Genomic DNA, 72,089 nt, shown 5'->3' on the forward strand with positions numbered 1-72,089 from the left:
AAACCTGCTGAAAATACAAAATTAAACATTTTAACCAAACATTCACAAGAATAGCAAAATAAAACTAGTGAATATTTCATTAGCGAAGTCACATACATATAAAATAACGAAGTCAAAAGCCCAAAATGTAAACAATACTATTGGTTCCATAAAAGTATACCGTAAAATAACGAAGTCAATAATGTAAACAATAAAACCAATCGAGTTTAAAGAGCGGTCAAGATTCAAAAGTCCAATTGATATTCCATTCAATACCCTAAAAGGGCGGTCAAGATTTAGAAGGCTCTCCTGGCAAGATTCAAAAGTATAAATTTGATTAGGGAATTAAAGAAGATCATGTTCTGGAATGCCCTAAAAACAAATCAACATAACCGCTAAATCAATTCAAAGTTCTCAATCAACAATTGGTAAATTCCCAAACAATGCACATAATTTCTGGAAACCTTAATTAACTTATAAAAGACATTAAAGGAGAGAGCAATAGAAAAACTTAATTAACTTATTGAACTAGTGAGAGAAAGATAGATAAAGAGAGCGTCGGGTTTACCTTGCCAGGAGAGCCTTCTGGTTTCAACAATCTTCAGATTTTTCGATTCCACAATCTTATGGTCGTTTCAACAACCGATTCGACAATCTTCTGAGAGTCTTCTGAGAGAGATAGAAAGAGAGAGAGAGAGACAGAGAGAGAGAGAGAGAGAGAGAGAGAGAGAGAGAGAGATATTGGAGAAGTGAGAGAGGTGTAGAGGGAGTCTTCCGTGATAGAGAGTGAAAGAAGAGTTCCAGAGAAAGAGAATGGAGAGGGAGAGATGGAGACAGTTCGATGCAGGTGAAAGAATGCGAGTGAGAGATCGAAATATTTGGAGGGGATTGATTTTAGGGCAACTATTTTCGATGGACGAAGTCGACGAAAATAGTTTTCGCAGAAAATATCAATGAAAATTTGGCGAAAAATGTTCGCGCCAGGAAATTATTTCCTCTTCCGACGGGGAAAACGTTTCCACCGTTACAAACTTATTTTCGTCGGTACATGATTTACAAGCCATCATGATAGGGACTTTTGCTGACAACAAGGAGAGTCGTCGGAACAAAGTAATTTCTGCAAATAGCAGCCCAAGTATTTCTGTCTGTTGGTTAGTACAAACCCGTACTTAATACCGACCACTTTCGACGGAATTCAAATAATTCGTCAGAAATAGACTTATTGCCGACAGTATTTCTAGCTTCTGTAAGAAAATCATGATTATTTTCGACCTCTCTTCGTGCTTTGTCAAAATAGATCCGTCACAAATAACACGTACTTTTGTAGTGCCACCTATTTGAGGGAGATTCATTTATTAGAGCTAAACTTCATATAAATAATATCTGAACTTGTGTAGCATTAACCATTTGAAAGCTTGAAGGACCGCGAGGATTTCATCATTTCCTATAGTCCGACACCAAGTAATTAATGAGAGATTTGCAGGTTGCAATACATAAATGGTGCTTATTATGAATTACTACTCATATTCCGAACAAGGATGGTTGAATTATTTTTTTCTATCCATTTCCTTTCTATGTTTTTAAATGCTTATCGTCCAGTATATTTTAGGTAAAGAAAGCTAAAAACATTATTTTTATAATTTTTTTAAAAGCAGAGAAGTTAGGATGCTAAGCCAGTATCTTGTCAACTTCGACAAAGTCAAGATCTCAACGAATTGACGTAAGTTGCACGTGCCAACTTCATCCACATGTATAAAGAACGAGTCTTTGATAGATGCAACAGAGAGGTGCACCAAAACGAGCTCTGCCCCAGGAGCTTTACTTTAACTAAAGAGATTGTAGGAGGTCGGTACGAGTTTCCTAGACACCTTGAACTTTGTTATAGCCTATAGGCACACATAGAGGTGGATCCGAGTAAGCGCTGCTCAGCCCAAACAGATGGAGCAGAGAAGTCTATAGAAGTAAGCTCGACACCTTGATCTTTGCTCTGCCAGAGGGAATGGCGGTTACACATAAAGCTAGATAACACCAAAAATTTGTTTTCCTAATTTGAGAGGTTACTGAAAAAGATATGATCACCATAAGTGATTCTTGCTTTGTACAACAATGTCACGTGGCTATCCATTGATAGTGGTCCATCACCGCCTCAGAAACCTATAAGTATCTCCTAGGTATTCCCTGGAAAGGGGTCCCGATCCAATCCTTACAATTGAATTGATTTAGCTACTTCCTCAAGGAACTGACCTGAGCATGTGAGAGTCCTTAAGGTACCCCCACCCCATCTCAAGTCTTTATTACACTAAGAAGAAGGAATCGATCAAGAAATACAAGGTTATTTTCCTACGCTTATCAGAAAATCACTTTTTGACATCATTAGTGGCTTAAGGCATGTAAAGAGAGAAAAAAAATAGTGGGAGAGAGAAAATATGTCGCTCCTAATATAAATATGACAGAGGAAATAGTAACTAGCAGGAGATAAAAATGATTAAGACAAAAGAGAGAAGTAGTTGTAAGTGTTCTCGGTCGAAATTAGATGCCCTCCTCGATTGACCGTCTCCTCCTTTAGCCAGTTGTCATCTATAATGTACGGTCATTCTAACGGTTACAATGGGTTATTCGCGGGAAACGATCATGGGAGGTGACCGTTGGCGTATTTCTGAGAGGTGACGATGGAAGAGATGTTGAAAGCAACTTTCGTTCTTCTTATCCGATACGACGGATATCTAGATGTCTATGATGATGATAAGCACGATGAATATTAGCCGACAACGGTTGGATGTTGGTGGCACTACAAAAATGAAGGCTTTTCGCGACGGTTTAAAACCGTCGTAAATGTAAGAAAATCGTCGCGAATTTTAGTAACAGTTGAAAATCTGTCTCGGAAGCTGCCGTCGGAGATACTATTGGCGACAGTTGGGAGCAATGGTTTGGTAAATCCTCCGGTAATAGTGATTATTAGTGACGAGTTTTGTAAAGGGAAGACCGCCGCTACTGCAAACTAGCGACGCCCTAAAATCGGTGATAGGTTTTGATTTTTAAAATAGAAATATTTACATATTTCTAAACACTAAATTGATCGTCCGATTTGGAATTAATCGAACCATCTAAAACATTTACAAATAATCTGCCAAATACTATAATATCATTCATAGATCTATTCAAACACAATACTCCAAGTATTCGTTAATTTCAAACATAAGTATCGAGTTTAGCCCAAGCTCAGTTGTCGTAGAATTTTACAGACGCTTTCGATGGCAGACTTTAGCCCATACAATGTTCCTAATGCTTTATGAACATATTGTGTTGCAAAAAGTATTAATAAAACACATACTATTCAGTTCTTGTGGATGAGTTTCAATAGACAAACAATGTGTAATGGGATTTGCTTTTTTTTTAAAGTGATTTCGTGCCAATGGATTTTGTTGCCAATCTATGTGGACAAATTTCTTTAAGACATGTACCAAATGAGAATCACAGTGCATATCACGCTATGAAGTCACTGCATTTGTTCTTAAAACAGGATACTCAAGAAGATAGTTGGAAAGGTTTTGTTCATTCAGAGACCATGAAAAAAATTAACAATAACTTGTAATTTATAATACGTTATGAATCCCGAGTGAAGCATTTCGAAAGGTTTTTATTCAAAACAGTTTTTTATTCACAATATGTTATGTTGCATCATAACACAGACCCATACTACGATGTGAAGCATCGTAACAGAAATACATTCTAGGTTATGTGAAGCATCCTAACACAAATACATTCTAGGTTATGTAAAATTTGGTGTGGTTACACATTTCCAAGTAATTTAACCTAAAAATAGAGTATACCTAGTATTAAAAACAAGCTAGTAACTAGTACGACTTCGACTTTCTTAAGTATGTTAGGTTCAAAAATAAGTACTTAAATCTAAACAAAAACTTCATTTTATATACCTTGCAATATTATCTTATACAGAAATTTAGGGGCCATTATAAGTGGACTTCTATCCAATAATTAGTTAGGTAATGAGAATGAAAAGTCTACTGCAATTTTATTTGGATAAAAGAATTGTGCATTTTTCTAAGAGTATGGTGTGAGTTGTACATGATTAAATAGTTTATCGAACAAGTTGTATGCGATTCTCTTTTATGCTAACTACCGATTAGAGAAATGAAAAATAGTGTTAAACACGTCTATTGCCAGCTTCATCCTCTGATTTACATATTTTGAAAGTTGTAACATCTTATGCCAAAGTTAGTTGGAGAACAATGTATACTTCTTCTTATTAAGCTTTTATAACCCAATTTATATTAATCGACAATTTTTTCGAGAGATGGAGTTATTTGTGTTCAATATTATAATTTATGAGAATTTATATCTTAATCAGATACTCTAGTTTAAACATCTCATTAGTAGAAAATAAGCAAGCAAGATTTCGTGAAAAAAAGAAAAACGGGGTTGGGACGTGAGAGCATGTCTTCTTGACCCTAACTAAAGATTTAAGTTATGTAAACTTGAGAATAAGCTAGTCTTTACAGTCGTATTCGAAACAAAATATTTTGTGATTATCCTTTTAATTGGATGGATCACATTTTGATTGATATCCTAATATTTTTTCGGCCACACGAATAGCAAATGTAATATACATTTTAGATATCAAATTATGATACATAAAACCATGTTATTTAAGCGCAACCTCACAAAAATATGCCCTATTGATCAAATTCATTAAGTTTGATGATCGGGTAGATTACAAGACCACCAAATGAAATCTATATATAATAATTCCGTGTTTGGTATAGAAATAGAATTATTCTATGAGGCCGTACGATAATTCAATTAGTTTAACTTCCATGGAAGCGGCTTTTGTATCACATAAGCCTCTTGGTTGATAAACTTAAGCACATCGTGGGGCGATGTTTACCGATATAAACCATTGACTTGTTCTCTCTAATGATCTGATCCATCTTGATTGAATGTATTAACTTAAAATAATTATAGAACATGGGAGTTAGTGGTACACCATTTAGAATGAATGAGTGTAGTTGTTTCTTTAATCAAATAAAACAGAGAGAGAGAGAGAGATGAAAATTTGAAAATGTCAATATTCTGTTTCACTATATATAGGGTTTAGAAATCCAAATCATATCATAAAACTCTCTTCACCATCTTCCTCTTCCTTCCCTGTTCATCCAGGGAGTACTCAAGTTGTTGTCCAACATGGCTCGGCTCTGGCCTTGCCTGGCTTATACTTTGGCTATCCTCTTGATAGCCAAAGTTGCCATGGCTGATGTTTCCCTTGATTCTGTTACCTCTGTTACAACCCCAGATTTGAAAACCCCACTATTAGATGGATACTCCTCCCCACCACCACCAGCCTACCAGGAAAAGTCACCAACTCCAGCAGCTGAGACTACATACGACTCCAAGTCCCCACCACCACCATATGTTTACACATCCCCACCACCACCATCACCTTCACCACCACCACCATATGTCTACAAATCACCACCACCTCCATCTCCAGCAGTTGAACCTAAGTACGAGTACAAATCACCCCCACCTCCATCATCTTCACCTCCACCACCATATGTTTACGCATCTCCACCACCTCCACCATACGTGTACAAATCTCCACCTCCTCCATCCCCTGCAGTTGAACCTAAGTACGAGTACAAATCACCGCCACCTCCATCACCTTCACCTCCACCACCATATGTTTACGCATCTCCACCACCTCCACCATACGTGTACAAATCTCCACCTCCTCCATCCCCTGCAGTTGAACCTAAGTACGAATACAAATCACCACCACCACCTTATGTTTACAGTTCTCCCCCACCACCACCGTATGTATACAAATCTCCTCCACCACCATCTCCCGCAGTAACTCCTAAATATGAGTACAAGTCACCCCCACCACCCTACGTTTACAGCTCTCCACCACCACCACCGTACGTTTACAGTTCTCCTCCACCACCACCTTACATTTACAAATCTCCACCACCTCCATCCCCTGCAGTGACTCCTAAATATGAATACAAGTCACCACCACCACCTTATGTTTACAGTTCTCCCCCACCCCCACCATATGTTTACAAATCTCCACCACCTCCATCCCCTGCAGTTGAACCTAAGTACGAATACAAATCACCACCACCACCATATGTTTACAAATCTCCACCACCACCACCTTATGTTTACAGTTCTCCCCCACCGCCACCGTATGTATACAAATCTCCACCACCTCCATCCCCTGCAGTAACTCCTAAATACGAATACAAGTCACCCCCACCACCTTACGTTTACAGCTCTCCACCTCCACCACCGTACGTTTACAGTTCTCCTCCACCACCACCGTACGTTTACAAATCCCCACCTCCTCCCTCCCCTGCAGTGACTCCTAAATACGAATACAAGTCACCACCGCCACCTTATGTTTACAGTTCTCCCCCACCTCCACCATATGTTTACAAATCTCCACCACCTCCATCCCCTGCAGTGACTCCTAAATATGAATACAAATCACCACCACCACCATACGTTTACAGTTCTCCACCACCACCACCACCTTATGTTTACAGTTCTCCCCCACCGCCACCTTATGTATACAAATCTCCCCCACCACCATCTCCTGCAGTGACACCTAAATACGAATACAAGTCACCCCCACCACCATACGTTTACAGCTCTCCACCACCACCACCTTACGTTTACAGTTCTCCTCCACCACCACCATATGTTTACAAATCCCCGCCACCTCCATCCCCTGCAGTGACACCTAAATACGAATACAAGTCACCACCACCACCATACGTCTACAGTTCTCCACCACCACCACCATACGTATACAAATCCCCACCACCTCCATCTCCAGCAGTGGCTCCTAAATATGAATACAAGTCACCACCACCTCCATATGTTTATGCTTCTCCACCACCCCCACCATATGTTTATAGTTCTCCACCACCCCCACCATACGTTTACAAGTCTCCACCGCCACCTTCACCATCACCATATTACTATAAATCTCCACCACCTCCATCACCAGTTGTAACTCCAAAGTATGTTTACAATTCACCACCACCTCCAGCATACTATTACAAATCACCACCACCTCCCGCATACCACTACACATCCCCACCACCGCCGACGTACCACTACACATCCCCACCACCACCAACATGTCATTGTACATGCCCATCACCTCCGCCAGTCGTTACTCCAAAATATGTATACAAGTCTCCACCACCTCCACCATACGTTTACAAGTCTCCACCACCACCACCATACGTTTACAAATCTCCCCCACCTCCATCTCCTGCAGTAACTCCCAAATATGAATACAAGTCACCACCACCACCATATGTTTACAGTTCTCCACCACCACCCCCGTATGTTTACAAATCTCCACCACCTCCATCCCCTGCAGTAACTCCAAAATACGAATACAAGTCACCACCACCACCATATGTTTACAGTTCTCCACCACCACCACCATACGTTTACAGTTCTCCACCACCACCACCATATGTGTACAAATCCCCACCACCACCATCTCCTGCAGTAACTCCAAAGTACGAATACAAGTCACCCCCACCACCTTACGTTTATAGCTCTCCTCCACCACCACCGTACATTTACAAATCCCCACCACCTCCATCTCCTGCAGTGACTCCTAAATATGAGTACAAGTCACCACCCCCACCATATGCTTACAGTTCTCCACCACCCCCACCATACATTTACAAATCTCCACCACCTCCATCTCCTGTAGTGAGTCCTAAATACGAATACAAGTCACCACCTCCACCATACGTTTACAGTTCTCCACCACCTCCACCATACGTTTACAGTTCTCCCCCACCCCCACCATACGTTTACAAATTCCCACCACCTCCTTCTCCGATTGTAGCTCCTAAATATGATTACAATTCACCACCACCACCATATGTTTACAGTTCTCCACCACCACCCCCGTATGTTTACAAGTCTCCACCTCCACCATCTCCTGCAGTAACTCCAAAATACGAGTACAAGTCACCACCACCACCATACGTTTACAGTTCTCCACCACCACCAGCTTACCTTTACAAATCCCCACCACCTCCATCTCCTGCAGTAACTCCAAAATATGAATACAAGTCACCCCCACCACCATATGTTTATAGTTCACCTCCACCACCACCATATGTCTACAAATCGCCACCACCTCCATCCCCGATAGTAACTCCTAAATACGTCTACAAATCTCCACCACCACCCTCACCTGCTCTACCATACTACTAATCATGCCCCCCAACTTTATCTAATGCTGCTAATAACTATGTCTGCATGTCTACATCATCACCACCACCAAAGTTTTATTATTAATCGTTATCTCCGCTTTTGTAGCTTGTAATCTCAATCCTTGTGTGTTTCTGATCTTCTTTGAATTCCCTGCGATTTATACCAGCAGGTTATATTATGTATTTTGTTTATCATTTCAATTATTTAATATTGAATCAAATAAATATGTTTCGAGAAATATTTTCAGTGATATGATTCGTACATTAATTCGCTTTCATCAAAATTACTTTTGTTGTATGCTATATATTTCTTTACTTTAGAAAAGTAAGTCACGTTTTTTTTTTATCGTTGAGGCATTTTTTTCATTTGAAATATCGACCAAGTTGTGACTTGGTAATATCATACATTAGTTTTCTTCATAGAGTACCACAGATGTTATTTTTCAGCATTTTTTGTTTAGACAGAATTTTAAAATAAAGCTCGAAACTTGCATTGCAACAACATTCGTAAATACAAGTACGAGTCTCACTAGCACTTTGTAGGCTGACTAAAGGCGTCTTATGCTACTTAATTGGTAAGAAAAAGGAAAGATTTTACACATGAGAAATTTTGTTAAATATAAACTTTTTGGTTTGGGAAAGAAAGATCGCTCAATTATTTTTAGTCTTTAACTCCCTGGATGTTGCAGCAGCTTTTCCAGAGATTCGCAACACCTTGCAACAACTTTGCAAGAGGTTTACAACAACAACTTGCAAAGAGCTTTGCAAAAAAATATTAAGGCTTTAAAATACAAATTTTGGATTTTTAAACAAAAAAAAAACTATACCTTGTCTTTTCAATTGAAAAAAATATTGGGTCTTCGGCTCAATTTCCTGTTAAAAAATATTACCTTGGGTCTAAAAATTGAGCCCATGAAGAACTTAAGCTCAACGTATGAAACAAAACCAAACCAAAGTCCATAAATATTCCTAAGACCTTATAAAGTCCAATACCAGATCTCTATGTTCCATTATATATCTGTAGACATCATATTTTATTTCAAATACCGACTAATGGGAGGATTTCATTCCTAGAGTGAACGACGTTGGTTCAATTGTGGAGATAACAGAGGAGAGAAAGATTTGATGAGACGTAGAGAATGATCTGATCGAGAAATAATCTTCAAGAGGGTATTTGACGGAGGCGGAACATGCGAAGTCCTTTAAGTGAGTAGGTGGATGGCGCTGACATTGAGCACGAATTGGCTGGTCAGCGACGCCGGAGTGGACGGGAGACTGATCGTCAACCGAGAAGAGAATGTTTGGCTGAACTGAGGGAGAGATATCGTCGGTTGGTTGAGGGGCGGTGAGGAAGGCGGCCTCATCGGTAGTGTATCTGAAGCAAGTGGTGCCGGAAAATTGAAAGTTTTGTCGTCCGGAATGGAGAGAAACAGAGTAGGAGATGGAATTGATGGTGAGAGAGAAGAGATCGGCTTAGCCATCGAAAACCTAGTTTCGCGGAGCACTACATTGTGGGATGTATAAATACGAAGAGTATGGAGATCATAGATACGGTAACCCTTTTGACCATTTGGGTAACCAAGAAAAATTCCAGCTGAGGCATAAGGGTCCATTTTCGTTTTGACTAACGGAATACGAGCATAGCACAAACACCCAAACACGGGAATGTGTGAAAGATCGGGTGGAGACCCAATAACACTTCATGGGGGGACAACCCATGGAGAATCGGAGTAGGCAATTTATTTATGAGATAAACTGCAGTTAAAACACACTCTCCCCGAAAGGAAAGGGGGATATGGGCTTGTAAACGGAGGGAGCGAGCCACTTCAAGGATGTGGCGGTGTTTTCTTTCAACCACCCCATTTTGTTGGGATGTGGCGGTGTTTCCTTTCAACCACCCCATTTTGTTGGGATGTGTGGGTACAACTGTGTTGACGAATAACTCCTTTATCAAGGAATCAAAGTTGTAAGTTAAGTATTATTCATAAATTCAGTACCCTTATTTGAATGAAATATTTTTATGGTGGAATTAAACTGAGTCGAGACATAGTTAAAAAAAATTGGTAATTAATTTAAAGGTGTCTAATTTCGAACTCATAAGAAATGTCTAAATACAACAAGAAAAGTCGTCGACAAGGGTTAGAAAATAACAACATCCGTTAGTAGAGGGTACCGAAAAAGGACCCTAAACATCGGCGTGATTAATTCAAAAGAATGAGAGGAAGAAGAAACGTGGGATGGAAAAGGCAAACGGGATTGCTTTATACAAACATCGCACGGTACTTTATTATTAATTGAAATAGAGTTCATACAAGGAATTCTAGAATTAAAATACTTAACAGGAGACAATGATGGATGGCTAAGACGCTAATGCCGTAAATTGTACAAAACATTACTAGTACTATCATTAACTAAACTGGTAACTGAAAGAACTTGACGCTCTATGCGAATAAAATGTAGATTATCATGAACACTACCATGCCCAATCTTCATCCTTGTTGTCCGTCCCTGAAAGACACAAATTTCAGAGTCAAATCAAACGGTGCAATAGAGAGATTCAAAGATTTGAGAGATTAAGATGAGAATAATTTTAAAAGATGGGATATGAAGCACATCTTGTAAAAAGTAATCATTAGAAAAGAAAACTGAACCTATATGAAGAACACGGACTCGTGAACCATTTGGTAATCTAACATAAAGGTTAGGTGGTGCAATCGAATATGTAGCAAAACGAGTAAGCGCCGAACAGATATGTTTGGCGATGCCCTAATCGATAACCCAAGGAGGAGAAAAAAAAAAAAGAGCGTATCCGTAAGGCTGATTTGAGGGGTTTCGAAGAAGTACTAACCAGCTGCTTATGTTGATCCAAAAACGCTATAAGGGACTTGTATTGGTCGACGGTGAGGGACGATGCTAAAGGCACCGAATTGCCGGTCGGTTCTTGAACCGAAGCTGCTAGTTGGTCCGGCCAATTGCGGTTGCGTGAGCAAGCACCGATTTGGGGCGGGATGGCCATAAAGTTGATAGAAAGTCGATATGTGATGTCCGTGGATTTTACAATGATTACAATATGGGAGTTGACGCTTTGGGCGTGGCTTATCTGGTCGATCAAAGGAAGGTCGTCCAATGTCGTGTGACCCGACGACAAGAGTAGCAACCTCATTGTTGATAATAGTGGAGTTGATTAAGCTTTGTTGCACTTCTTCTCGCTTAACAAGATAATGAATACGAAGAATGGAGCGAAAAGGATCCATTAGTAAGATTTGGCTTCGAATAGCCGAAAACTGGTCGTAAAGACCTTGAAGAAATTCCATTGCTCTATCTTGATTAGTGCGATCAAGAAGAGACCTTCCATGTCCATTAATACATGGTTCTGTGATCATCAGAGAATTTAATTCGTCTTGAAGAGCCTTGAGATTAGTAAAATAATTGAAGACGTCATAACCATCCTGCTTAAGGGAAGAAATAGCTCGTTTGAGTTGAAAAACCTTCGGAGCATTAGTTTGATAGAAGCGATCATGGAGATTTTTCAGAGATTAGGTGCATTATCATCATATTGAATTGATGAACGAAGAGAGGGATCGACTGAGTTGATAAGCCAACTAGAGACTAAGTTGTTACAACGTCCCCATAGATGTAACTCATTAGGATCAGTAGGTTTTGAGATTGTTCCATCAAGAAAACCTAATTTATCCTTAGCGCAAAGAGCTTTGATCATTCCCCGAGGCCATGAGGAGTAGTTATCGCCAGTTAGAAGTGGCGTGATTGAAACAGTGGTGGGAGAATCCGAATGATGAACATCGAATGGACCACCAAGTTTCGAAAGAGTAGTAGTAACAGTTTCTGAAGAGAATCCGTGAGAAGTCATTGCTTAAAAAAAATTGGCTCTTATACCATGTGAAGAGGGATGAATCTCTTGATAATAAAATAAAGAGAGAATAAGTGAGATTGATAGATAAGGAGGGAGATCGAGAGATAGAGAGAGGGAGATCAAGTACAAAGAGAAGGTAGAGAGTAGAGACAGTTGTTAAAATAAATCTCTCTATATTGATAATAGTTCTAATGTACATAAGTTGTATTTATAGGGATACAAAGGATCTAGGATTTCCTTATCCACAGATACAGTATCTAAACTAAAATATATAAAAAATAACTTCCTAATTATTACATGGACCAAGTACACTCGGTTGGCCGAGTGAAAGCCGGATCAATGTCTCCTGATAACTTGATTGTACACTGCATTTTGTATTCCGCTTTACAAACGTGACCAACAGTCATACAATATTTTGGATTATGTATACTTAGCTAGAGTTAGAGCAAACCTAAAGTGCTTTATATATTTTGCTTATGTACACGACCAATGTCAAATAGAGCCTGTTAACTAAAACAAACGTATCTCATAAAAAAAATTAAAACAAACTTAGAAGTATTCAACATATTTGACTTAATATTTTACAATTTGTCTCGTGCAAAAAAGAAATATGTTACTCTTTTTACCGACACATCAATTGAAATTTATATTTGACTAACAAATTAATACTAATCATTTATCAAAAGGAATAAAGGGAATAAATAGAGTTAAAGTGAATAGGACGAACCAGAATCACGATCACCGATTCCAACTCCACCACTCTGGAGATTTCCTTTTGTACTTCGATCAAAACAGATTGTGTAGGACAATTTTGAACGCCTTTTACATGTGAAGACGGAGGAGGAGAAGTAGATTCGAGAGTTGAACTTTCGATTTTACTTGCGGATCTTCTCAATGCTTGGCCCATTCTTTCTAATTTTATGATTAAAATCAAGAGATTTACTCTAGGTTGAAAGTTTTAACTTTATGATTGTCTGCATTTTCATGTACATTCTAGGGTTTGGTTTAGAGGGAGAGAGACAAAGATGAACCCTATTTACAGACCTGCTTTTGGTGCATTTCGGGATGAGGAGGATGTGGGACAGCGAAGTATTTTTGGATTGGGGTAATTTCTAGAAAGGTCAAAATAATATTGAAAATGAGTAGAAAAGCACAAAACATTTGAAAATTATTATTTAGGTCAAAAAGTGTGCAAATACTGAAATACCCCTTTTTGTCATTTTGTGTAACTAAATATTGAAATAATCTTTGGCCATTCGTCTGTCGAAGTCGAACAAAGAAGTTTTCGGCCATCTAGACACTAACATTAAGCAGCTCACCCACCAGATCCAAACTATTCAGGATCCGGTGATTTTTCAGGAGATCTACACCAAGATCGAAACACTCCTTCAACAAGTGAGTTTGTGGAAAGAAAAATCCAGGATCTCTAACATAAACCTAGGGGATAGAAACGCCAAATATTTTCATGCCAAAGCGGCTACTCGTAACCGGAAAAACCAAATCCACTCCATCAAGAATGTTGACAACAGTTGGACCATTGACGAAGCTTAAATCACAACCATCTTCTCCAATCATCTCCTCAACATCTCTACTTCGGTGGCTTCCAACATTTCCGATAATATGCGAAATTTTTTCTCCCATCAAATCAACTCTACTCTGAACGAGTCTCTCATCTCCGCTTCGGGGGCAGAAGAAATCAGGAAGGTTGTTCTCTCTCTTAAGCCCGAGGCAGCCACGGGGCCTGATGGCCATCCTCCATTTTTCTACCAGTCCAACTGGGAGACGGTGAAGGAAGATATTCTGGAGATGGTCTCTCAATTCTTTAGCACTGCTTCCCTTCCTCCTCAATCCAACCACACCCGTATTTGTCTCCTCCCTAAAACCAAAACCCCACAAACTTCGGTGAATTTCAGACCAATTAGTCTACTCAACACTACCTACAAAATTATCACCAAGATTATGGCTAACCGTCTCAAATTACTGCTTCCTGATCTTATCCCTCCCTTTCAAGCGGCTTATGTTCCTAGAAGGTAAATCATTGATAATATCATGATCAGCTAAGAACTAGTCCACTCCTTTAAGAAAATCTGCGGGTCCAAAAGCTACTTCGGCCTCAAGCAGGACATGTTTAAGGCTTTTGACCGCATCGAATGGAGCTACTTGGAGACTATCATGACCCTTATGGGCTTCTCTCTCTCTCTCTCTCTCTCTCTCTTTCTCTCTTATCTATGTCATTTTTTTTTTACTTTCATTCTATTATACAAATTATATGGTGATTTTGGCTAACCTACGGATTTGGCTTCTATGTTTATATTTTTGTAGTGGACAACTTTTTTTTTGAAGTTTTGATTTTCAATTTTTTTGTAACACTCGAATCGTCTCAAATTGGTTTGGAATAACATCTTTTGGAGAGTTCATTGTTATTCTTTTTATTAATTTTGACTATTTGAAATCTATGTTTGTTTTTTAAATTTTTTTTGGGATGAGTAAGAGTCAATCAGTTGATATTCTCACATCTTTAAACTACACATTAAGAATTATGTAAATCGATAGGAGCACATCTCCTCTTCGTGGGTAAATCTTTACTAAGTTTTTTTATTTATAATTTTTCTTATGTAACTAAGAATATAATTTAATACTTCTAATGAACACATAAAGCGCTCGATTTTCATTTCGTGCCAGAGACACAGATTATACATAGTAATAATAATAATAAATTATTGTTATTATTATTAGGTTCATATTATAGTAATAAGAATAATATAATAAAAATATCTACTAATTGTCCATCAACAGATATACAGATGTCCACGAAAGTCAAAACTGCATTTATTAATATCAACAAAATTATGGTATTTCATATTATAGGATAATAATAATAATAATAATAATAATAATAATAATAATAATAATAATAATAATAATATCCACCAATTGTCTATTAATGCCGACAGATATCTATATATCCATGGAAGTCCAAAATACATTTGGAAATATTAGTAAAAAACTTGTTATTAATGTTATTATAATAATATATATCCACTAATTGTCTATTAATATGTACCGAACTCCAAAAATATATTTTGGAATATGAAGTAATAATTGAAGTCATATAACAACCGGATACTTTTGTTTAATTACGGAAAACACAAAATTTGAATATATTAAATATGTATCGAAAAAAAAAGTCTTAGTAGTAACCAATAAAAGCAACTCTAAGTCATTTTAATATAATGTGACTTTGTTCATAGATCGTGTTTCTCAAGTACGTTAATCATATGTATGTAATTATTACTAGTCCGTAAATATCATTTATCTGTGTAACGAACATTTGTTTACCTGTTGACAAGACGTCTTAATAAACAATCAGCTGATATCATTCCAAAAACAACTGCTTTGAATTCTTTACCACGTTTGAAAGCAAACAAAAAAAGATACACTAGTTGGCCAATTTTGGACTGAATTTTTTGGGGAGTTTTGGACCAAAACAAAACTAGTCATGGACCACTATGAATTTCCACCATCTTATAAAAAAGGTTTGCCAAATCTAGATATATCTTGTTCCTCCATAGTGATTATAGCTATAAATCTCTTTTGTCTTTTTTTCTTATATGCCGCAATTGATAAGCACAAAATTAAAGACTTTCCTACTAATTGTATAAGGAGATATGATAAGACATAAATTATTTTCATTTCCGTAAGATTCTTTTTCGAGTCAGAAATCTGGAAAACAGCTGTGAATATTGACTAATTAAAATGGAAAGATCAAAAGTGTAGCGGAGAAATAAACACGGTGTTATTTAGCTGGTCCGCAACCCTTTCCACCATTTTTGGAAATCCCCGCGAGTTCCGATTACGAATAGAATTTCTCTTTCAAGTCTCTACTCACTCGACCACTCCTCCCCACTCTCTCTCTCTCTCTAACCTAATTTTGAAACTGCTATAGTTGAAGTTCTGATAACAAAAACCTAATTGAACAACTTGGGTATTTGATTTTGAGGTACTTAATTCCGCTAACTTTACTCTTTTAGTTGTTTTCCGAAATTTCGCTCAACTTTGTTTAATTCCTAAATTTATTGTTAAGTTCACAAAATTCATCCTCTTTGATAATCTTTACTTGGGGAAATATTTTGTTTTCTTGTTCTTAATTTATATACTGTATTTGATATGAAGGATTCTGGATAAAATCAAATGAGTAGTCATGCTTAAACAAAGTCATTTTCATTATTAGGTTTTGTCACAGATGGAGCCTGTTTCGGGTAATGGGGATAATTTGGGGCATCATGTTGACCAAATGGTTAAGAAAGTTGATGAGGTATATTTCTTGCTTCGAAGTTCAATTACCCTTTTTAACAATTCCTTCTTGCTTTACTAGAAATGGGTTTAATCATATAGTGGATTTTCCGGATTATGAATTATTGGAACATTTACATGCTGATTCAAGATACCCTTGTGGTTGACCGAACTTGAAAGACTTAGAAGTTTTGTGTTTTAATTGAACTAATTGCTTGATTGTTTTTCTTCGAAGATTGAGCGAGCGGTGAATAAGGTATCACAGTTCTACTCTCGTTTGAGTAAAAAGCACGCAAACAATTCTAACGAAAGTAAGGAATTTATCAAGAAGCACAAACAAGATGCAGCAAAGAGGGAGGCAGATAGGGCAAAGAGAAGGCAAGAGCTCATGCGACAATTTTCCATAATATTACGCCAGGTACATGCTCAACCATGAAATAGTTTTTGGACAATCAGATATGCTAGCCATGCATGTAGATGAACTTTTGGGTGAATGTATCGGAAACGGATGTACTTACCGTTTAAAGATTAAACCATCCTTACCAAAAGTTGTGAAACTATGAATCATATATGTTTATAAATATTAAGCTAGTGTTTGACGGGTTATAGGTTTTAAGCATATGCATATAAATGTGTGTGTGTGTGTGTGCATTAGGCGAGCTAGGACCTGACCGTAGGCTATGTTATCATTCCTCCTTCAACTTCTCTGATGCTCTGTATGTTATCCTCCTTGAGGAGTATATGATACCATCAAATGCTCAATCTATAGGCTAAGCAGCGACTGAGGGATTAGTTAGGTCTTAGTCAAGGGCATTCAGGGATATTAAAAGCATAGCTTATAAGCGCGTAATTTGATGTTTCAATATATTACACAACTACACATCCTAATTACTAATGAATATCCTAGGGGATTATTGTCCCAACTAAAGCAAATAAAGATAACATTTACCAAAATCCTTAGTGACAAAGTTATATAAAACCTGGACATTTTATCTCTAAATAATCTGCAACCAGCATGATCTATCTATCTACTATATATGATTGACGAATGATTTTGGCTAATAAGTTTTTTCTATGGTGTGTACTCTACAATGTACTTGCAGATCAAGCAACACAAGTACGCTTATCCTTTTCTGCAGCCTGTAGATGTGGAGGGCCTTGGCTTGCATGATTATTATGAGGTAAGTTTCCTCTAGACTTCTGATTTCCATGAATGGTGAGACTTGAGGATATATAGCTCAAAGAAGTAGAACAAAATGCATTTATTTCCAGCAACCTTTCAAGGGGATCTTTCAGTATAATTGTAACTTATGGTCGTGTTAGTACTCAGTACATGTTCTCTATCCACAATAAATGAGAAAAAACATCTTAAACGAATTATCTGGCTTCCCCTTTGTTCGGGTTAGGGATTGATGTGCAGTGCTAGGTGATGTAACAGAATTCTCATTCAATCGCTTCAGAATCTTCTCTTTTCTTCTCCATCATTACAGATTTTGGTCATTAATAAACTCAGTGATGTTTTCTACCAGATTATTGAAAAGCCCATGGATTTTAGTACAATCGAGAATAAAATGGAAGTGAAGGATGGAAATTGTTATAAGAATGTTCGAGAAATATTTGCTGATGTGAAATTGGTGTTCAAAAATGCAATGACATATAACGACGAGAAAAGTGAGGTTCATGGCATGGCCAAGATATTGTTGGATAAATTTGGACAGAAGTGGCTGCAACTTTTACCCAAAGTTCTTGAAGAGGTAAACTTTTTCTCATGACGTACATTCAGCTGGTAAACACATTAGTAATGACAGTTCCTATTCTGTCAAGAATGTATCTTGTGCTGCTAGTCTGCTCATGCAGTAAGCCAAACTTACACTGATCATTATTTTCAGGAAGCTCGACAGAAAGAGGAGGAAGCAAAGGAGAAGACGTATATGAACCTTGCTCATGAGGCAGCTAATGCAAAACTAGCTAGGGATATGAGTCAGAAAGTGAGTTAGTTGCTTAACTCTCCGGAAGACAAATGAACTAACAGAAAACCAGCTATTTAGCTTTTCTATATGAAACCTTTTACTTTACAATTGTTGACCTTGAATTGCTTCTTGTTGGAGAAAAATAGATTATTAGCCGTTGAGAAAAATAGAAGTTGTTTAGTTATATGAGGATTATGACGAGATATACATTGACATACTATTATGGAATCTTTTCAGCTTTCTGAGGTTGATGTGGATTTGGACATACTACGAGAGACGGTGATGCAAAAGTGCAGGTTCCTTCTTTTGCTCTGAGTCTGATATAGTATATTTTAATTTTCATTTATCTTCTATAAGGTTCCTTTTAAATTCGAAGTGGTTTTTCTCTTTAATATATCCATTGTGTGTTGGGTGATTTAACTTATCCTGGATTCATAAACTATTTCTTGTCATCCCTTATGCTGCTGTTAAATTGTCAAGAACATATTTGTTAATGAATTATGTTATCACTGTACTATGATTCAAATGTAGAATAATCTCACGATCACGAACACTTAATGAACAACGTGTCTGTTCGCTACACATGCAATTAAAATAGCTATATATCATTTCAAGTATGTCTGAAATGGAATTTTCCATCATTTCCATTTTTATCGATCTTAATGTTGAGTATAATTGAAACGTATTGCATAAAAGGAAATGCATATTAGTCATCGTTCATCATTTTTGGACCTAATTCGGTATCTGTACATTTATTACCTCATTATGCTACGAAAAAAAAGAGCAATAGTCAGAGGAATCTTTTTGTGATACAGCTAATAACGGAGCTTGCAATAAAAAAAATGCTATAAATGAGAGAAGATTTTCGTGAAGACCCTGTCCGTGACCATCCGAAGACTTTCGATATCGAGAACTGTTATTTGATTTAAATGCATTACCTGCTACTTGCTTCTTCAAATTGACAATATGCCCATAAGAATCATTTTATGCAGGAAAATGTCTACGGAGGAGAAGAAAAGGCTGGTGTCAGGCCTTACTCGTTTGTCTGCCCAAGAGCTAGACATGGCCGTGGAGATTGTTGCTCATAAGAATCCAAATTTCCAAGTTAAGACCGAAGTAACAGATATTGACATCGATGCTCTGGTAAAGTACAGACACGTCCAAACAACTATTTATCTGTCTCTTGGTCCATGTTTAGCAACATTTAGTTCGAGTTGACGTTCATTTTCATGAGGCTGATGACCTCATCAAACAAACCATTTTCATAATAATCGAAAATCACATCATTTTCTGTAACTTCGATGCTGTCCAAAATATCAGAGAAACTTTTATCTTTCCGAACTCCGTCTTACCGTGCGTCAACCCCCAAAGAAATTTTCTATGAGACTCATTTTTATCATCTTCATGTAGTCTCCACAATTGGGTCCTATTAAAATGATAGAATGAGTAATTTCATACTCCACTTAAATTTGCATTTGCTATACTGGATACTAAAATTGGGGTTAATGATGGTTCAGAGTGAACTGACATTGTGGAGATTAAAGGTTTTTCTGAAGAAGACCCTGGAAGCTAAGGCTTGTGCAACCAAGGTAGACAACGATAACTCTAAACGGAAGAGGGAAATTTGCGATGCCAAAGCCAAAAGCGCCAAGAAACGAAGTAAAATACTCCCTTCCTGACCTGTAAGTGTAAATGTGTACCTGCTGGCTGATGTCCCTGATGTTATCGTCAAGTTTCAAATTTTGGTATTCTTTGATTTTATGTTAGAATAGTTCACATAATAAGGATTATATGTTTGTTTGTTTTTATCGAAGAACACATGTTACGATCAGTAACCTTCGAGTTTTAAGTGACATAATTGGTTTGAAACGACTACACTGAAAAGTTATTAAGAATTTATCAATTGGGTCGTTTATGTTATATGTAGAATGTCTTATATTCGATTATGCTTAGAGAAAAACTAACAAAGTGTATATTAGGAGATTTATAAATTTTGTGTAAAAGTTCTGTGAAACTGAAATACGAAAATGCTAGGGCAGTGCTATGGGCTATTTGGGAAGCTAGAAACGACAACGTCTTGAAAGATGGAAAGAATAGCCCTAAGAGCATAATCATCAATACTGAATGCCTGCTTTATCATTGACTTAGGAATTTTGCTTGGACAAAAGAATTATGGTTTTCAAATATGGTGAAAAATTGGGATTCATTAAATCATTTGGTATATTATGTAAGTTTCTCCTTGTTTTCTTAACCCAATAAACACTAATGGAGGCTCATTGGGCTACTTGTATATTCTTTTTCCCCTTTTTAATCTTAATTAAAATAGTTTTCAAAAAATTAAAAAAAAATATGAAAATGCTTGCAATTATTCCGAGTGCAGTTATTGTAGCTACCTGATCGGTAGGTTTACCACCCATTAGTACCTGTCGATGTTATGTTCTTTTCCTATCATCAATAAACTTTCACAAAACAGTGTTGTTGTTGTTGGAATCCGACCTAAAGATGTCAAATTCAAGAGCTCTCTAGTTTGTTATATTTATCTCGTCAAGCTCTTGAATTTAGATCTAAGGTTTCACCCATTTCCGATCCCGATTCTGATTGAATAATTTATAAAGTTTTCAAATTGGGTGTAACTGTATAAATGTATTACGAAGTAGAACTCGATCAAACTAAAGAAGAGAACTTCAGTTTAGTAATACCTACCAAATAGAAGAAGAAGAAAAAGTAAAAGTTTGCCATATATTAAATTACTCGCCTATTGTTAGGGTAATGACGAAGGGATTGATAAAGTGCTTTGTGTGGCAAACCATGAGAGAGAGAGAAGAGGTTGTCACTGGACGGAAATAGAGGTCGTGTTCGGAAGTTGTGGTGGTGGAGCGCTGAAGATGAAGATTAGGGCAAAATACATTAACTCTGTCCTCTAAGTCAATCTTAATTGACTAAGTCTTTATTCTCTCGAATACATGGTGACATGGAGAGAGGGAGAGATTAAACTTTAAAGAATTAACACTATGTTTTATGTCGTAGTTAGAACTTTAAAGACCCACCTCACATGTAGATCTTTGAACTTTCTTTTAAATTTAAACCAATCAAATTGATCTTTGAAATTCTTAAAGAAAGTTTTGAACCAATAACGCTAAACTTCAAAGCTCTTAAATAAAGATGTGAACTAATAACGTAGAACTTCAAAGTTTTTAAGAAAGATTCAAACAAATAATGCTAAACTTTAAAGTTCTTAAAAACTGTAAATATCTAACCAAAGTTCTGAAGGAATAACCCCCACTTATGGCCTTTGGGGGCATATCCTCCCCTTCGCCGGACACTTGGTAGAGAAAGAGAATTGAGAGGAAGAAGAAGAGGAGAGAGAGAGAAAGAAGAAGAAGAGAGGAAGAAGAAAGAAGGAGATAGAAAGAAGGAGAAGAAGAAGAAGAAGAAGAAGAGAGGGAGAGAAAGAACTTTTTATGTTAAAGGTGACCGGCCGGAATAAAAAGAGAAAGAAGGAGAAGAAGAAGAAGAAGAAGAAGAAGAAGAAGAGAGGGAGAGAAAGAATTTTTTTATGTTAAAGGTGACCAACCGAAATTTTTATTCCAGCCGGCGACCATTCGCCGGAGAAGAAAGGTGAGGTGTAGAGGAGGTGGTGTGATGGAGGAGAGATAAGGTGAAGTGGAGGAGAAAGATATAGGTGATGTGGCTTTTTATGTCTTTATAATTTTTTCCTGAAATAATTCCATTTCGGCCCCCGAGGATAATTTGGTAAAAAAAATTGGCCCTTTAGGTCCAAAACGAACTGTCGGACATAATTGGGAGCTAAAACGGAGAGTGGTCACAATATGGGGGTCAAAACGAAATTAAACCTAATGAGTATTATTATTTGAGTTATTTCTCAAATGGCTCCCTACTTTATGACTAGCTTCTCGTGTAGCTCCCCACTTTATCAAAATTACCCGTTAACTCTCTTTCCTCCATCTCACCACCTCTCTCTGCCACGTCATCTCTCTCACCACGTTTTTCTGCCACGTCATCGTTATCTGTCATGTAACTAAAATAAAATTTCACTCAATTTACACCTCACCTCTCTCTTCTCCCGCAAAGGTCGCCGGCCGAAAAAAAATTCGGTCGGTGACCTTCAAACATTAAAAAAAATCTCTCATCTCTCTCTCTCTTTAAACACTCCGGCGAAGGGGTTTCCTTCGTCAGAGGTCTGTTGAACCAGACTTTCGAGGTCTGTTTCAGATCTGGTGAACTAAACCTTCGAGGGTGAACCATACCTCAAGTGAAGGGAAACCCCTTCGCTAGAGTGTTTAGAGAGAGATGAGAGAAAAAAATAATTATGTTTGAAGGTCAACGGCAGGAAAAAATTCCGGCCAAAGACTTACTTAGACAAAAGCGAAAGTAAATGAAGATAATGAAAGGTTTTTAAACGAATAAGCACTAAGAGAATAAAGGAAGTAAAACAAACTAAAATAACAATGTGAGAAGGCGAGAGAGATTCGAGAGAGAAGTTAAAGGAACAAGAGTAGGGAGGCAACAAATAAGTGAGAGAAGTGTCGAGGTCCGGGAATCCGTTGTGGTGAACCTACAACTATTTACGGTCCAATCGAATATATTGATACAAACCTAGTCTCGATTCCTACGGTGGATGTTCATAAGCACTACGTATGTCCGGAGATAATACTTAGTCAAACAAACTTCCCAAACAATTAAAACCGAATCATCAAAAATGTCGTCTAGCCGCCTAACTATGTGAAGTGCATGACAAGACACATGAAATTTGGATCTAGACTACGATCGATATCGATCACTTTGCCTAATCGATTAACTATGCGAAGTACTTGATAAGACACATGAAAAGCGATTGAAACAAGTAATCAAAATAAGAGAACATCAATTTATTATCAAAACATTAAATCATCACATAGATAATCACAAATTCATCACATTCCATCTCATATAATCGACACACTAAAGTTAGCTAACATGGTGATTGAATAAGAAATGGAAAGAAAATGATGAGAGAATCCCCCTTTTTCGATGTGGTTCGAGGCTAAGATCGTCGGAAAATATGAGTCTTTAAGGTGCAGCCGATCTCCCCTTAGCAAATTCTGGGTTCCCCATAGCGACCACCATCATCTTCTTCATTTAGAACACAACCTCCATTAAAGCTAACCTTAGTTTTCTCCCTCTAGAAATTTTTTGTCCAAAATCAAATCAAATCACATGGGAAGCTAGCCAAGGACACGAGAAGTAAAAGCCCCATGGTTTCGGATCAAGAAGGTTGCCGGAATACACAAGAAAAACCGGCTAAAGAGATGAAGATTCCGGCCAAAACCCTAGGTTATCCGGCAAGAAGCTGCTGTCCCGGCAAGAAGCTACTGTTCCGAGCTGTTCCCAGCAAGTTGCGGCCGTCCTAGCAGCTCCCGTACGCGTCCCTGTTGCTGTCCCGTGCATGAAAATCGCGTCCCGAGCTGGTGAGCAACCGGAGCAGCTGCTGTGTGTCCCGGCCGAGCCAGCAGCTGTGCGCGTCCATGGCTGTTCCCGTGTAAGCTGCTGCTCGTGCACTATTGCTGCCCTGCCGTGCTGCTTTGCACCTTCTCCCGAGCAGCTCGAGCTGCTGCCGTGCAGCCCGAGCTGCTGCCGGCCAAGGCTCGGCCGGCCTTGCTTTGGCCGGCACTCCTCCTTCTCCTTCTTCTCTCTTTCTCTCACTACCAAACCCTAAAAAACTTCAAAAATACCCCAAGAACCCTAGCCCTTTTCTCTCTCCTTTCTTGGTTGTTGCTTTCCAAGGTTGAAGATGATGAATAGTGTCCCAACTTGTGTTTACACAACCCTAGACTTAGTCAAACTTGACTAAGTCTTGGGCCATTTTGACTTGGACCAAAAAGGTGCCCATAGAATCTCTATTATTCTCTTCCTTTTTGGGCTCTTGGGTTGGGCTCCTTTCTAAAGCAAGGGAGTGCCTTCATCTTGTCTCTACATTTAGAACCAAGGGGGGGTGCCTTCATAGAATCCTTGTTTCAAGACCGAACCTCGGCTTCTTTCATTCACAACTTCTCCGTCCGAACTCCGAATCGACTTCCGTTTTCACCATCGGACTCGTCATTGACTTCACTTGTTGTTTGACTTCTGATTTTGACCAAAATGACAAAAATACCCCTGGTATTCTTTTCTTCCCTTTTGTCGCGTAAGATAAAAATGTGATAATTCGCTCTCTTTATTCCGAATTACACAACAACAATGGTAATTACAGGTGGAAGGGTTGTGGCAACTGGTGCAATGGATGTGATGGTGGTTGCGTCAGAAGTGGCGGTTACGATAGTATTGCGATAAAGTATAGTGGTGTAATGGAGGCGATGGTTGTAGACTTGTGGTGTTAGTTGAGGTGGCAGCGGAATGGTTATGGACAGGTATAAAGGTGGTGGTAGTAGCAATAGAGTTTTAGCAAAAGAGTTGAATAGTGGAGCTGTGGCCGTGATAATGGTGTTGGAGAGGATGTGGTGTTGGTAGAGTTACATCGGTGGAGGCGGAATGGTGATGTCGTTGTGGTATGAGTGACAGTAGTGGTGATGGTGTTCGGTAGTGGAATGGAGTTGGTGGTGATGGTGTTCAGTAGTGCATGTTGGTGGAATGGAGTTGGTGGTGCATATCGACTCGAACCGGTATTTGCTTGGAGCTATATGCATGAGAGCATCCACCCTTTTTTGCCTCTCAGGCGGCCGCTGAACCATTTCCCATCAACTGACATTTCAAAATCAACTAATGGTGTGTTTGGTTGCAGGATTCCTAAGTAGGATTTTTATCAAAAGTGGAATTTGGTAGGAATCATGAATCTTTGGTCTGTTTGGCTACAAAGAATCCTAAGACTCTTGAATCCAAAGGATTACTAATTCCAAAATTTGTAGTGGACCAAAATTCCACCCTACCCCTTAGGATTTGCTAGGATTTTAGATTAATGAACCTAAATTTCAAACTTAAAATCAACAAAAAAATATTTCCTTCTACAAAATCATTATTTTTTTTCAAAATCATTATTCTTTTCAAAAATCATATTTTTTCTAAAGCTGTTTAAAAATACTCAAATAATAATAAATCATAGGATTCTTAGTTGCCAAACAAGCCAAAAGATATTACTTGGATTCATGAATCTGTAGAATCATGAATCCCAAGGAATCATGAATCCCAAGGATTCATGATTCTGCCATCCAAACACACCATAAAGATATCAGCAACTATCAAGCATCCATTAAATTTTTGATATATTTTCAATTATACAAACAGAAAAATTCTCTAATCAAGGAAGAGAAGCCTCACGAAATTAAAGATGAGACTACAGTATCAAAACAAACAAATGAAGACAATAGACCGCGTCTGGCACGTGAGAATTGAATGCCAATACAAGGATCCACGTTCCATCATGGTACTTTATGTACAGAAAATATCAAAATTCACATTACGAGGGAGAACTTTGGTTCCTCTTGAAGGGAACAACCAAATCCATTGGATGGGTGGATTTAGGATTCCCCACTTTACGATTCAACTTCCGTAGGAATGATTAATTAAATAACTACGGACAGATCAGTCTCTACCAATCACATTCCTAACCAAACCTAACAATACAATCTAGTATTGCGATTACCGAGAATCGCATCACAGAATAGTTGATCAGCATTTCATTTTCTGTGCACCAACACATAGCCTTACAACTTCAGCACAAGATTACTGGGTAACAGTCCATATGCCCGATTCCACAGAATAACATTGAAAACAATGAAATTCGAGAAGTTTGAGGCTCTTTAGAGTTTCATGTACTCATCTTTACCTAAGGGTGGGAATCGGTCCGGACCGGTCGGTATCGGACTCTAACTTCATCGAACCGGTCGACTCGGACATAAACTGTTGGTGACCACCTATTTACTCGGGCGGACTCGGACGGTCACTCTCAAGAATTCTTTGTCCATTGACCGTCCAAGACCGTTTATTTTACCGGTCCAGTCGGACACCGGACGGTCTCGGTCCGGACTTTCCAATAAATTTACTTAATTCAGAACTTTATTTTTATTACCACAAACAAAATTACTTACAAATGAAGATGTTTAGCCAAGAAATCAAAAGTAAATATAAAAAAGAAAAGACACAGTGGATCATCATTTGACAAGATATAATTAAGCCATGCACCAATGTTTGGTCTTCCAGAGGACTATATGACTATAGCCAACGATCATCATATATTCATATGTCTATAAAATTCAACAGTCAACTTCTAAAAATGAGGACAGTTTAGTCGGTCAACCTATTCGGTCACTCGTACCGGTCGGTCAGCGGTCGTTCCTTCGACATAGAATTTTGACCGTGACCGTCCGCCAAATCTTTCGGGCCGGTCGGACATTGACCGTTATGACCATCGGGTGTCCATGGACACTTTTTATCTCGGTCGAACGGGTCGGATAGCGATCTTCCGGATCTTTTTCCCACCCCTATCTTTACCTCTCTGCAACTCCATACAGAAGAGAAGCAAACTGCAATACAAGAGAAACTGATACAAGTTCACTGGAATCCATATTTGGATAGTCTTTTGAGGCTTCCTGCTTTGTTGATACGGAGAACTAGTTTACCTCTCACTAAGGTAAACCATGTCTTCCAACAAAAAATAGAAGGAAAACCATATACTATTAATCATTTTATACGACTTAATGTTGAATGCCTCATTCTTCTACCCGACCTTACAACAGTGAAATTTTCAAAACTTTTAGGCCTTAATGAGCTTCATGTATTTATATCTAGACGTTCGCAACTCCACATAGGAGAGAAGCAAAATAAAGCCAAAGGGAAATCGATATACACCCACTAGAATCCAAAGCTAAACATTGTCATTTTAAGCTTCCTGCTTTGATGAGATGGACTAGTTTACACCTCTCACTAAGCTAAATCATGTGCTATTCAAATCATCTTATTTGACTTGATGTGAAATGACTCATTCTTCTACTCTGACCTTAAAAACAGTGAAATTTTCAAAAACTTTTAGGCACTTGCGAGGTTCATGCATTTATCTCTACACGTTCGCAACTCGACATAAGAGAGAAGCAGGATACAGTCAAAGAGAAATGATATAAGTCCACTAGAATCCAAAGCTAGACATTACCTTTTTAGGTTTCCTGCTTTGCTGAGATGGACTAGTTTACACCTCTGACTGAGCTAGACCGTATGCTATTCAAATCATCTTATTCGACTTAATGTCAAATGCCTCATTCTTCTACCGACCTCAAAACAGTAAATTTTCAAAAACTTTCAGGCACTAATGAGCTTCATGTATTTATCTTTACACGTTCGCAACTCCACATAGGAGAGAAGTAGAAAACTAACGAAGAGAAATAGATACAAGTCCAATAGAATCCAAAGCTAGACATTGCCTTTTCAGGCTTCCTGCTTTGCTGAGATGGACTAGTTTACACCTCACTAAGCTACAGAGCATTCTTACCTGACCTTAAAAGCAATGAAATTTTAAAAAACTTTTAGGCGCCAAAGAGCTTAACGTATATATCTCTACATGTTAGCAACTCCACATACGAGAGAAGCAGAATACAATCAAAGAGAAATCGATATAAGTCCACTAAAATCCAAAGCTAGACACTGCCTTTTCGGACTTTCTGCTTTGCTGAGATGGACTAGTTTACACCTCTCACTAAGCTAACCCGTATGCTATTCAACATCTTATTTGACTTAATGGTAAATGCCTCATTCTTCTACCCGACCATAAAAACAGTGAAATTTCAATAACTTTTAGACGCTAAAGAGCTTCATGTATTTATCTCTACACGTACGCAACTCCACATAAGAGAGAAGCAGAATACGGTCAAAGAGAAATAGATATAAGTCCACTAGAATCCAAAGCTAGACATTACCTTTTTAGGTTTCTTGCTTTGCTGAGATGGACTTGTTTACACCTCTCACTGAGCTATAGACCATTCTTTTACCCGACCTTAAAAACAATGAAATTTTCAATAACTTTTAGGCGCTAAAGAGCTTAATGTATTTATCTCTACACGTACGCAACTCCACATAAGAGAGAAGCAGGATACAATCAAAGAGAAATCGATATAAGTCCACTAAAATCCAAAGCTAGAAATTGCCTTTGCGGGCTTCCTGCTTTGCTGAGATGGACTAGTTTACACCTCTCACTAAGCTAACCCATATGCTATTCGACATCTTATTCGACTTAATGTTAAATGCCTCATTCTTCTACTCGACCTTAAAAACAGTGAAATTTCAATAACTTTTTAGACGCAAAAGAGCTTCACGTATTTATCTCTACACGTACGCAACTCAACATTAGAGAGAAGCGGAATACGGTCAAAGAGAAATAGATATAAGTCCAATAGAATCCAAAGCTAGACATTGCCTTTTCAGGTTTCCTGCTTTGCTGAGATGGACTAGTTTACACCTTTGACTGAGCTAGACAATATGCTATTCAAATCATCTTATTCGACTTAATGTTAAATGCCTCATTCTTCTACCCGACCTTAAAAACAGTGCAATTTTCAATAACTTTTAGGCGCTAAAGAGCTTCACTTATTTCTCTCTACACGTTCGCCACTCCACATAAGAGAGAAGCAAAATACGGTCAAAGAGAAATCGATATAAGTCCACTAGAATCCAAAGCTAGACATTGCCTTTCAGGCTTCCTGCTTTGCTGAGATGGACTAGTTTACACCTCTCATTAAGCTAAACCATATGTTATTCAAATCATTTTATTTGACTTCATGCTAATTGCCTCATTCTTCTGCCCGACCTCAAAAACAGTCATGTATTTATCTCTACACGTTCGCAGCTGTACATAGGAGAGAAGCAGAATCCAGTCAAAGAGAAATTGATATAAGTCCACTAGAATCCAAAGCTAGACATTGCCTCTTCAGGCTTCCTGCTTTGCTGGGATGAACTAGTACACACAAATTACTTAAAGAATATGTATCTTTTCTATTTTATTCGACTTAAGTGTGGCATAATCAAATACAAAATGTCTCGTCCCAACTGATCTGAAACTCCATCAATCATTGAAGACCTGAACAGTCAAGGGAAGGAAGACTTTAATCTGAGTCCATTAGCATACAAAACTAACCATTGCCTCGTCAAAGCTCGTCAGCTTTGCCAAGATGGACTCGTCATTACAGAAAATATTTTGCTTCTGTCAAGTTTCACCACCTCTAATCAATCGCTCAAAGAAAATCTTTCTAATTGACCGAAATATTTCCATTTCTATGCCCACTTAAATTTTCACCTAAACCGAAATTTAATTACGTTTTCATAACAATACCAGATCAAGGACTTAAAGTTTGAAATACTTCAGCCGAAATGACTAACAAATTTCCATTTTCATGTCTACGGGAATTTTGATCGAAACGGACATTTAATTCATTGATTAGAAGTGGGTTTTGAATATACAAGACTCTCCAAATAAAGCTAAAAATCACATATATACAATATTGTTGTATCATACTGGATATATTCTAATTTCTTACTACCCTTATCGACCAAAATTAAATTAAGAACAAACAAACATCACATGTGAAAATATCAAACATCTCCACTAATGTGTATTGTTAGTCTATCTATGCTTAGAATTGCCGTAATTTATATTCATCGGTCTAAAAAGCTTACCTCTATAGTACTTGATCTCAGACATCAATTCAAGAATTTGGAAGTACGAAAAAAGTACTCTGCGACAACCTGAATGGGAAACAAAAGGAACATATTAAAAAAAAGTATCACATTGTAACTTAACAAAAAGAAATATGGATCTCCTATTGCGTCAAACACAAACCTTAAAATTCCTTAAAGGTCTCGTCATCAATCTCACATCCAAACCCAAAATATGCCTTCCCAACTAGACATTCACAAAACCTAAAAACCACACTAATGAGGTATTGAGGTGTTTACTTAACCTCATGCTTTGAATCTGACTCGTCTGAATTTGAATAGTCTGTCTCAAATGGAGTCAAAATCAACCACTCAGCACAGACAAAAAGGAACATTTCATATCTTAGTCGATTGATTTCAGACTTCGAATCAAGATTTCAGATCTAACTTTGGAGAAAGAACAAATTAGTTGAAGAAAAAACCTCACTCCTACTAATCTAGATTGGCTCTGAAATAAAATAAAAAAATCCAACAAAGGTATAACCAGTTGAGGAACACATTGACAAGACCTAATAAAGGAAGACATTGACAAGACCTAATAATGGAAGACAGAAAATCATATATTCTAATCGATCTTAATATGATTTCTGTCTCTCTATCTGGATATAGTTTATTTATTACCTTTCGAGAACCTCAGCTAGGGTTTTAATGTAAGAATTGGTCATAGAGGTTGTTGTTGATGAAGCGAGAAGATGATATGGCTCTTGTTGCCGCCGCTGCCATTGCTGTAGCTTCTCGCACCTTCTAGGGGAAAATGACACAAGAGTCAAGTAGGTAGGGTGTGTGATGTGTCAACCGGCTGGTTCCGGCCAGAATTGAAACCTTTAAGAAATTACGTTTTCGATTTCTAACGGTTCCGGTTTAGGTTCTTTAGTATAATGATCCAGAACCAGAACTTATGAAAATTGCCAGTATCAGTCGTGTATCAAGTATTTATCGAATTATAAGAATTTCCAACAAATTTTATTATTAAATGTTTGAAGTTGTTATAAAGTTATTTATTCAATATATTTTGATTACCAATGACGTAATTAGCATATAATTAACTATAATAAGTAATTCAAACTTTGAAATTTGTAAAAGTATCAATTAATCACCTACTAAAGTTGGGTTCCTGCCGGATATATGTAACTCAATTAGTATTGAAATTTTTACCGGGTATGAAAATGAGGATCTAAACCCATAATAAACAGTTTTGGTTCAGTTTGGTCCCAAATAAATAACCATAAGTAGACCTATTGCGGACCTAAAGAAGAATCTAATATCCATCTAAAGTGAAAAAATCTATCAAGAGAGAGAAATAAAGATGACTCGACTATAAAAACCGTTAATTTTGTGTACATCTCAAATAAGCTTTGATTCGTAGTTCTTATAGGATTGCTCTGAATGTCTTCTTATAAGGGAATAAAAAGAAGTGGGTTTGGTAACATAATTTAGTTGATGAGGTTGATTTTAGTTTGATTTTAGTCTCATGGTCAAGTGGTCACGAAACCCTCAATGAAGGTTTGTCAGAACCCTTTCTCGAGGATTTTAGGTTTTCAGGTGAAACCCTCCACGTAGGTTTAGCCTAAAACCCTTTCGTTTGTCTAAGACGAAAGGGGTTCAGGCGAAGGGACCGTTCCCAGATTCCCTTCCCGAAACAATATATGAATTGAGAGTGAGAAAGAGAAAAAGATGAAGTTTTAGTAAGAAAAGGTTAAGAGTTTTAGAGAGGGAGAGATATACAACCGTAGATAGAGAGAAAGTTTTAGGTGGTGGCGGCCAGAGTTACTGGTCGGAGATGAAAAAGAAGAAAAAATCATGTTGGCTTGGAAAATTTGACGAAATCAAAATTTGACCAAATCTACAATTTCCCTTTTTTGTATCCTAAAACATTTCTTGTTTCTCCAAAACGATAGCCTAACTTATTGACCTTTTGTGTTGACAGACTACTAACGGATTTCGTGTATAGGATTTTCTGTGTATAGGCAACATAGAAGACACGAGTGTTTTTGTCTGTAGTAGAAGTAGTTTTGCTCTAATACGGGAGTGCTACATGTACAAAATTCTTGACAAAATTCTTGACTTAATGACTCATTTTCACTAAAAGACAAAAGTTTTTCAAACTTTTTCGAAGTTTGACTTTGATCTGTACCGTTCTTTTAACCGTGTGAGTCATCGAGTCAAGAATTTTGTCAAAAATTCTTTGTACACTTAGCTTAATATCGAGAGTTGTGTGGTGGTGAATGTAGTGGGTGTGGTGATAGAAGTGTTGAGATCTGGTGGTGGTGGAGGTACGATGATGGTGGGGGTGAAGGTACGATGATGGCGGTGGTGGAGGTATAATGGCGGTGGTGGTAAAGGTACGACGATGGTGGTGGTGGTGGTGGAGGTATGATGGTGGTAGCGGAGGCACGATGGTGATGGTGGTGGTAGTGAAGTTATGGTGATACTCAATGATGTAGACGCAGCGGAATAAATAAAGAACAATAAAATAAACTAAGAACAATAAAGAAAACTGTAAGAAACGATAAAATAAACTAATGGTGTGTTTGGATGGCGGAATCATGAATCCGCGGATTAATGATTCCTTGGGATTCATGATTCCACGGATTCATGAATCCAAGTAATATTTTTTGGTTTGTTTGGCAACTAAGAATCCTATGATTTATTATTATTTGAGTATTTTTAAATGTCTTTAGAAAAAATATGATTTTTGAAAAAAATAATGATTTTGAAAAAAAATAATGATTTTGTAGAAGGAAATATTTTTTTGTTGATTTTAAGTTTGAAGTTTAGGTTCATTAATCCAAAATCCTAACAAATCCTAGGGGGTAGGGTGGGATTTTGGTCCAATACAAATATTGGAATCAGGAATCCTTAGGATTCAAGAGTCCTAGGATTCTTGGTAGCCAAACAGACCAAGGATTCATGATTCCTACCAAATTCCACTTTTGATAGAAATCCTACTTAGGAATCCTGCAACCAAACACACCATAAAATTCTTAATAACTTCAATGGTTTTTCTCTTCAAGGTGAATAATAACATAGACTAGATCTCCTTTTATAAGATAATAAACCTTCCTAGATAGACTCAAACTAGGATTCCTAAAATAATAAACTACTCAAACATAGAAACTTTAAAAATAAATGAATATCAAATTAAAGTAACTTCTCCTATACTAAATAAACTACTATTATAACCAAATAGGATGTGGGCACGCGTGGACGTGGGCCCACACGTTTATGCGCCTGCATCACTCAAAATAAGACATTTGAATTCCTTCAACTTTATTCAGTTTACATCCAAAGAGATTTGTTCACAACATGATATATTGGGATCTTATTTTTAAATAGAAGGGAAGAGAAAGCCCAAACAAACAAAACAAGCAAAAGCCAAAACCCACACATTTTTACTTGCTTATTACACAGTCTGAGTCTATCACTCACATTGGGGACCAGAAAGGTGTTGGATTAGCTCTGTTGGGACTTCAACCTAGAGACCATATGCTCTGTTTTCTGCCGAGTGCCGAGAAACGGAGAAAAAGGAACAAAAAAAACATCAGAATATATAGTAGTAGTTATTGAAACAATATACTTTAAGCCTATTTACTTTCTCTTGTTTTGTTAGTTAAAAGTATATTTCAAAATCTAACAACCGATTTGTCAACATTAATTTGTTAACTGTTAAGAAAACTACTGACCTGTTCAGTGTACGGCAAATATTTCCCATCAAGTGTCACAACAACACGATCCTTCCCATCTGTGCCTTTAACTTTGTCAACGGAGCAGTAAAAGTCAATAGCCGACATACTGAAACAAAAATGAAAAAGCCGTTAAGGAAATGCTTAGTCACTGCCCAATTTGTACAAATAAGCAAATTATCTGCATCAATTTAAATTGGAAAACGACAAGAATATTCAATTGTTGTGTATCATTATTTATGCCTACAAGAGCTGAAGAGCTAGGTTAATTCTTTTCCCTCTCGTAGCCTTTTATGAATGGTTGAAGACGTACAGAATCGAGAAAAAGAAGCTGGGACAACGTTAGCTTATTAGCACAGATTGGTCGTGGCTTTTGTTCCCATATCCTACACTTACGTGCAAATCAGAGGAAGTCGGGAATGAAAATCTGGCTCTATGATCCTCCACTTAGAGACATGACATACCCGAAGAAAGGCAATGGGAAATGAAGCTACGTGAGACAACGAAATAACAAGAAGTTCCTTCTCCAGAAAGGGTAGTATGGTATAAACGTCAAAGAAAATTGTATAAGCACAAAACAACAAACTTTTGTTAGCATAATGAGTTTTAGTGTGTTTTAAAATGAGAACTACTGCCATGTCTAGGCCAAGGGTGGCGAGTCTGTGAGAGAGAAGTCCACAAACGTGGACACTTCCTTGGAGGCATGGGTAGATGAATTATAAGGCAAGTCATTTGAGCGTGAAAACTCGTAAAGAAACTCAACTCCGTCTAAGGGGGACTTCATTTGTGGCACGTGTTGAGGCACTAGAGGGCAAGTTTGACGTGTTGTTGGGACAAATGGAGAAGGTTTAGGCTCCTTCTCTGACTTCACTACTGAATTGGGCCAAGGGTGGCAAGTTTAGGGGAGAGAAGTCAACAGACAGGCCACTTCCTTGAAGGCAGAAGCATTATAATTTTTACTTCATGTCATTGTGTCCAGCTTACTTTTTGAAGCCCTTCCAACATGTATGAGGTAGGTGATCGACATAATGCTTTTTCTCTTAAGATAGAAATTGAGTCCAAGACTTTTGACATATCGATCTCTATCGAGGACAAAGTAGCTAGTACAATGGAATGTCCCCTCCTATGAGTTCATGGCTTGGCCGAGTCTCTACGATAGCTTGGAGTGGTCACTTCATTTCTACTTGAAGTTTAATCAATCCTATTAATCCTGGTTACAAACGAGTTTACACGACCAAAGAAGAAAGCACATTAAGCTTCCATATCTTCATCTTCTTGTACCAATTTTCTCCATTTCTATCAACCAGCAAAGTATTGCTACAATTTCTAAATAAACTACTTTTTGACTTCCTTAGAAGAAACGTCGAAAAGTAGCCTCTCTATTGCCACTTAAAATCGACTCGAAATTGTCGGCCTTTTTAGAATATCCATCTATATATAACCTTATACTTAAATGATTACGGAGTAAAATAACAACATAAGTCTGAGAATAGGAATTGCTAGTAATTTTCAATAAACAATAATCTAATAGCTAACTACAAAAGGGAATGCTACCATTAAGAAATGAACAAACAAGCAGAACTTAAAGATGAGAGATAATTAGTAAATTTGATAACTTACATGCCATCACCAAAATCTTCATTGATAATTTCCTTAATACTTTCTCCAAAATGCATAATTGCTTCATTCAATCTATAAAACACCACACCCATGATTACAAAACAATTTCATCTCAAAACATTCAATTACAGAAATAATACCCTAAACCCAACATTTAATCCAAACCCCAAATTCAAACTCAAATTCCAATTAAAGAAGATAACAACAAACCTGTAAACAGTAGGTTCTTGAATGAGATTAGGGTCGTAAGATCTTATGGGTGGTTTCATCATTTCCTGTATAATTTCACCAGGCAAACCAGGAAGAGAAGCTCTTAATTTAGGAACAGTTTCAGGCTTCAATTGAGCTTGTCTTTTGAAGAGTTGGGCAACGTAAACGTTTGTGAGACCAGTCTCTTGTGCGATGAGAGAAAAAGATTTGCCTGATTTCTCTTTTACTGAGTGAAGATAAGATATCAGTGTGGTTTTGCTTGTGCTTCCTTCCATCCTCAAAATTTTCTCTCTCTAACTTTTTGCAGAGAGAAGTAGGAAAGTAAAGGGTGGTTGGTGAATTGAAAAGGCAATAAAACTTCAAACCTATAAGCGGCAAGGATGAGCACGGCAGCTCGAATAACAAGAATCACACATGAGAGTATGAGACTATGAGAGAGGGAGTCTAAGACTCTAGGGGTGGGAATCGGTCTGGGCCGGGCCACTCGGGCTTATATCATTCACCGGATCAGGGACGGGCGGGCGGGCGGGCTTTTGAAATTCTTTCTCTATTTGGATTCTCGGTTTTAATCGGATGGGTTATTTGTAAAATCCTTGTGTCAGAAATCCGTCAAATTTTTCGAGGTTTTTGAGTATCGAACGGTGGGGTATCGAGTTTTCAGATTTTCATTATTCCAGAAAATAGTACATCGGGGCCAATATGTATTTAAAATATATAAAGAATATCAAAGTACATTTAATATTTAATATTTAAGCATTTACTAGTATAATTGTCCATCCTTTCACCGGGTCTCTACAAGACAAGCTTTTGATACTCTTGACAAGCTTTAATACGATCTCTCAACCAGAAAGATCGCGCCTTACACAGAGTTCCCATAACTCGCTCCTAGAAAATGTTCAATCAATATTCAATCTTTTTACTGCAAAGAGCAACCTGACTGTCTTGAGCATCGGAGCTGTTTTCGAACCCTCTGCAGGTTTTCCACTACGAATCAAGGAGTAGGAGCAAGGAACCTGAGCTGGAGCAAGAAGAAGACGAAAGGAATCACGATCAACTTACCAGAATATTCGATCATAACGGACGCTGTCATGCATCAAGTCCCTGTTTCATGCTAATATAATGGAAAACCATTTTTTGACATCATCACAAAGTATTTATTGCTTATTAATTCAAGTATAAGGACAACAATTTTGGGTATAAATAAACATTAATATTAAATGGTGGATATCAAGACTCCATTGTCAAGCTTTTGTGGAGTGGCTTCATCTGTCTGAGTTCTTCAAGTTATGGAAGGTTTGAATAAAGTTGAGATTTTCAGGGTTCAACGAGGGAGTCGGTGAAAAGAAATTCTACACCAATTTGTTTTTGAAGATTTACATTCTCAAAGATTTAGAGTGGTTTCTCTTTGGTAAAAGATCTAATAGTTCTGATAGTAGAAGGTTTATTTTTGTAAATCGAAGGTTATTCACTTTCGTAAAGGGTAGCCCAACCACTTTATGACAAATGAAATGCTTAACAGAATTGGCAGTGCCGGAGGCACGGGCTATGCCTAGTAAACTAATAAAATAAAAAGTGAAACTCAATAGCATAGTTTCCTTACAGAAACGAATCTAACTTACTATAGTTTGCACATTTACTGCTTAATTGAACAAAGTACTGTGAACTATGAGCTTTTACGTATATACCTACCTTAATTTCTTCAATTCGTTATTATTAGGTTCCCTATTTTGTCACTTGCAAATTTAACTTCTTTACGAACCAAAATCATCTTAATATGAAACGACGTTAACTTAAAAGAAAAATGAGAGAAGAAGCTACAAAAATGAACGTATCCCATACCTAAATATGAATCAACCGCCTATTGAGAGCAAATAAGTTCATCAAGAGAGAGAAAAATAATAGAGGTCGTTATCGTGTAGGTCTAAAGTAGGCTTTGATTTGTTACCCATTCTAGCATTACTCTCACCAAAAACAATACTTTACTATCTCATGTCCTAACACTATTCTCAACAACAACAAAACAAAGTCCTAACTCTATTGATCACAAGTATACAAGAGGTGTGCATACAAACTCATGTATACACACCACCCATAAGATATCTCATATGATTATAAGGAAATTTGTCACGATATTCCAGTACGCACCACATACGACAGTAAATTACGAGTTCAATAAATCTAACGTCTAAACTCTCATCAGGATAAATAATAATTCAAAATATTTGTAGCTTTGGAAGAAGAGTTTAAATTTCTATTGCGTATTATTCCACCAACCAAATCCCTAAATTCCAGATAACTCTTAAGATTTTAGTATTAAAGAAATGCATTCAATTCTAAAAATATTTTGGAATAAAATTATGGCATAATTGAAAAGGTAGATTTCGAAATCAAAAGAGTTAATCTTTGTCCCAATAAACACCCCAAATAACATCTTTGAATTCTAAAATAGGGTAGAAGTTAATAATTCTTTATCGAGTAAGCCTGTCAAGAAGAATCAACATTTACTCCTACCGGTATAATTTTTGCTTATCATATTAGATAACCTCAACTATATTTTCAAATTGGTCTAAACTATACCATAAGAGGGTAAGATTTCCTTTTATTTAAATTATAAAATAATTATGATAGAAATGTAGAATATTTCATTACCATTTTTGCCTGGAGCCTTCATAATTACCCGTCAAATGAGAGAAATCAACTTGATATCTTAGCCTATAAATAAAACCTAAATTTACTCACTCCATGGTATCATTTGCAGGATTTTCTCTGATATTGTATCCAATGTCTGAGTACTTGGTACAAGTAGTTGTTTAACTTTTCTTTTAGCTCTTCTTTTGTTTTGGTCTCACAATTAGTAAGGGTAATCTGTGAAGGAGCACTTGGCTAATCAGATGATCAACAAATATGTTGAATCATGCCGTTTTTGTTATAAAGGCGACTACTCGGCTCAAATGAAACTTGTGAACTTCCGCAAGTTGAAAGATGATAGGACCCTCCACTGGTGCAAAACTATTTGGTATTGTAGATTTTCTTCTCTTTTACTTTCAAACAGAAACATAATATATCTTTATGATTTTCTTCTCTTTTACTTTCATACACACAATTCTTCTATTGTTCTCTATGTTATTCTTGTACGAAAGTTAATTCAACACAACGTCTTACTTTGCAGGAGTACATTATTTATCATTATGACTTTCACTCTCATGTGCATCCTCTCATGCATTGGCCTCGAGAACTTGATTTACCTTTATAGCGCACCAGATGAAGCAATTCAAGCTCTTGACGTCGTGTGGAGAGAAACACTTAAAAAAGGTAATGTTTTCTTATCTTTTTTTTTGTTCATTTTTTTGTTGTTCTTGAGATCTTTTCAAAAATCTAAATCTTTTAGTACTTTATACAACAAATTCTAAACCAGCTTCTTATTCTAAAAATGCTATACTATTTTGAAAACTAATCCATGAAACTTATTTGGAAAATTAGTGCCCACAGAAAACTAATCTGGTACTAGTTTTTGTTCTTCCTCAAGTTTTCAGTGCTCCATCTCTAGAGCACAAAATAAAACGAATTGTTTCGGAAAATTTCTCATCATTACTTTCAACCCATATAACTTAGCTTTGTTGGCTTATATCCTTCGTGCTTCAAATCAAGACTGAATAATTGTCTAACTATGATGCCAGAAGTACACCAATCACCATTGGGCACAAGTGACACCAACGAGAATAGTCTCGAGAGAAAACTACAAAAGAAATGAGGAAGTGCCAGAGGGTGTGTACACTAAAGGACGAAAACGAAGATATTCGAAAGCAGCAAACTGGTATGTAAAATATGTAAATAATTTGTACTAAATATTATTATATAGTCCTCATATGGATCTTTCTTAATCCCAATATGTTTTTTTCTTAATCGGTCCGACGGTTCCTTTATCATGACTACCATTTTTACCCATGCATTATTAGTATTTTAGACATTAGAAGTAGGGTCAGGATTATTTGCTCACTATCTTTGGAGGATGTTTAGTCAAGAAAAACAAAACTAATTACGTATACCAACCATGAACCATTATTAGCGAGATTCCTTTTGAAATATCGATTCTATATATATATATATATATATATATATATATATATATATATATATATATATATATTATGTTCTAACATTGAGATTACCTTTGATGTCGATACAGGACAAGGATGGAATGTTGGTGCCGCCCTGACAAAGCAGGATACAGGACAAGGATGGAATGTTGGTGCCGCCCTGACAAAGCAGGATACAGGACAAGGATGGAATGCGGGGAGGTAAACGTGTCATTGTAGTGAATTTGTGATAGAACTGGAAACTGGTAGGGAGGGTACATTGTCACTTGATCTGAGTAACATTGATATTGAGCAAATGCTTATCAGAGGTCTATCAATCAATAGATACAGTCTCTCCTTTTCGGGTCCAACAACGATGACAACAACGAGGATTCGGGTCAGAAGATCAGTACAAACTCGTAAAAGATCATCTTACATTCAAGAGCTTTTCACTCACTCTCGTCTCTTAGGAGGCGACAAAGTTGTAACATGGTTCTAATCTCGAGAACTATCAATCTCAGTTCCTCCATGCTTGGATTATATGTACTTTTAATAGGGAAATGTTAAAATCACTAAAGATTTTGACAAAAGTAGTTGTCCAACTGATGTGGCAGTTGTGGTTTGAAAGTTTAACCAAATCTGGACCGTTGAGAGATGAATATCACAACCGCCACATCAGCTGGTTAATTTTTTTTGTCAAAATCTTTTGCGATTCTAACACTTCCACTTTTAATATCAGAAGAAAGAAAGGTTTTTTATCTCATAGTTTTATTGTGTAAATTAAATGAAAATTTATACTTGTTCAATGGTAATGGGTTTTGGCCATGTCTATCTATTAGAATTACATTTATACTTTTCGGTTGATGAGAAGGGTTTTTTGTTCAAAGGCAATGGGTTTTGGCTATGTCTAAATTAAATGAAAATTTATACTTGTTCAACGGGAGAGCCAGTCTGGAATGACCCTTTTTCCGCCTCGGAAGGACCCGAACCAAGGGTTGATGGGGGACATTCTTAACTTTCCTCCTTCTCAGTCAGATCAATTGTATTATTTTTCTAATTACAATGTGAATCTTCTACTCTGTCTATCTTCTTTTTGCATTTAATTTTTCTTGAAGCAAGTTTGGACTTCAAGAATCCCAAAGGAGGAACATCTCCTAGATAATCTATCACCTCGGCAGGATATCTACGAAGGATCCTTGAACTTAGGAACTTCTATTTATACTAGATACTAGATAACTACAAGGGAAACCCTAACCACGAACAGTGGGAAACTTCCGTAAACGGTGGATCACGACCGCCTAATCTAGATCACCTAAACACCGTCGGTCAACTTCAGCCTATAAAAGGGCCCCCCATCGTCCTCTACAAGACAAGCTTTTGATACTCTTGATAAGCTTTAATACGATCTCTCAACCAGAAAGATCGCCCCTTACACAGAGTTCCCATAACTCGCCCCAGATAAGGTTCAATCAATATTCAATTTTTTTACTACAAAGAGCATCCTAATTGTCTTAGGCGTCGAAGCAGTTTTCGGACCCTTTGCAGGTTTTCCCTCAGGAATCAAGGAGCAGGAGCAAGGAATCTGAGTTGGAGCAAGAAGCAGACGAAAATAATCACGATCAACTTACCAGAATATTCGATCATAACGGATGTTGTCATGCATCAAGTCCCTGTTTCACGCTGATATAACGGAAGGTCATTTTTGACATCAGCACAAAGTACTTATCGATTGTTCATTCAAGTATAAGGACAACAATTTTGGGTATAAATAAGTATTAATACTGAATGGTGGACATCAAGACTCCATTGTTAAGCTTTTGTGAAGATGGCTTCATCTGTCTGGGTTCTTCGAGTTATGGAAGATTTGAATAAAGTTGAGATTTTCAGGGTTCAACTAGGGAGTCGACGAAAAAAAATTGTACACCAATTTGTTTTTGAAGATATACATTCTCAAAGATTTAGAGTGGTTTGTCTTTGATAAAAGATTTAATAATTCTGATAGTAGAAGGTTTATTTTTGTAAATTGAAGGTTATTCATTTTCGTAACAGGTAACCCAACCACTTTATGACGTATGGAATGCTTTACAGAATTGGCTGCCAGCAGAAATAATGCCTAGTAAACTAATAAAATAAAAAGTGAAACTTAATAGCATAATTTTCTTGTAGAAACGAATCTAACTTGTTATAGTTGCACATTTACTGCTTAATTGAACAAAGTACCGTGGATTACGAGCGTTTACGTATATACGTACCTTAATTTCTTCAATTCTTCATTATAAGGTTCCCTATTTTGTCACTTGCAAATTGATCTTCTTTATGAACCACAATTATCTTAATATGAAACGACGTTAACTTAAAGAAAATGGGAGAAGAAGCTACAAAAATGGGTGTATCCCATACCTAAATAAGAATCAACCACCTATTGCAAGCAAATAAGTTCATCAAGAGAGAAAAATAAAAGAGGTCGTTATTGTGTAGGCCTGAAGTAGGCTTTGATTTGTAACCTATTCTAGCATTACTCTCACCAAAAACACCACTTTACTATCTCAAGTCTTAACACTATTCTCAACAACAACAAAAAAAGTCCTAACTATTGATTACAAGTACACACGAGATGTACATACAAACTCATGTATACACACCACCCATAAGATATCTCATATGATTATAAGGAAATTTTTCACGATATTCCATTTAGGCACCACGTACGACAATAAATTACGAGTTCAGTAAATCTAACTTCTAAACTCTCATCAGGATAAATAATAATTGAAAATATTTGTAGTTTTAGAAGAAGAGTTTAAATTTCTAATGCGTATTATTCCACCAACCAAATCCCTGAATTCCGGATAACTCTTAATATTTTAGTATTGGGGATTTTGGTGAAATGCCCCGATCCAAGGGGCACTTCCTTTTTTTGCCCCAACTCAAGAAAAATTTGGTATAATGCCCTTTTTCCACTTTTTTATTTTTTTGTTTCCCACCCTACCTTCCAATAAATAACATATCTAGAATTTCTAGATATGTACAGATTATCCCCAAATCAGAACGTAAAACGGGTGTTCTTCATCTCTCTCTTGATTTCCTCTCAACCAAAGCTCGAAATCACTATTTGAATCAACTATCACTTCAAATTTCTATCTCAATCTAGTCTTAGTTCTCAAATATCTCAGTTGATTTCTCTTTCAACTCCTCGTTAAGCTAAAGTGGATCCTAAGAAACCTTTGAAAGCTCTCACTCTCTCTCTAGGTCAAAATTTTCAAAATCATCAAATCGATCGACCTTATGAAGTAAATTTGTCTCTCTTCTTCATCAATCGAAGGTTGAAGTCCCTCCAAAATCATAATCTTCATCAATAAAACAATTAGCAAAAATCCAGATGAAATGTATGACCATAAAGTGTTTGATGAAATGACTAAGAGAGGTTATTATGTTACAATGTAATAGAAATACAAGTATGCAAATGTGAGTCTCTTACTTTGCCAATCAAGTGTTTGATGAAATGACTAAGAGGAGTTATTATGTTATAATGTCGTAGGAACACAAATATGTAAAATGTAGGTGTCTTACCTTGCCAATTAAGTGTTTGATGAATTGACTAAGAGAGGTTATTATGTCATCATGTAATGGAAACACAAGTATGCAAAGTGTGGGTCTCTTCCTTAGTCAATCAAGTGTTTGATGAAATTCCAAGGAGAGGCCATTATGTCATACGAGTTGACTTATGTTGTTGTCCATTCCATTGGCTGATATCAATTTTTCAATCATATATTGTTGAATGTTTTGTACTCTTATTGTTTTCCGTTAAATTTGAACATTAATTTTGTAAAATGCAAAGAGAAGAACACGTTATTGGTGTTTCTATGTAACGACTATCTATATCATAGTTTCAATACAAATCGGTAGTTTCATATCGAAATCCCTGAAGGGAATCGACACTAAGCCACCGATTTGAACAGTGGCTTAATCTAGAGTTATTTCAGTCCTAATCGGTGGCTTCATTACGATCCTCTTCAAATGAGTTCGACATGAAGTCACCGATATCCCTCCAACAGCTTTCCTAGGCTACTAGAATTCAAATCGGTTGGCGCATGTCGAATCCGCTTAAAGGGAATCGACACGAAGTCACCAATTTGAAACAACAACCTAAATCATGGTTTCAATTAAAATCGATAGCTCCATGTCGAACTCACCCAAAGACAATCGGCGGTTTCGTGTCGAACTCAACTCTAGTAGCTTTGCTAAGCTTTTGGAGTTCAAATCGGTGGCTTTGTGTCGATTCCCTTTAAGCGGATTCGACATGAGCCAACCGATTTGAACTCCAACCTAATTATAGTAACCCACGCAAGCTACTGGAGTGCATATCGGTGATTTCATGTCAAACTCACTTAAAGGGGATCGATATATATGAAGCCACCGATCTTTACTTGATTAAATAATTTGTGGATCACCTCACGATAAAGAACTGAAAGAGATTTACAAATATCAAGCTCTTATTAGACATAAATTCATAAACCAAAAAATCTTTGTTTTCCTCAACACAATAACCTAAAAGTGAAACAACAATAATACGTGAATGCTTATACTTCTCGAGCAGTCTTGGTTCAAGCCTTTGTTCCTTCCTTTGCTTCAAGTTTTTGGAGCTCTTCTATTCTCGGAGTTCATGCTCTATCCCTTCCCTTTGTGCCTTATACCTGAACTCTTTACCCACAAACAAAAGCATTACAATTTATAATTAGTTTACAGAGTACCCATTAAGATTAATCTATTACAAAAACTCCATTAAAATCATTAAAACCAAACAACACCATGAACACTTTTGCATACAATTACATATTGAACTATGATTTTAATGGTGGTCATGGAGTAACGAGTTCATGTATGAGGCACAAAGGGGTAACCTGCAAACATGGCAAATAAACACCCAACTGCTTTTCTAAGCTCTAACTTTTTTTCATACAAAGAAACCAAAATCCTATGAGATTCAATCACAAAGCCGTGGTTATCTTGTTTTACAAAATTAACAGACATGGACTATCTAATAAGTTCTCGTTCTCTTACTATTCTTCCCCTTTCAATCAAAGGAGTGTCTCGTTAACTTAATTACCCACTCTTCTACTAGCATAGAATGCTACCCATTACAACTTATTTTCAGTACTGATTATCCCGTTCCAGCTTCCATTTTAGTAAAATGAATTTGATCTCATCAAACACTTCTATTCATATCTTCTCTTTCTAGCATCCTGGGTTTCACTATGCAATTCTAGAACCGACAACTTATATCAAACCTAAGTTCTGCAGTCGTTGATATTTTTGTGTCGCATGCTAAGATATTAAGAATAAACCACCCGTTGCAATTGCATAGTTATCTTTCCTACTTCTGTTTCCACCTCCTAAGTTTATGTGTGTTATTTTCACTTCCCATATTGTTTTCTAGAGTCTATCCCAGCAAGATATAGACAAAGTAAAATAAAGGAAATGGGCGGATACTTAATCTACTCAAATTCCTAGCAAAATCCACTTCACAAATACTTTGTAAGAAGAAACTCAAAGAAAATCTGTAATAACTCACCTCCATAATCTCACTTAAAGAAGAAGAGCTAGACATTGACATTCTTCGAGAGCAAACAATACGTGCAACGGATCAAGTAACACACATAAGAAGTGGAACACCAGATTGCCGAGAGTCGAAGGTGAATCATCTCTTAGCACATTGTAACAGCTTTTGTTGTTCATAACAAGGTCATGTTGTTGCAACTGGTTAACTTAATGTAGCAAAGGAAACAACAAGACATGTTAAACTATTTCATCTCTACGAAAACTATTTCATCTCTACGAAAACTATTTCATCTCTACGAAAACTATTTAGCTCTCGCAGAGGCAACTATTCAACCATCTCAAAATCTAACATATTCTGATATCGCATAATAACCATATTAGAACAATCACATTTATCAATACCAGCTAATTTTGGTAACTTTCATGGATAATACACCCATAATGAAAAAATTCATCCACAAGTAACGAGAAGATGCGACTACAAACTGCAAGACAACTACTATAACAAAAGGGTCATCGATAATCATTCAATATCAAACACACAATCAATCGAACCACAAAATAAAACACACAATAAAAACCATAAATTTTTTGTAGTATAAACCATAGGTTTTGGTAAATAATCAAACCCTAGATTTCAATCCATTGATACAACATAAAATCAAATGTAAACATATAACATTGTGTAAATTTAAAGATGAAATACCTGTTTGAGATAGATAGAGAATAGTCTTTATAGATTTCGACCTAGAGAGAAAGTATGGGAGCTTCTCAAGCTTATGATTCAACCTTAGGTGTCTTGAAGAGATGAAAAAGAGATCAAAATCGAGTTACTTCGAGTGACAGATTGGTTGGAGCAAGAAATTTGAACGGATGGTTCAGTGAAATCGAGCTACTAGTGAGATTCAAGAGGAGAGAGATGAAGAAATCGCTTTCCCCCTTTTCTTTCTCTGATTTGGGGATAATCTGAACATATCTAGAAATTCTAGATATGTTATTTATAGGAGGGTAAGGTGGGAAACAAAAAAACGGCAAACTTGAAAGAGGACATTTTACCAAACATTTCTTGAGGTGGGGCAAAAAAAAGGAAAACACCCTCCAATCGGGGCATTTCACCAAAATCCCCGGTAGTATTAAAGAAATGCACTCAATTCTAAAAGATTTTGGAACAAATGATGGCATAATTGAAAAGGTAGATTTCGAAATCAAAAGAGTTAATCTTTGTCCCAATAAACACCCCAAATAACATCTTTTAATTCTAAAATAGGGTAGAAGTTAATAATTCTTTATCGAGTAAGCATGTAAAGGTGAACCAACATTTACTCCTACCGGTATAATTTTTGCTTATCATATTAGCAAATCTCAAATATATTAATTTCGAATTGGTCTAAACTATACCATAAGAGGGTAAGATTTCCTTTTATTTAAATTATAAAATAATAATGATAGAAATGTAGAATATTTTGTTACCATTTTTGCTTGGAGCTTTCATAATTACCCGTCAAATGAGAGAAATCAACTTGATATCTTAGCCTATAAATAAATGAAACCTAAATCTACTTACTCCATTGTATCATTTGCAGAATTTTCTCTGATATCTTAGCCTATAAAGAAATGAAACCTAAATCAACTTCATAATTACGCTGTCATGCATTAAGTCCATATTTCATGCTGATATAACGGAAAATCATTTTTTGACATCAGCACAAAGTATTTATTGATTATTAATTCAAGTATAAGGACAACAATTTTGGGTATAAATAATGATTAATGTTGATGGTGGACATCAAGACTCCGTTGTCAAGCTTTTGTGAAGATGGCTTCATCTGTCTGGTTCTTCAAGTTATGGAAGATTTGAATAAAGTAGAGATTTTTAGGGTTCGGCGAGGGAGACAGTTAAAAGAAATTGTACACCAATTTGTTTTTGAAGATTTACATTCTCAAAGATTTAGAGTGGTTTGTCTGTGGTAAAAGATCTAATAATTCTGATAGCGGAAGGTTTATTGTTGTAAATTAAAGGTTGTTCATTTTCGTAAGGGGTAGCCCAACCACTTTATGACGTATGAAATGCTTAACAGAATTGGCAGTGTCGGAGCACGGGTTATGCCTAGTAAACTAATAAAATAAAAAGTTAGACTTAATAGCATAATTTCCTCGCAGAAACGAATATAACTTATTATAGTTGCACATTTACTGCTTAATTGAACAAAGTACCGTGGATTACGAGCGTTTACGTATATATTTACCTTAATTTCTTCAATTCTTCATTATTAGGTTCCCTATTTTGTCACTTGCAAATTTAACTTCTTTATGAACCACAATTATCTTAATATGAAACGACCTTAACTTAAATAAATATGAGAGAAGAAGCTACAAAAATGGGCTTATCCCATACCTAAATATGAATCAACCGCCTATTAAAAGCAAATAAGTTCATCAAGAGAGAGAAAAATAATAGAGGTCGTTATCATGTAGGTCTGAAGTAGGCTTTGATTTGTAACCTATTCTAACATTACTCTCACCAAAAACAACACTTTACTATCTCAAGTCCTAACACTATGTTCAACAAAAAAAAAGTCCTAACACTATTCTCGACAACAACAAAAAAAGTCCTAACACTATTGATTACAAGTACACACGAGATGTACATACGAACTCATGTATACACACCACCCATAAGATATCTCATATGATTAGGAAATTTGTCACGATATTCCATTTACGCACAACGTACGACAGTAAATTACAAGTTCAATAAATCTAACTTCTAAACTCTCATCAGGATAAATAATAATTGAAAATATTTGTAGCTTTAGAAGGAGAGTTTAAATTTCTATTGCATATTATTCCACCAACCAAATCCCTTAATTCAGGATAACTCTTAACATTTTAGTATAAAAGAAATGCATTCAATTCTAAAAATATTTTGGAATAAAATGATGGCATAATTGAAAAGGTAGATTTCGAAATCAAAAGAATTAATCTTTGTTCCAATAAACACCCCAAATAACATCTTTGAATTCTAAAATAGGGTAAAAGTTGATAATTCTTTATCGAGTAAGCCTGTAAAGGTGAACCAACATTTACTCCTACCGGTATAATTTTTTTTGCTTATCATATTAGCAGATCTCAACTATATTTTCGATGGTCTAAACTATACCATAAGAGGGTAAGATTTCCTTTTATTTAAATTACAAAATAATTATAATAGAAATGTAGAATATTCCATTACCATTTTTGCTTGGAGCCTTCATAATTACCCATCAAATGAGAGAAATCATCTTGATATCTTAGCCTATAAATAAATGAAACCTAAATCTACTCACTTCATTGTATCATTTGCAGAATTTTCTCTGATATTGTATCCAATGTTTAACTTTTCTTTTAGCTCTTCTTTTGTTTTGGTCTCACAATTACTAAGGGTAATCTGTGAAGGAGCACTTGGCTAATCAGATGATCAACAAATATGTTGAATCATGCCATTTTTGTTATAAACACGACAACGCGGCTCAAATAAAACTTGTGAACTTCCACAAGTTGAAAGATGATAGGACCCTCCACTGGTGCAAAACTATTTGGTATTGTAGATTTTCTTCTCTTTTACTTTCAACCAGAAACATAATATATATATATATATATATACATACGCACAATTCTTCTATTGTTCTCTATGTTATTCTTGTACGAAAGTTAATTCAACACAACGTCTTACTTTGCAGGAGTACATTATTTATCATTATGACTTTCACTCTCATGTGCATCCTCTCATGCATTGGCCTCGGGAACTTGATATACCTTTATAGCGCACCAGATAAAGCAATTCAAGCTCTTGACGTCGTGTGGAGAGAAACACTTAAAAAAGGTAATGTTTTCTTATCTTTTTTTTTTGTTCATTTTTTTGTTGTTCTTGAGATCTTTTCAAAAATCTAAATCTTTTATCACTTTATAAAACAAATTCTAAACCAGCTTCTTATTCTAAAAATGCTATACTATTTTGAAAACTAATCCATGAAACTTATTTGGAAAATTAGTGCCCACAGAAAACTAATCTGGTACTAGTTTTGTTGTACAATTAGTTTTTTTTTGTTCTTCCTCAAGTTTTCAGTGCTCCATCTCTAGAGCACAAAATAAAACGAATTGTTTCGGAAAATTTCTCATCATTACTTTCAACCCATATAACTTAGCTTTGTTGGCTTATATCCTTCGTGCTTCAAATCAAGACTGAATAATTGTCTAACTATGATGCCAGAAGTACACCAATCACCATTGGCACAAGTGACACCAACGAGAATAGTCTCGAGAGAAAACTACAAAAGAAATGAGGAAGTGCCAGAGGGTGTGTACACAAATATATTCCTCTCGAGAATAGTCTCCAGAGAAAACTACAAGGACGAAAACGAAGATATTCCAAAGCAGCGAACTGGTACGTAAAGTATATAAATAATTTGTACTAAATATTATTATATAGTCCTCATATGGATCTTTTTTAATCCAAATATGTTTTTTTCTTAATCGGTTCGATGGTTCCTTTATCATGACTACCATTTTTACCCACGCATTATGTATTTTAGACATTAGAAGTATGGTTAAGATTATTTGCTCACCATCTTTGGAGGATGTTTAGTCAAGAAAAACGAAACTAATTACGTATACCAACCATTATTAGCGAGATTCCTAACATTGAGCTTACCTTTGATGTCGATACAGGACAAGGATGGAATGTTGGTTCCTTCCTGATAAAGCAAGATGCGGGAAGGTAGACGTGTCATTGTAGGGAAGTTGTGATAGAACTGGAAACTGGTAGGGAGGGTACATTGTCACTTGATCTGAGTAACCTTGATATTGAGCAAATGCTTATAAGAGGTCTGTCAATCAATAGATACAGTCTCTCCTTTTCGGGTCCAACAACGATGACAACAACGAAGATTCGGGTCAGAAGAACAATACAAACTCGTAAAAGATCATCTTGAGAACTATGTACTTTTAATAGGGAAATGCTAAAATCACAAAAGATTTTGACAAAAAAAGTTATCCAGCTGATGTGGCGGTTGTGATTTAAAAGTTTGACCAGATCTGGACCGTTGAGAGATGAAAATCACAACCGCCACATCAGCTGGTTAATTTTTTTTTGTCAAAATCTTTTGTGATTCTAACACTTCCGCTTTTAATATAAGAAGTGTTAGAGATATAGATATGGATCGGCCACCCGATCCATATGCCACATACGGCCGACCCGGTCAACCCAAGAAGACCGGTTCCACCTCCTCTTTGTATTTAGATTAACATAAATATTTTTGTATGTTTATCACAGATTTACCCTAACTATATTTCCTTTTACTATAAATACATGTAACCTTCAATGTAATCAATACAAGAGAACAATTAATCTCTACTTATCTCTCTCTTTACTTTCTAGAAATTGGCATCTCTCTCTCTCTCTGACTCTCACGTTCGATTCCAATCGAACTATCAGATTGATAGTTCTGACATGGTATAAGAGCTAGAATTTATTTTTATTTTTTTTTTGAAATTAATTTATTTGCTTCTCTTATTTCACTATGACTACACCTACTGATGTTGCTTCTTCTGAATATACTCCTGGTACTCCACCACATTCTTCTACTATGTTTGGTATTCACCATTCTGATTCACCTACTGCCATTCTGATAAGCCCTCTGTTAAGTGGAGATAACTACGCCTCCTGGTCTCGAGGTATGAAAATGGCATTACGAGCAAAAGATAAGCTCGGTTTCGTTGACGGTTTTATTCAAAAACCGACTACTCCCGTTGACTTACATGCATGGGAGAGATGTAATGATCTTGTCTCGAGTTGGCTTGTCAATTCAGTCAACCCTGATATCCGTCAATCCATTCTCTATGATGAATCTACTGCAGATATATGGAATAATCTTTATGACAGATTTCATCAAACAAACACGCCTAAAATTTTCCAACTTAAGCGCGCGATTTCCACCTTGAAACAGGAAGGTTCAGATGTCTCGACTTACTTCACTCTTCTCAAATCACATCAAGATGAGCTTCAATCTATTCTTTCTATTGAACCGTGTTTATGTGGTCACGGTAAAGCTCTCATTGATCAATCCAATCAGGATCGAGCCATGGAGTTTCTTCAAGGACTCCATGATCGATTTGCCACTATTCGGAGTCAAATCCTACTAATGGATCCCTTCCCTTCAGTACTCAAAATTCATAGCATGGTTAAGCAGGAGGAGATCCAACAAAACCTCACGAATTCGGATCTTGGGAGCTCGGAAGCCGCCACTCTCACCGTCGGCCAGCAGTCCTCGGGAGGACGGTTTGATCGGTCTGGTCGTCCTGACCGAACCCGGCCAAAACGACCTCGGCCCTACTGTGACAACTGTCACCAGCACGGACACGTCCAGGCCACGTGTTATAAGCTGCATGGCTATCCACCACGTTCGCGTCCAACTCAGCTAGCCGGTTCGGTTACAAACAGTTCGGTTTCTGAACCGATCCAGCAGGGGGCGCCTTCAGCGACGTCAATGACGCAAGAGCAATATCATCACCTTGTTCGCTTATACGAACAAAACGCTACTGCTACAGGCACCCCCGTTACGGGCACTACTGATCCTTTAGTAAACCTAACAGGTATGTCCTCTTATTCGTTACCATAGATCATTGATTCAGGCGCCGCAAAAAATATTTGTGCAACTCTATCGTCTTTTTATTCATATACAAAGGCACCTCCACAATTTTATGTTCGATTACCGGATGGATCAAGGTCTCGTGTTCTTCACATCGGATCCGTCCCGTTTACTAAAGATTTTTTTCTACTTAACGTGTTACATATACCATCGTTTAAGTTCAATCTTATTTCAGTTTCTGAAACTACGAAATCTCTTAAATGTGATGTTACATTTAACTCAATGTCTTGTGTATTTCAGGATCCATTGGCGACAAGGACGATTGGACTTGGTGATCCTCATGACGGTTTCTACTATTATCGCACGGAACCTAGGATATGTTCTACTTTCATTTCTAGTGTTTTTAGTAATTTTGATTTATGGCACTGGCGACTTGGCCACCCATCTTTAGATCGTTTTAATTTTATTGCTTCTAGGAATCCATGTATAAATAGTGGATTTATTAATAAAATTTCGTGTGATGTTTGTCCCGTCTCTAAACAACCACGTCTATCCTTCTCTTCTAGCACATCGACTTCGTCTCGACCTTTTCAATTGATTCATGTTGATTTATGGGGACCGTTTAATATTAATTCTAATTCCGGTTGTCGATACTTCATCACCATAGTTGATGACTACTCAAGGGTTACTTGGGTATATTTATTACACTCTAAATCGGAAACTTTTAAAATACTTTCCAATTTTATCAATTTCACGATCACTCAATTTCGCTCTCCTATTTTAAACATTCACTCGGGAAATGGTGAATCACTTTTTCCACAATTACAAACCATACGCTCCGACAATGGTTCGGAATTTCTTTCCCACGATCTTCAACTTTTATTTCAAAATAAAGGAATAGTTCATCAACGGAGTTGCGTCTATATTTGACGCCCCGTGTCCCAAAATAGACACGACCACACCCCGGCAACTCACAGACGAGACAAAAAATCCGACAGAGTCTCCTCTGTAAATCGAACCGGTCGTACCTGTAAAACCTGTCATGCAAACCATACATTCGCATATACAAGAAAAATAAACTAAAGCGGAAGCTAAACAAACTCAACTCAGTTTCAGGTCGAAACCCGAACCACAAAAAGAACTATAAAAGCCTCTTACACAACGATACAACCTATAAACAACTCTAAGTGTTATATATATACATTTTAGAGTTTGGTTTCTGCAATAAATACATAACTTGGAAATAACGAAAAACCATATAAGCAAAAACCAAAGAAAACGACGCAACACCTCTAGCCTCGTTAGACAAGATCACCGGCTGGAATACAACTCCGCCTCGAGGCTACAACCAAGCACCTGCACACTAACAACTGGTAGGGGGTCAGAATACTCACCGACACGAGTTATTCTAGTAGAAGACCAATCCAAAACCCATCACGTTTTCAAAAGTTCATTTAATAAGTTGTAAACATTGTGACAAAACGAGTTATCAAACCAGTTACCATATATACTATATACAAAATCGTTTTCCTTAATCTAGCAAGCAATAGCAGTGGTTAGCTGCCCACCCATGGTGCGCTCCCAATAAGAGGAGAGTTCCTCAGGAGAACCTAGAGTGCGTTAGATAGTACCAGCCCATTTATGGCACTAGCTAATGCACTACGTCTCCTCGAGAAAGAGACTTACCCCTAGCCGGTAAGTCCCTCTCCCACTAAGGGACTCCGCAATCATTGAAGAGTTTACCTCATGATACATATATACCTTAAGTATCTAAATAAGTTTTTGATCACCGAGTTCGAATAAGAGAGCCGTCCCCCAATACCCATGGAAGGACCTGAACCTCATTCTCTTCGGTACCCTGTCATGCATCTAATGCGATCTTTCAAAATCAGTTTCATTTATTTATCAAAATCAATATTCATATTCGATTCATTATCTTATCAAACACGGAAGTGGAACAACCAAGAGTCATATCGCCACAAAGCAGAGGGATCCCAATCAATGTCACCTCCCAGGCGAGCGGTCAGGGTGTACGGCCCTGAGCCTCGAGCTGGAGGCACGAGCACCAATGGCCAGCAAGTGAAGCACTCTACTCCCACAGGTCTCATGACTAGTGTCGCCCACCTCACCGGTCTCACACGGGTTACAACCGTGTCCACATGTCATCCTACCCTCAATGGCTACGTGCCCGTAGGTTGACATAATCCGCAGTCGGGTACATACAAGAAAATCCCTAGTAGTTCACAATCATCGTAAAATCAGTTCGAAAACATTTCTCATATCGCATCAAAACATTTCAAGTATATTTCAGTTCACCACATAAATCGTGTTTCATGCTACCTAAACTCTAGTTATAATGGCGCATATATAACTGTATAATCTAGCATATTCATTATCTATAAAACCATGCTGGATAAAGGATTCAGAACCCCTACCAAGCAGTACAGGAACTAGTCGTCCTCCGCTGCAACCGTAGCCAAATCGTCCACGAAATGCTCCGGCTCCCCCTCTACCAAACCATAGACAAAAGAAATATACGTTAGGTTCTTTGATAAGAACCGTGGTATACCATAAAGAGTAAATAAAAGAAAACAAAGAAACTATACGAACTAAAAGAAACTCGTAAATTTTCGAAGACTTCGAGTTAACCGAATTCTGATCAATCTTCTAACTTCATAACCATGCCCAATCGGGGTCGATCAATCACTGTTTGAACTGACTTATAACCTTAACATTTAGTCATTAGATGTATTCCCCAAAATCCAAGTGAATCGCCTTTGAAGTTTGCAAAAATACGAACAACAAAGTAGAATTTTTCCTAACTGCGCACTGTTCGGTAAAACAGTCATAATTATTTCGTCCGATATCGAAATACCCTGTACCATACCTTTTCGGAAAGCTAACAACCTAAGCTACGATTTACCTCTTATGTAAAACTTCATCTGGGTACTCAAATAACACAGAAACGCATCACAACAGACTGCATTGTGCAGTTCCCTAAAATTGTTGTTCGGTCTATATTCTAACCCCTATTAACTTTTAACATTTCTTAAATACCAATTCACTTCCCAATTATTCGAATCCTAAAATTTCATTACTTAAGGTCTAGGCCAAATCCCCAGTGTACAACTTCGAAATGAACCAACTAAACACAGCAGTGCATCAGTCGTTCCCAAATGCGCGCTGTTCACTCTAACGGCCATAACTCCCCCATCCGAACTCGAAACGGCTATTACCATACCATTCTGGAATCGGCTCGAGACGAGCTACAAGTTAGTAGAAGACTCTATAAGCTTTTGAAACCTCTATGACTAGGTAAAACACTAAAACAGTACCAGCAGTATAGTAGTCGAAGTAAGCCAAAGTTTTGTTTTTCTTCAAACCCTAGTTAAATCAACTCTTCAATCCTTCATGTAAGAGTTTAATACTCTCTAACTTAACTAAATTCAATACCAATTTCACCATCAATACATATTAAAGTAAAATCCCCAATTTCATAAATCACAAACCCTAGAATTAAGAATTTGGCATTAAATCATCGAATTGGTTGATTTCTTACCTTGATTCGATTGAATTCTAGTTAGGATAGCTTTCCCTTGACCAATCCTTCACAAACTTCTACAAATTCGAAGCAAAGTAACCCATTAAAACCCAAAATACAAAAATCGGATTTCTAGAGAGAGAGAGTATGAATTCTTACCACAAATTCCATAAAACTATGCTAGATTACTTCTTGGAAGCTTGAATTTGATAAAACATCAATTCCCCTTTGAAACCCATACGAAATTCTCCATGGAAATCAAATTTTTCTTGCCCAAAGCTGAAAACCCTAGCTTCAGTCGGTCATAGAAGATAAGGGAAATCAGATTTTTATTTCTTCAATTAAATCTGTCGAATTTACAGTTTGGTCCCTGGTTTTGGCCTGTTTGCAAAATACCCCCTAAATTGTCCTCTTTGCTGATTTGGCCCCTCTTTTGACTTGATCCAATTGTCAAATAGTCCCTCAACTAACCTTAGAAACATGGGATGTTACACTATACACCTCAACAAAACGGTGTGGTAGAACGCAAACACCATCACATTCTCGACGTGGCTAGGGCACTTCGTTTTCAAGCCCGTTTACCACTTAAATTTTGGGGGGAATGTGTCCTCACGGCCGTTTACTTGATAAACAAGATCCCAACACCCGTTCTCAACGGCAAATCCCCCCATGAGGTCCTACTTGGCTCTCCGCCATCTCTTGACCATCTAAGGGTGTTCGGTTGTTTATGTTATGCGCATAACACAAACATCCGACACAAATTCGACCCCCGCGCATTACGAGGGATTTTTATAGGCTATCCTAACGATCAAAAAGGGTACCGTATCTATGACTTGATTAGCCACAAGATTTACACCTCTCGTAATGTCACCTTTCAAGAAGATCGATTTCCGATGCAACAGTTTGATCGGCCGATCTCATCACCATCGGTTCCCTTCTTGCGAATTTCATACGATGGATCGTTCGGGTACACTCCTAACCGAGGGTCCCTCTCTCTGTCGGCACCCCGATCTCCTAATCTAGTGGGCCCTGCCCAAACCACATCACCGACATCATATCCTGTCGGCAACCCCTCGGCTGCTTCCCAGGGGGAGCCCTTAGCAATCCCGAGTTCCCTTCCAGACACTCCTGGAAATCCAGGAACTTCTCCCACTCGAAATCTTCTTGCAGGCACCCCTGAGATTCAAAGGACTTCGGTCTCTGCAGGCACCTCGGAAGCTCAAGGGACTTCGGTTTCTGCAGGCACCCCTGAGATTCTAAGGACTTCGACCACTGCAGGCACCCTTGCCTCTCCAAATCATACAGGCACACCAACATCATATAACACCACCAATCTTAGAGACACTCCTGTTTCTAACACGGTGGATCGCTCCCTGCCGGTTCGTCCCATTCGTGATCGACGACCTCCGGCACATCTCCAAGATTATGATTGTAACACTATTTCTCTTCCCTTTTCCAACTCCAAATCAGAAACTCCATACCCTCTCACTGATTTTCTATCCGTTGATTCTTTTTCTAAATCTCACAAAATTTTCTTAACATCGGTTCTTTCTCATTCCGAACCAACTTCTTTTACTCAAGCCATGACCTCCCCGCATTGGAGAGAGGTCATGGCCAACGAAATTAAAGCTCTCAAATCCAACAACACTTGGACTCTCACCCATTTTCCATCTGGAAAGAAACCAATTGGATGTAAATGGGTCTATAAAATCAAATTTCGGGCCGATGGTTCCATTGAACGCTACAAGGCTCGTCTCGTCGCGAGGGGTTATACTCAGATCGAAGGGCTTGATTACAATGACACCTTTGCACCCGTCGCCAAATTAGTCACAGTACGAGCCCTTCGCTCCATCGCAGCTGTCAAAGGATGGTCCCTCCATCAACTGGACGTCAATAATGCTTTTCTCCAGGGAGACCTGGATGAAGAAGTTTTCATGAAACCCCCACCTGGATTCTTACCTAAGGGGGGGACAAGGGTTTGTCGGCTCAACAAATCCCTTTACGGCCTCAAACAAGCTTCACGTCAATGGTTCTCGAAGTTTTCGTCTGTTCTCCTCAAACATGGATTTGTCCAATCTCTCTCTGATTATTCACTCTTCACTTATCATAAGTCATCCACTTCACTATACGTTTTAGTTTACGTTGACGATATAATAATCACAGGCAATAACCACACTGCCATTTCTTCTCTCAAGGCGTTTCTTCGTTCTGCCTTCTCCCTCAAGGATTTCGGTCGCCTTCAATACTTTTTGGGTATTGAGGTCTCTCGGTCTTCCAAGGGCATCTTCCTATGTCAACGTAAATACATAGTTGACATTCTCAAAGACTCCGGCCTCACCGCCGCCAAAGTTTCTCCATTTCCCATGGATCAAAAATCAAAACTTGGTCCCACTGATGGCCAACCTATCGAGGACCCCTCAGTTTATCGCCGCCTTATTGGCCGCCTTATTTACCTTACAGTTACTCGTCCTGACATCACATATGCTGTAAACAGCCTTAGTCAATTCATGCAGGACCCACGCTCCGCTCATTTAGATGCCGCTCACCGTGTTCTTCGCTACCTCAAAGGTTCCATTGGAAAGGGAATCCTTTTATCTTCCTCCAGCAAGCTACTTGTTTCAGGGTTTTGTGACTCTGATTGGGCTGGATGCCCCACGACCCGTCGTTCAACTACGGGCTACCTAACCATGCTCAGTTCCAGTCCACTTTCTTGAAAATCCAAGAAGCAACACACAATTGCCCGATCTTCGGCAGAAGCGGAATATCGGGCTCTTGCTACTCTCACTTGCGAGCTTCAATGGCTCAAATCACTTCTTCTTGATCTTGGCATCAATCACTCATCTCCTATGCCAGTCCATTGTGACAATCAGGCTGCAATTCACATTGCAGAGAATCCAGTATTCCATGAACGAACCAAACATATAAAAATTGACTACCACTTGGTTCGCGAGAAGATAAAAGGCAAGTTAATCTCTCCACAATTCACCCCTTAATCGGAACAACTCGGAGACATCTTCACGAAGCCACTTAGTGCAGACGCTTTCCGCCATACTATTGGCAAGTTGGGCCTCATTGACATTCCGACTCCAACTTGAGGGGGAGCGTTAGAGATATAGATATGGATCAGCCACCCGATCCATATGCCACACACGACCGACCCGGTCAACCCAAGAAGACCGGTCCCACCGGTTCCACCTCCTCTTTGTATTTAGATTAACATAAATCTTTTTGTATGTTTATCACAGATTTACCCTAACTATATTTCCTTTTACTTTAAATACATGTAACCTTCAATGTAATCAATACAAGAGAACAATTAATCTCTACTTATCTCTCTCTTTACTTTCTAGAAATCGGCATCTCTCTCTCTCTCTGACTCTCACGTTCGATTCCAATCGAACTATCAGATTGATAGTTCTCACAAGAAGAAAGGAAGGTTTTTGATCTCATAGTTTTATTGTGTAAATTAAATGAAAGTTTATACTTGTTCAATGGTAATGGGTTTTGGCTCTGTCTATCTATCAGAATTATATTTATACTTTTGGGTTGATGAGGGGGATTCTTGTTGAAAGACGATGGGTTTTGGATATGTCTAAATTGAATGAAAATTTATACTTGTTCAACGGGAGAGCCAGCCAGGGACGACCCTTCTTCCGCCTCGGAAGGACCCGTACCAAGGGTTGATGGGGGAAATTCTTAACTTTCCTCCTTCTCAATCAGATCAATTGTATTATTTTTCTAATGACAATGTGAATCTTCTACTCCGCCTCTCTTCTTTTTGAACTTAATTCTTTTTGAAGCCATAGTTCGGAGTCGCGGTGAATTTGTCATCTACTTTTAGCTTTCTCCGTTGAACAAATAAAATTCTTTGTTAACATAAATATTTCTCAGATCAAATTAATTGCAAACGACATTTCGTTAGTATCTGCCACAGTTACTTTGAGGGCCTCCCATCTTCTTCCTCTTGTTCTTCTTCCCCCGGTTTTTAGAAGAAAAGCCATAGTCGTTGTTTCTTTTGTTTATTTCGTTTGTATGTAAATTCTCTTTTTTTGTATGAAATTAACCACTTTGTCGTCGTTGAACGATTTCTAATGATGTCGAAATTTGTACTTCCCCTAACATTCAAGATGTTGAGACTGCTATGTTGAATTTTGAACTACTCCTCACGAATGGGGATGCGAAATATGCAAAGAACTAGGAAACCTCTCTGACGCTCGAGCCAGTCTGTTTGTCCTTACAGTTAAAATATCGAGTATTTAATATTTCCAAGTTTAGGAGCTTTGACTTACTTGTTGGTTGCCCAGTTTACGGCGAAACTTTACCTTTTATAGGCTTCTTTAGCCGACTACTACTTTCTAGCTATGTGATATTAGGATTCATCTTTGGAATTATCCTGCATATTTGAAATAGGCAAGTTCCCTTTTTTAAGAATCTTTGCTATTTAACACTTTTTTTTGTGCTCCTGCGATGAGCTTTTATGCCCCTAGAATGACTTAGTCAATGAAGGGTTCTACATACGAGATGGTTAGATCCTTTCATAGAATAAGCTCTGAAGAAACTCGCTTTCTCCCTTTAACATCTAAAGTATAATAGATACTAGGGTATAGCCCGTGCACTAGGGCACGAAGTGTAGTATCAATCAAATTTAACGAAATTATTGGTGAAATCAAGAATCACACATGAGACTATGAGAGAGGGAGTCTAGGACTCTAGGGGCGGGACTCGGTCTGGTCTGGGCCGGGCCACTCGGGCTTATATCATTCACCGGGTCAGGACGGGCGAGCTTTTGAAATTCTTTCTCTATTCGGATTCTCGAGTTTAATCGGGTGGGTTATTTGTAAAATCCATGTGGTCGAAATCCGTCAAATTTTTCGAGTTTTTTGAGTATCGAACGATGGGGTATCGAGTTTTCACATTTTCATTATTACACAAAATAGTACATTGGGGCCAATATCTATTATATAAAACAGAAGGGAAAACGATGACTGGGACAAACATCCTTTCTTAATAAAGGATATTGTCTAGAGGCCCTTCTCAAAATTTAAAATATAGTCCCTCGTAGAAATAAAGTTACCTATTTAAAGAATAATATCTTTTCCTTCTTAGAAAAAAGAATTCTAATTTAAGAAAAAAAGAAACAAAATAAATTTCAAGGATTAAAAAAAGAAATTAAAATCACTCTCTCTCAATAAAATAATAACAAATTTAAAAGAAAATAAACACAAGAATAATACAAAAAAATAATAACTAATAAAAATCTCTCTCTTTCAATAAAATATTAAATAATTAAAATCTCTCTCAAGTGTCCGTGCCCTAGGGCACGGGATATACCCTAGTATATTTAAAATATATAAAGAATATCAAGGTACATTTAATATTTAATATTTAATATTTAAGCATTTACTAATCTGTTTGATCCATCCTTTCACCCGGTCACTAGTATATTTTGTCAATTTGGTCACCACCACCGTACAACCATCATATCCACGTTCTACCACCACAATTACATGTAGTAAAGTATATTATTAAGTATTACATATATACTAGGTGTATGATAATCTAAAATGAAACTAAAAAGGAAAGCAAGAAAAAAAATGTACTCCCTCCGTCTCAAAATGAAAGTCCAATATTCCTTTTTAGGTTGTCTCAAAATGAAAGTCTCACAGCACATATAGCCTATAATATCCAATATTTTGACAAATATACCCTCCTTAATTCTATCAATATCAAGTGCATTTATTAGGAAAGATAATGCACACACTACTTTTATCCAATAAAATTCACTAGATTGAATTACAATAAATGCTAGTATTCTTATTTAATAAGGACAATATAAGAACACACAAAACAAAAATAAATCGGGTGAGTTTCGGTAATGGACTTTCATTTTGAGACGGAGGGAGTAATAAGAATCAACAACAGAAGTGGGAACCTAAAACAACCACGAAGAAGAAGAAAACGTAGCATTTCCATAGTGAAATCAAAGGAGTTTGGAGAGATATAATGGAAGATAATCGTGTGAAAATATCTAGAAAGTGGGTAGTTAATAGTGATACACGTATTCTCATTATTGTAGACCGTTACTATTAAGTGAAATAAGTGAGAAGGAAGAGAGTTTAGTGGGTGGTTTATTGATAATTGTTGATAAAAGAGCAAAAACGTGGGTGGGTTAGTTACAACCTATTTAAATTTAGGTGGTTATTTTTTTAATTCAAAATTCATTTCTAGCTCCTAATCTAATTAGGAGACATGTGTATCAGAAGTTAAAATAACTAAATTTTCAAGTAATTTAAACCACCAGATCAAGAAACTATAGAATATAATCAAAAGGACGCGAATATCCAAGATATAAATCAACGATTTGTCTCAAAAATATCATTGTGTTTTATATAATAGACTAGGTATAACCCGTGTCTCTGCTCGTGCCTCCGCCATGGAGAAACTTATTTGGTACATTATGTAGTTAGCAAGTACAAAGTTCTAGCACACTTTAAAAAAATAGTTCTGAGACACTTTTAAATATGATTGTCTGTTTTTGTCCATTTCTAATTCACATTAATCACCAATCATTCATTCATTGAAAAATATAGACATCCACAAGTAGGGGTGGGAATCGGACGGGCTCGGACGGGCTCGGGCTTCAAAGTTCCGGGCTCGGGCGGATCGGGCTCGTACAAGCCGAGCCCGAGGTAGGGAGTCGGGCGGATCGGGCCGGACGAATCTCATGTTTTAAGTGTCCGAAGCCCGTCCGAGCCCGCCAGCCCGAGCAGGTTCCAACGGGCTCGGGCCGGACGGGCTCGGATTTTTAACTTTCTCTCTCTCTAGAACTTGATTCTGTATGTGTAAATCTAACCAAAACCCTAATTTCTAACCAAAACCCTAATTTCTAACCAAAACCCAAATTTCTAAAATGAACCCTAATTTCCACCTTACCTTCTTCTCCCACTTATCTCTTCAAACCAAAACCCTAATTTCTAACTTTGTAAATCTAAAATGAACACGAATGTGAAAGAACCAACTCTGTAAATCTAAAATGAACCCTAATTTCTAACCAAAACCCTAATTTCTAAAATGAACCCTAATTTCTAAAATGAACCCTAATTTCTAAAATGAACCCTAATTTCTAACCAAAACCCTAATTTCTAAAATGAACCCTAATTTCTTTTCAAACCAAAACTCGAATGTGAAAGTTATAGGCTGAAATCGCTTCATTTAACAGAGATAAATAGGATTTCTTCAGATCTGTTAATATCAATAATAGATTTAACAGAAATAACATATGAGCTTTACAAAGAACAAGGATAGAGAAAGAAACAAAAAAAAATATAAATCAAATATTTCTCTACAAGAACATCAAGAACATAGAAGAACTAGGTGCTAACACTCATCTCTTTAGGTTAATGGCGACGAAGAACAAAGAACCGGAAGGGGAGACACTTCATCTCGTTGATAGCAATCGATCTCTCTAGAAAACTCTCTCTATTTCTCTGTAGAAAACTCTCTCTATCTCTCTGTATAAAAGTCTCTCTCTCTCTCTCTAGTAAACCCTAGAAAATAATGAAGGTATAGTGAAAAGAAGGGTTTATATATGTAACCCTGTCGGGCTCTACCATCGGGTTCTTAATCGGGCCGGGACTCGGACGGGCTTAACGGGCCGGGACTCGGAATTGAGAACCTGTCCGAGCCCGGCCCTATTAGCCCGTTATATTGGGCCGGGCTAGCCCGACTCGGGGCTGCTTCGGTCATCGGTCTCTCACGGTTCGGGCCGAACGGGCCGAATCGCGGGTTTCCGGACCGTTTTCCCAGCCCTATCCACAAGTATTGGTAGATAAGCAAAAATTGTGTTTTCTCTTTGATTCTAATTTCCGTGTTTCAAATTCATTCGAAGTAATGTTCTTGCACGCAGGGGCGGACCCACTTGGAGACCATGCCGGGCAGCTGCCCGGCATGGAATTTGCAATTTTCTTATTGGAGTATGGGTATTAATGTAATTTCAATGGTGTAGAAAAATTTTGTCGTGCCTGAACCGACTTGAACTGTTTTGATTTTGTGGGATTGCTTTCCTATGTAGGAGATAACTACCAATCAGAGAGCCAAAGAGAAGATGAAGATTAAGTAAGGATTTTGTCTCTTCTCCCTAAACTAACTGCCTCACAAGCCTCAGTGCCTCCATTATCTTTCACATGAGGATCAAACTCAAGCAGGTTAGTTGTTAATCTTAACACACTCAAATTTAAAATTGACATTGTTTCTTCTTCCTTTAGCAATGATAGGTTAGGGTTTTGCTAATGATATTTTAGGGTTTTGTTGATGTTATTTATTCTACTCAATGATTTGATTTCTTAGGGTTTTGTTGATGTATTTTATTTTTCTTCCTTTAGCAATAATATGTTAGGGTTTTGCTAATGATTGATGTAATTTATTCTACTCAATCTTTTTTTCTTTTGATAATGATAAGTTAGGGTTTTGCTGATTGATGTAGTTTACTCTCTTTTTATGAATTAAAACCCCAAGTCATTCATAATCAACCAATTGAATTAACAATTTAGTAAACAATTAGTTTTCGATAAAAAAAAAAAATTTAGTAAACAATTAATCTGTACTTGCATATATTTTGCATTGTGTGTTCTTTTAGCAGGTACCATATTGAACAAGTGTCATTCTTTCGTAAATGTGGATATATGACGAAGGAGAAGATCAAATTTTTATTCTCGCCAGGTATCCCCTTCTCCATATTATTTTTCGTAAATACGGATGCATCTGAAGTATAAGATATGTTTTGTAGTAATTTCCTAAAGACTTTTTTTACTAACTTTAAGCAAAGGGTTTGCCCTCCCGGTTCTGAAATCCTGGTTCCGCCCCTGCTTGCACGTGTGGAAACTTTTTCTTCTGAGTATTAATAAATACATGTCCATACAACTTTTTCTCTATGATAAGCAATGCAACACCAAAATGGCGGCCAAATGCCTTTCGCAAGTTCTTCTAATGTATTTATCTCAAACCACATGACGCAATACCAACTGCATATACATACGTCGGAGTTAGAATATGTGGGGACATAAAGATGAACCTCACTAACAAAAGGATGTATAAGAAATCAAACCTTCGTGATGTTTGATTTAGGTAATGAGAAATGACCCTCACATAGCTTTCAGTGGGGAGAGACAAATTTTAGTCAGTAATATTTTTTACAAAAGTTTATGTTGTCCTATTATTAGGATTCATAATAGGATAGTTACATAAGGAGGATCGAAAATAGGAGATCCGACGGTCAAGATAAGTTGCAGAAATAATATACGTGTGTAATACGTGTATGTACGTGACGGATCGAGAAGATGAGATCCGACGATCAAGAAGAGTTCAGAATATTTGAAGATATATTGAAGATATGTGAAGATTTAGTTTCTTATATTCATAATATCTCTTGTAACTATCTAATGATAATATTAGATAGATTTTGTATTATTTCTTAGTTTAGTAATTAGGAACTAGGAAACCCTAAACCCTAATAAGTCATCTATAAATAGGAGAGGGTTCTAGGATTCAAACTCATCGAGTTATGTAACCGATCAACCCGCATATAATTGTATGTGGTGAATTATAATAAAGAAGTAATTTCTCCGTGGATGTAGGTCTTGAGTATCCGACCGAACCACGTTAAATATCGTGTCTTTACTTCATGTTTATCATATCTCCGATTATTTACATAATCGTGAATTTAACATGGTATCATGAGCAGGTTATTTGTTCCTGTTTTATGCTTCCGCAAAATTTCCAACACTTTTATTCGTTGTGACTTAATTAATCGATCAATTACTTTGACGATTATTTTCCTAAGTTATTCTTGTGAATATCATATTCCAATGATTTTTTTTATATATCATTGTGATTCAATAATCGATAAGTTATTTCGACGATTTCTTTTCCCAAGTTAATCTTGTGATTATTTCTCATCGGTGTTGCAAAGAAAAGGAAAGTGCAGTCTTCATGGTTGGTTATGCGAAAAAGGTATGTTCTATATTTATTTCAAATTTTCTGATTTTTTCGAAAAAAATTTAAATCGAAAATAGGACTGAAATAACAAAAACAGAATTTTCAGAACCAACATGTCAGATCTGGTTCGTTTTGAAACAACCAGAACCAATTTCCCGTTCCGGAACAAAGAAAAACCTGGATTTTATCTAGTCCGCGACCAAACAGACCCTTAAAAGCAAAACTTAGACCACCATGACCGAGTCAACCATGTTTGACTCGAGATTATTTTCAACCCGCTGACTAAAGTCAGCAGACTAAGACCCGACTCTTTCTTCTTCTTCCCCGCGTGAAAAACCTTAGGGTTTGATTCCGGCGCCATTAGCCGGCAAAATTTTCATTCCAACTCGATCCTTTTGTCGATTTGGACATCATATACCAACCACCAAAGATCTCCCTTTTGATTTGGTGAAGAATCAACCATTTTATAACCCGAAAATTCATATTTTTTTGGAGCTTTCTCTCTCTACAAATCGATTCAACTTGGGTCGATTCTTGGCCAAGTTTGATTGAATAGACTCTTCCAATCATAGATTAGGAGTTTATGCACATTACAGATGATTTCTATTGTTCAATTTTAATCCTAAATCGAGATTTGGAAAACCCTAACCTTTTGTTAGCAATCTAATTTTCCCCAAATTAAATATTTGGGACAGTTTTCTTTTTTTGCCACAGTTTGGTGTGACAAACTTTTGCCACAGTTTTCTACTGTTGGAAATATTTTTTTTGTGATAGTGATTTCTTCCTGTCACTTATACCCAACTATTTATAGTTGTGAGGCAATTTTCTGTCCGATATGTGACACTAAAATAGATTAATTTCATCTATTTTTCTTTCTGGATATATCTGTGACATTTCTAAAGTCATGCTTTGTTTATGACGATTTTATTTCTACCAAAATTTTGGACTTTTCCTTCGAGGGAGAAAGAATTCCTATTTTGGATTTGAATTCCGGAATTCAACCCGCGAAATTTTCGTAATCATATATTTCTAATGATTATTTTCTTTCTTCCAATTCTATTTTGGAATTTTCCTACCAAATTATATTTTGGAATATTTTTCACCTAATAGAATATCTCTTCCACGAATAGAATATCTCTATTTTTCATTCCGGAATTATATTCGCGATCTTGCCTTTTTCGGCAATGAATTTCATGACGACCATTTTTTCGGTTGTTAATTATCCAATATTTTTTGGTATTCCGACAATGATTTCTTGTCGATTTTAAACAAAACAACATTATTTTGTTGTCACTCCTAAAGTTCATACTTGACGTTTTTATACGACTAGATATTGATCATCACAACCTTTAGTTGTTGACATTTTCTTCATACAATGACCAACTTTATATACATGAGAAAATCCATGTAATTTCATTGTCATTGATTTTCGCTCAATTTTTTTACCGCAACTACCAACCTTTTGGTTGTGACTTAATCATCGTTCAATCATCTTCCAACCCATCCACAATTCAAGAGTTGCAAGAAGACGAATACGACGAATCAAGAAGTATTTCCTTTTTCTCTCTCCAAGTCGGACACTTCAAAATTTACATGCTCCAACTTGCGGGGGGGGGGGGGGGGGGGGGGGGGGGGTAATAGGATACGTTACATAACGAGGATCGAAAATAGGAGATCCGACGGTCAAGATAAGTTGCAGAAATAATATACGTGTGTAACACGTGTATGTACGTGACGGATCGAGAAGACGAGATCCGACGATCAAGAAGAGTTCAGAATATTTGAAGATATATTGAAGATATGTGAAGATTTAGTTTCTTATATTCATAATATCTCTTGTAACTATCTAATGATAATATTAGATAGATTTTGTATTATTTCCTAGTTTAGTAATTAGGAACTAGGAAACCCTAAACCCTAAATCATCTATAAATAGGAGAGGGTTCTAGGATTCAAACTCATCGAGTTATGTAACCGATCAACCCGCATATAATTGTATGTGGCGAATTATAATAAAGAAGTAATTTCTCCGTGGATGTAGGTCTTGAGTATCCGACCAACCACGTTAAATATCGTGTCTTTACTTCATGTTTATCATATCTCCGATTATTTATATAATCGTGAATTTAACAATTCATAAACTTGTATTAACTAAACAAGTCTGAAAATTTATACATGAAAGAGACACTGTTGAACTTCAGTACGATGCTAACTTTGACTAAGATACCAAACTACTATACAACCAAATTTATATAGAATTCTAGTTGATTTTGAGTTGTTCATACACCAAAATATGTCAATCCAACTCACTGTAAGAAAATATGCACACCAAAAAGAAGATGTAAACTTCAAAGTTATGCCAAGAAAATACGTAACATGGCAGCAAATTAGATCGAACTGTCATATGAAAACAGAAGGGAAATCTATAACAGTACAAGATATTAGTCGAAGACTATCATTGCAATTGAAACTTAAAAACTGAAACAAATAACACAACTTCAAGAGAAAAGTTGAAGCTAGTGAAGAGAATACTAATGTGAAGAAATGAGAACCAATTATGGTATAACTAACAAAGTTGAATCACTGTCTCATGCATAAGTTCGGGGAATGAATGGTATTAGCAGAAAACCATTTCTCCAAAGAATTTTTCTTTATTCCGAGCAGATGTAACAGTTGCTCACAAATAAACGTAGATCACAAATATAATCGCAAAAAAGGAAAGAAAAAGAGGGAAAACTAGACCGAAAAAATCAGTTATGAATTACTGGTTTAGTGTGTGAAGATTTAAATGGGGCACTTTAGTGAAGATGGGTGGAAACGTAACTCATGAGTGGTAACTTCCATGTACAGTAGGTTAGAGGTGGTGGTGATGGTCGTTTATTGAAGGGTCATTAGATTAGGGTGTTAATGAGGAAAAAGTAACTCATGAATGTTGATGTAGGCCGATTGACATGAGTTTTTTAAGTGCTGCCTAGGGTGTTAATGAGGGGATGTAAGGTGATTACTTCCGTTTTTCAATGGCTTTCATTTAGAATATTTGATAGGAAACAATTTAAAGATCTCATGACTCAGATCTGAAGATAAAAGATTGGGTGGCTAGATTTGTAATAGGGTTTTGTTTCGTTCTTTCATTGAGTAGGGGAACAATTTTTACTTTTTTGAGGTAGGTAAGATATCAAACGGTAAAGACGCTAGATGAAACTCAACAGACGTTTGGATTTATCTTTAGTTTGTATTTTGTTTGTGTATGGGCCAAAACACGTCACCAGGAGCGCCCCAGAAATCCACGATTAATGGGTTTACACGGTGACCAAGCCCATAAATTAATGGCTAATGTGCCCGACCCACTTATCTTCGGGCACCCCGAAGCAACACCAAAGTACAGAAGCACATCCACCCCTGGATAAAGAGGTCCGCCCTGACTTCTTCAGCAGACCTCCCTTCGTATATCCGTCGGGAGACGTTACAATCATAGAAGATCCCGAATCTCCCGTTAAGGGGTTACAATATCTGTACTAATGGTGACAGCTCCATGTGTTACCACATGGAAGACGCAGCTCACCCCCAGGTGACGGTCAACCGCCAACACTCTAAAAGGACCAAGGGGTAGATGACACAAGAGGGGGAACTTCCGACTAAAATGGAAGCCCTAGTTAAAACTACGAAGCTGTTCAGAAATCAATTATACAGGCTTATTTGGGTTCTATTTTGCAAAAGGAGTTAGTAAGATTAAGACAGTTAGAACATGACTAATTTACTTCCTATGTTGCAGGGGTGATCATTTTGAGCATGCGTAGTAAGTTAGGAAAATCACATTAGAAAGTTAGGATTATGCTAACAAATGATCAAATTCCTTGGTCCAAGTTTTTATGCATTTTCAGGAATGAAGAAAAAACAAAGTTCATTCAGCAAAAGACACATGTCCAGCAAACAAAGAAATATCCATTTAAAAGATAAAACTCATTCAGCGAAAGTACATATCAAAGCAGGAAGAAAAGGACAACTTGAACAAAATGGAAGTTCATCAAGCCAAGAGAAGCAGTAGAAAGCCAGAACAAACAAAAACTTAGGCACCCAGGCAGATCAGAGTCCCTCTTCAGAGGGAGAAGGGTCGTGACAACCACCAGAGTTAGGCTGAGGGACAGAGAAAGTAGAGCCCCCGTCAGAATCATCATCCACTGGAATTACAGAAGCAGTAGTCTCGTCTTCCCATTTGTCGTCGCTAAAGGGGAGGTCTTCCTTAACGCCCTGCTCAGCAGCAACAGAGTCAACCAGCTCAGCCACCTTGTCCTTGCTAATACGACGTAAGGGAGAAGATTCATCAGGGGCATAGAAACGACGAGCAGACTCCTAAGCAGCTTTGAAGCTCAGCTTGCGTTGCTTCCTCGGAACCTTGGAAAACTCATCTCCACACTTAAAGCTGGTGACAACCTGCTCCCGATTCAGACGGGCCAACTCGAGGATGTTGAGGCGGGACTCATGAAGAGAAAGTTTGTCCTTCTTCCTCCAAGCAACAAGATAGGCTTCCCTTTCCTTTTAGGCTTCGAGCTGCTTCTCAAGAGCCGAGATACGAGCGCTCGATTGGGAAGACTGTAACTCATAACGAGATTGGGACAGCTTAGTCGTCAACTTCCAAGAATCTCGATCAGCAGCGGTAACCTTCAAATCCGTGGTCAGAATCTCAGCTTCGGTCATGAAAGACTGGGATTAATCTTGCTCGAGTCGCAGCAGTTGGGCCTCCAGACGTTCAATTTGGCTCAGATAGGAGGCAACATCTTGACTGACCCGAGAACCCTGCAACAAAGTATTATCAGCGAAAGAAGAAGGAGTGGTCTCATCTCGAAATCTTTAACGAAGTGGGAGTTAGAAGGAAATATCAAAAGCAAAAGATATTGAAGAAAAAGGTTAGGTGTTGAAGAAAATTTCAGGCCAAAGGAGGCTATTTATAATAGAAGAAGAAGATCAAGATATCATATTGACAAATAAGAGAACATTAAAGCAAAGGAAGAAAAAGTGCTTCGGTAACGCACCCGGTCATAATGACGAGGTGGCAAAGCGCGGCTCAAGACTAACTAGGTCAGAGAGTCAATTAATGAGACCCGACAGAACTCACTCGTCCCTCCATTCGCAAAACATCACGTGCTCACGCATGGCGACAGAGGTACCGTGAGCAGTAACCCAAAAGATCAACGTCCAAAATGCGTGATCTTTAGATTAGATCCATAAAATCACGCATGGAAGCAGAAATCAGTCTCCTCAGGAAGAAATCAAAACGTGTCTCGCGAGAAAGGATATGCGAAAACATTCTTAAAGAATCGCTATATAGACAACTCCGGCTAAGAACAACCTCGATAAACGACACCTCATCAGCGTAGTTACAGAAAAAACTCTACAAACTGCTCCGCTAAAATCAGCCCGGAACACGGAGCTCAGGAAGCTCAAAAGAACGACCGAGCTTTACGAAACAACTCTGGTCCAGGTAAACCCATTGTCTTCAAGGTCATTTAAGATATTTATTGACCAAGCTCGAGAGTCTCTTCTACTCCTCAGTCTCTCTACTTTCGACTAAGGAGTGGCGGAACTCATGATGATGCACAAAATATCTGAGTAACGTCAAAGAGTCAAGAACGGACCTGAAGTCCAATAGATCAAACCGGCTTAAGGTAAATTTAACAACTAAACCCTCGACACTCCGCCACCTACGCCCCTAACTAGGAGGTCGGCTAGAGGTATCAGCCTTGTTTCTCCCCTGACATAAATAAATCAGCTTTGGAGTCTTTAAAGGAATGAGTGGGGTCCGTGTAAGTTAGGTCGATGCCTCACACCCTAAACTGGGGAGGCAGAAGCGCTCCAACAACTTACCAACTCAATCCCGAAATCTCCTTAAAGATTTCAGTCGGCTACAGATGTTAAGTGTTTAAGCAAGCTTGGACATCAAGAATCCCAAAGGAGGAAACATCTCCTAGAAGATCTATCACCTCGGCAGGATATCTACGAAGGATCCTTGAACTTAGGAACTTCTATTTATCCTAGATACGAGATAACTACAAGGAAAATTTTAGCCACGAACAGTGAGAAACTTCCCTAAACGGTAGATCACGACCGCCTAATTTAGATCGTCTAAACACAGTCGGTCAACTTCAGCCTATAAAAGGGCCCCCCATCGTCCTCTACAAGACAAGCTTTTGATACTCTTGACAAGATTTAATACGATCTCTCAACCAGAAAGATCACCCCTCACACAGAGTTCCCATAGCTCCCCCAGAAAAGGTTCAGTCAATATTCAATCTCTTTACTGCAAAGAGCAACCTGACTGTCTTGAGCGCCGGAGTGGTTTTCGAACCCTTTGCAGGTTTTCCCTCGGGAATCAAGGAGCACGAGCAGCAGCAGGGAACCTGAGCTGGAGCAAGATGCAGACGAAAAGATCACGATCAACTTACCAGAATATTCGATCATAACGGACGATGTCATGCATCAAGTCCCTGTTTCATGCTGATATAACGGAAAACCATTTTCTGACATCAGCACAAAGTATTTATTGATTATTAATTCAAGTATAAGGACAACAATTTTCGTTATAAATAAGCATTAATGTTGATGGTGGACATCAAGACTCCATTGTCAAGCTTTTGTGAAGATGGCTTCATCTGTCTGGGTTCTTCAAGTTATGGAAGATTTGAATAAAGTCGAGATTTTTAGGGTTCGATGAG

At 37.4% G+C, this 72,089-nt stretch overlaps 4 protein-coding genes and 2 long non-coding RNA genes across 6 annotated transcripts; 3 read left to right on the forward strand and 3 right to left on the reverse strand.

Annotated features, from left to right (window-relative positions):
- The first annotated feature begins 5,114 nt into the window (after positions 1 to 5,114).
- LOC147558990 (uncharacterized) lies at positions 5,115 to 8,488 on the forward strand. Its single transcript, XM_086660753.1, has one exon. It carries the CDS (start codon positions 5,182 to 5,184, stop codon positions 8,248 to 8,250), a length of 3,069 nt encoding a protein of 1,022 aa, XP_086516879.1. The 5' UTR covers positions 5,115 to 5,181; the 3' UTR covers positions 8,251 to 8,488.
- Positions 8,489 to 15,775: 7,287 nt separating this feature from the next.
- On the forward strand, positions 15,776 to 20,303 carry LOC147558991 (transcription factor GTE1-like). The gene is made up of 9 exons (XM_086660754.1): positions 15,776 to 16,120; positions 16,352 to 16,435; positions 16,649 to 16,831; positions 17,517 to 17,594; positions 17,943 to 18,167; positions 18,303 to 18,401; positions 18,621 to 18,679; positions 19,376 to 19,526; positions 19,901 to 20,303. Exons 2-9 carry the CDS (start codon positions 16,364 to 16,366, stop codon positions 20,060 to 20,062), a joined length of 1,029 nt encoding a protein of 342 aa, XP_086516880.1. The 5' UTR covers positions 15,776 to 16,120; positions 16,352 to 16,363; the 3' UTR covers positions 20,063 to 20,303.
- A 9,459-nt stretch (positions 20,304 to 29,762) lies between these two features.
- On the reverse strand, positions 29,763 to 30,928 carry LOC147558992 (uncharacterized). Its single transcript, XR_015234473.1, has 2 exons — positions 30,693 to 30,928; positions 29,763 to 30,101 (listed from the first exon to the last, which is right to left on the reverse strand). It is a non-coding gene; the product is annotated as an uncharacterized LOC147558992 (long non-coding RNA).
- A 2,381-nt stretch (positions 30,929 to 33,309) lies between these two features.
- CYN (cyanase) lies at positions 33,310 to 36,008 on the reverse strand. The gene is made up of 4 exons (XM_086660755.1): positions 35,585 to 36,008; positions 35,375 to 35,446; positions 33,755 to 33,863; positions 33,310 to 33,569 (listed from the first exon to the last, which is right to left on the reverse strand). Exons 1-4 carry the CDS (start codon positions 35,857 to 35,859, stop codon positions 33,525 to 33,527), a joined length of 501 nt encoding a protein of 166 aa, XP_086516881.1. The 5' UTR covers positions 35,860 to 36,008; the 3' UTR covers positions 33,310 to 33,524.
- Positions 36,009 to 50,396: 14,388 nt separating this feature from the next.
- LOC147558994 (uncharacterized) lies at positions 50,397 to 52,385 on the forward strand. The gene is made up of 2 exons (XM_086660756.1): positions 50,397 to 51,849; positions 52,146 to 52,385. Exons 1-2 carry the CDS (start codon positions 50,778 to 50,780, stop codon positions 52,178 to 52,180), a joined length of 1,107 nt encoding a protein of 368 aa, XP_086516882.1. The 5' UTR covers positions 50,397 to 50,777; the 3' UTR covers positions 52,181 to 52,385.
- Positions 52,386 to 52,928: 543 nt separating this feature from the next.
- LOC147558995 (uncharacterized) lies at positions 52,929 to 55,699 on the reverse strand. Its single transcript, XR_015234474.1, has 4 exons — positions 55,546 to 55,699; positions 55,405 to 55,463; positions 54,281 to 54,354; positions 52,929 to 53,215 (listed from the first exon to the last, which is right to left on the reverse strand). It is a non-coding gene; the product is annotated as an uncharacterized LOC147558995 (long non-coding RNA).
- Positions 55,700 to 72,089: the final 16,390 nt, after the last annotated feature.

Source organism: Eschscholzia californica, unplaced genomic scaffold (assembly GCF_041429995.1).
Source record: "Eschscholzia californica isolate CP2 unplaced genomic scaffold, dmEscCali1.0.p SCAF_2, whole genome shotgun sequence".
Lineage (NCBI taxonomy): Eukaryota > Viridiplantae > Streptophyta > Magnoliopsida > Ranunculales > Papaveraceae > Eschscholzia > Eschscholzia californica.

Bases quoted from the DNA above. Each gene is read 5' to 3' on its own strand.
- LOC147558991 (XM_086660754.1), top strand. From the start codon at position 16,364: ATGGAGCCTGTTTCGGGTAATGGGGATAATTTGGGGCATCATGTTGAC. The intron at 17,595-17,942 runs GTAAGTTTCCTC...GTTTTCTACCAG, and splicing joins GCTTGCATGATTATTATGAG to ATTATTGAAAAGCCCATGGA. The intron at 18,680-19,375 runs GTTCCTTCTTTT...CATTTTATGCAG, and splicing joins ACGGTGATGCAAAAGTGCAG to GAAAATGTCTACGGAGGAGA.
- LOC147558990 (XM_086660753.1), top strand. From the start codon at position 5,182: ATGGCTCGGCTCTGGCCTTGCCTGGCTTATACTTTGGCTATCCTCTTG.
- CYN (XM_086660755.1), bottom strand. From the start codon at position 35,859: ATGGAAGGAAGCACAAGCAAAACCACACTGATATCTTATCTTCACTCA. The intron at 33,864-35,374 runs GTAAGTTATCAA...TTTTTGTTTCAG, and splicing joins GAAGATTTTGGTGATGGCAT to TATGTCGGCTATTGACTTTT. The intron at 33,570-33,754 runs GTCAGTAGTTTT...GGCACTCGGCAG, and splicing joins ATTTGCCGTACACTGAACAG to AAAACAGAGCATATGGTCTC.
- LOC147558994 (XM_086660756.1), top strand. From the start codon at position 50,778: ATGACTACACCTACTGATGTTGCTTCTTCTGAATATACTCCTGGTACT. The intron at 51,850-52,145 runs GTATGTCCTCTT...TGTGTATTTCAG, and splicing joins TCCTTTAGTAAACCTAACAG to GATCCATTGGCGACAAGGAC.